The sequence below is a fragment of the Mauremys reevesii genome, linkage group 2 (assembly GCF_016161935.1).
Source record: "Mauremys reevesii isolate NIE-2019 linkage group 2, ASM1616193v1, whole genome shotgun sequence".
Taxonomy (NCBI): Eukaryota; Metazoa; Chordata; order Testudines; family Geoemydidae; genus Mauremys; species Mauremys reevesii.
Window position 1 is genome coordinate 246767896 of NC_052624.1, and position 72089 is coordinate 246839984.

The following is a 72089-nucleotide window of genomic DNA, read 5'->3' on the forward strand; positions in this document are numbered from 1 at the left end:
AAGGTCAAAACCAAATGTCATTTTGACTTTTCTGAACTGAAATTTTGGAATTCCTTCTCCACAGGAAAGGTTGCTCTTTCATTCCTTTTCAGAACCATTTTCTTTAAAGGTAGAAATTCCCCACAGAACAGGGATTCCAGTTTCTGGACAGCTCTAGTGTGGAATGGGGTTTGATTTTCTTTATCTCTGGACCTGTTTGACCTGAGCCCAGGTACATAGAGAACCTTCTGCATGGCTTGTGTCTCAGTACTGGTAGAGAAAGACTTTTGAGGAGAACAGAAACTTCTTTGCTGTTTTTCCTTTTTGGGCCCTCACAGTGGGTGCTTTTGTGTACCAGAAAGGCAGTTGAAATATAGGTGGGCAATCAAATAGGTATCAGAACTACCACCTTGCAGAGCAAAATGATGCTTCACTCCCTGTTACCCGCCTCAGGGCTTCACCACTCCGTTCTGCAGCCTCTCGCACTGTATCTTGGCTGCCCTGCATAATGATGTAAACTCATGGCACAGCTAAGCTACTCTCAGTCCTTTTTGGTTCCCTTATTACGGCAACCACGTGGATCTCATTTATTATATGTATTACCGTGGCACCTAGGAACCCCCAATCATGGACCAGGACCTCATTGTGCTAGGCGCTGCACAAACACAGAACAAAAAGCCAGCCTCTGCCCCAAAAAGCCTACAATCTAAACATAAGACAAGAGACAACAGATGGATACAGATGAGGGAGAACAAGGAATAAGTGAGACAATATTGGCCTCATAGGCAGTGGTCTCTGTGACTTTGGCAGCTTTGGGATAAGAGAACCAAATATCTATCCCCAGTAGCATCTCTGCATAAAAGCAAGAGAATGAAGCAAATGATTGGCTTATGTAAAAATACACACTCACAAACACACACTTGAACATGTACTAGATGCTCAAACTCAAAGTATTTGTGGTCAGAGATGAGTTAAAATTAGGCTAGGAAACTGCATACAATGTACTGAATATCTGCCGTCCCTGACTGGTTCCTTTCCATGAGAGAGAAGTATTTGGCTAGGACAACGAGGGTTAACTAAACTGACAGTTCCTCTGAGAAATTCTCAAGCCAAAGGAAGTTGAAAGGGGTTTGGAGGGAAGGAGAGGAAGATATATGAATGATTAAAATATCTAAAAGGAAATCAGTAATTTTGAAACTCCAGAGCTGGAAACAATTAGAGGCTGGCTGGCAACTGTCAAGAATCAATAAAAGAAGGATGCAATTTCTAATAACTCAAACGTAAAATATGCTGATAAATTAAGAAGGAGGTGAATAGGAACTAAATCTGTTAACAATTATTGTCAGTGCCAGTGCTGCCTTGGAGGAGTTACGTTTACTCTACCACCTCCACTCAACCAATTATAACAATATGGATTCGCCGTTCTCCCAGGACAACTGCACCCACCAATCTCACTAACGTTAAAGCTCTGCTGGCATTTGTTTTTTTGGAATTTATCACTCAGCGGTTTTAAATCACATTGGGCTAAAACTTGGCTTCCAAGTTGTCTGTTCTAATGCTGATGTCTTTGCGTGTTCTGTGTGTGTTTATGTGTAATATATGTATATTTTCTGTAAAACTGCCAGCCCAGGCATAAATTCTACTCTCCCGCCCTTTAACAGGATTGATCTTCTAAATAGCACTGACGTTTCACTTACTCATCAAAAATCATATAAGCTGGCGGGCAAGCAGAATTTTGCAAGGCTAGTGTATGCATTGTGTGGGTCTAGTTCACCATTCTACAGGTTACACAATGGAGTGGTGAATCAGGCTATATGTGTGCACACACATCACATGTAAGGTGATGATATCCATGTGATTTCCTTAATTTCTGTAACCAGGTGATAAACTGCATAACCATGTGATAAATTGCATTTATTTTTCACCTTTTGACCTCTTCACTTGTACTCTGCCCACTAATCCATTTCTGCTGGGACTACTTCTAACATTCCAAACCTCTGAGCTGCTTTCAAACAGCCAGCATTAAAAAAAAAACCTGTCACAAATTGTTTCCTTCTTTCCCTTTTAAATATGGAATTCCCTTCTTTCCCCATCCCCCAAATTATGCTGATCCAGGACAGATACATTTCAGTCCTTGACCAGTGACAGTTATAAGGCTAATATTTCTAGCTCTGACCCATCAGAGTTAGAAATACCTACCTGAGGGAGCTGTGAATCCTGGCTTTCTAATGATGTAAAGCAGTTGTTGCTGCCCCAAGATATTGGATTTGAAAATCGCAACATTCTAATGCATGGAGAAGTTATTTTAAAGCAGCTGCATAAAGGTTTTTCAAATCTAGTCAGTTTTGCTGTGACTGCAAAGCTTGTGTATGAGAAATACAAGGTAGGTGAGTTAATATGTTTTATTGGACCAACTTCTGTTGGTGGAAGTTATAAGTTTTCGAGCTACACAGAGCTCTTCTTCAGGTCTGGAGAAGGAAGCAGAATATCTGAGCTAAATATAAGTTAGGACTGGTTGTTAAGAAGAAGGAGTAATTTATGTTGGAGGCAGTCACTTGAAATGAAGTGGGCAATTGGGGGTTAGATAATGCATAAAGGGTTTGAAGTGGGCAGTTAAGGGTAGCAGTCAGGTGGTGTGTTATAAATTGTTGTAATGAGCCATGAAAACAGTCTCCCCGTTAAGTCCATGATTGTTGGTGTGTAACAGTTATTAATTCAAGTTCCCAGGCTTATCTTTTGAAGGTGGTGTGCAGGTTTCCTTTGAGGATGAGTTTTGGAAGATCAGATATGGAGTGATCATGCCAGAACAACAGATGCAAAACCTGCAGACATATTTTCACTGCTACAATGATAAATACACCCCCCCGAACACCTTTTGAAGATTCATAGGTCCTACGCATGCCTATCACAACATGTGGTGTACCTCGTCCAGTGCACTAAATGCCCCCAAAATAACTATGTGGTGAATCAGACAATCACTAAGCTCTCAGATGAAAAATGATAAAAGACAAAAACACTGTATCATCTTTGGGTGAACACTTTTCACAAAACAACCACTCCATATCTGATCTTTCAATACTTGTCCTCAATGGAAACCTGCACAACACCTTCAAAAGGTGAGCCTAGGAACTTAAATTAATAACTACTAGGCCCTAAAAACCACAGACTTAACGGGACAGTCATCTGATGCTGAGCTAATTGCAGGATTGGGGTTTTATTTTGTATCATAGTGGTGGAAAAATACAACTAATAATTCTTTGTACTTATATGGTGCTTTTCATTTGTAGATCTCCAAGGTTTTACAGTTGATTTCTGTCCCATTTCCCTAAGGTCTAAAGGACTTACTTAAGCTCACACAAATTCATGGCAGAGCCAGGAACAGAGTTCAAGTCTTCTGTGTCCCAGTTCCATGACCTGACTACATTTTTTGCATCATATCAAGTTAGGTCTTCTAGTCACTTGGACCTGATGTATATAGAATAAGCATAATAACACAAACCTCTGTGCAATCCATGAGACATCATGTAGTCAACATACATAAATGATCTGGAGAAAGGGGTAAACAGTGAGGTGGCAAAGTTTGCAGATGATTCTAAACTGCTCAAGAGAGTTAAGACCAAAGCAGACTGTGAAGAACTTCAGAAAGATCTCACAAAACTAAGTGATCGGGCAACAAAAGGGCAAATGAAATTTAATGTGGATAAATGTAAAGTAATGCACATTGGAAAAAATAACCCAAACTATACATACAATATGATGGGGGCTAATTTAGCTACAACTAATCAGGAAAGAGATCTTGGAGTCATCATGAATAGTTCTCTGAAGACATCCACGCAGTGTGCAGAGGTGGTCAAAAAAGCAAACAGGATGTTAGGAATCATTCAAAAAGGGATAGAGAATAAGATGGAGACTATCTTATTGCCCTTATAAAAATCCATGGTACACCCACATCTCAAATACTGTGTAAAGATGTGGTCTCCTCATCTCAGAAAAGACATACTTGGCATTAGAAAAAGTTCAGAAAAGGGCAATTAAAATGATTACGGGTTTGGAACGGGTCCCATATGAGGAGAGATTAAAGAGGCTAGGACTTTTCAGCTTGGAAAAGAAGAGACTAAGAGAGTATGTGATAGAGGTATATAAAATCATAAATGGTGTGGAGAAAGTGAATAAGGAAAAGTTATTTACTTGTTCCCATAATATAAGAACTAGGGGCCACCAAATGAAATTAATAGGCAGCAGGTTTAAAACAAATAAAAGGAAGTTCTTCTTCACACAGCACACAGTCAACGTGTGGAACTCCTTGCCTGAGGAGGTTGCAAAGGCTAGGACTGTAACAGGGTTTAAAAGAGAACTAGATAAATTCATGGTGGTTAAGTCCATTAATGGCTATGGGCCAGGATGGGTAAGGAACGGTGTCCCTAGCCTCTGTTTGTCAGAGGGTGGAGATGGATAGCAGGAGAGAAATCACATGATCATTACCTGTTAGGTTCACTCCCTCTGGGGCACCTGGCATTGGCCACTGTCGGAAAACAGGATACTGGGCTGGAGGGACCTTTGGTCTGACCCAGTATGGCCATTCTTATGTTCTTATGTTATGTTCTTATGTACTGAATATATTACCCATAGTCAACAATGCTTAGTAAGAAACCATAGTGATATTTTCAATGTTTTTTTCCCTCTAAAATAAAATTATGGACCAGATATTTGGTTGATATAAATCAGCATAACTCCATACCAGTCAGTGGAGTTATGCTGATTTACACTAGCTGAGGATTTGCCCATATATAGCTTTGCTCCTTTGCTTGAGTCCTTAACAAAATAGTGCCAGAATGGTGTTCCGGTGTGTTCTAGCTGGATTCAAGCCCTGATTTGATCCAAAGACCACGGAACTCAAGTGGAAGAATCTCAATGACTTCAGTGAGCTTTGGGTCAGGCTGCATAGTTCCGAATTTTCACTTTGTAATTTAAGTTAATTCTCCTGTTGAAACCAGTAGAGCAGAATCTGATCTCACGAATTTTTTTTAAATCCAGACTAATTCTGCTGAAATCAATGGAGATATATTAGATTTATAACAGCATAACTGAGATCAGAATCTGGCCCACCGTGTCTAAAACCAGCTCTCTATCCATTTATCTTTTCTACACCAAATCTTAATGAGTTCAGTGGGAGTTTTCAAGGGGCAGAGTAATCATAATGAGAGTTCTTCTGCCCAGACATCGACTGGAGCACATTAAAAGGGGGAAATCAGGCTGGGGCGTGTTTGTAGATCTGTTGCATATTACTCTTTCATTCAATATCTGTATCAACCAATAAGGAACTCAGTTATATCTAATTTATTAAAGGTCACTCTCCGTGGATTGATAAAAGAAAATCATGTCTGATAAATTTGCTTGAATTCTTGGGGGTACATTACTGAATTGGCGGTAGACATGATTTATCTGGATTTCAGGAATGGATTTAGTATGGTGCCACACAATAGATTGAATCTTAGTAAGTCTGAATGTATTACAGGAAGTTTAGGGCAGAGATTGTTGAAAGAAACAGGTTAACAGTGGAGCCGGGCAAGAAGAATATTCAAAAAGCGAGATATTGCAGATTACAAACAACAAGGTGAATTCTTAGACCACTTCATTTTCTAAAACGATGGCACTGAGGACACTGTACTTTCAAAAACAGTTACATTGGTCCCATGGGGAAAGGGACACTAAACACAGAGGAAAAAAAAGACCAAATGAGATATAGGTGTTAAATAATTTAAGCAGATCAGAGAGTGGAAGAACCCACAGGTACTTCACAGGTTTGCAAATTTTGGGCTCAGTCATGAGCCCTCTTTGATGCCTATAGAGTGGAGTAAGAGGGTAAAAGGAGTTCCCTTACTCCCTGCATGGGTGACTTAAACCGGAGCCAAGATGGGGAGAGGAGAAGCTGTTGCTGGGCTTATGAGCTCTGCCCTCAAATGTACCAGCCAGCACCTTGGAGCTGGGGCAGATGGGGGAAGATGCACTAGCAGAAAAGCTGGTGGAGCTTCATAGGGGAAGTATCAGATTGTGATTCAGTCATGGTCTGGTTCATGGTCTGCTGCTGGGGCACCACAGCTATGCACTGCCCTTATTTGGGCTGAATTGTAAGGTTACAATCCAGCCTTCTCTGATCTTTTTATTCCCTTTTTTTAACTTCCCATAAGGAAAAACCCAACGTTATTTTTAGAGCTGCTTAAATTATTTGTTGTTATGAAATATTTGTCCAACGAATTTTGGCCTATTCTTGTACATGAGTCATTCACAGACTTATTTCTGTGATTGTATTTGTTATTCATAAGTAATAACTGAATAGTTTATGCAAAGACACTTAAGTCTCTGGGGCTGTTCCCAGTTTTTTGTGACTTTTCACATGGAGTGTCACTGGTCACCTAAATTAAGTAGGATCATTCTCCCTGATTAGTAATACAACATTTTGAACTGATGACTATCAAAAACACTTTCCCAGTGGAAAAAAATGGGGGGGGACAAGTATTTATGCTAAAATTTGTTAATCTTTGGCTCCAGGTGTTTTCATGAATAAACTCTTGGTCATCTAAATAATTACAAATTCCACAAATAACAGCAGAGAACTCAGCACATTTAGTCACATAAATATTAAAAGATCTTTTTGTACTATTTAGCTAGCTCTATTCATTAGCTCAATTAGTCTGACCTTGTATGGCTGTTCTTCTGTTCTCTAGTTATTTTTATGGTGATTCAGTTTAAAAAAATTGCTCTACCAGCAGGAAAGCCCATGATATGCAAACAACAAAGAAGGTCATGAAAGGAAACCTTCTTGCTGTTTGTTCTTGTAGCTAGACTCATGAGCCCAAGGAAACTTGGCTTTGTATGTTGAGGGATACAAAAGAGTACCAGCGACGAACGTGATTTTCCTCTCACCTGTGTAAATCAGGGTGTAGCACCTTCAAAGTAATTGCAAATTCTATTGCACAATTATAAGTCATGAAATAACAAAAAATATGAAATCCTACAATGTCATTTGCATTGAGTCGCCAGTGTATAAATCAGGTCAGATCAGAATTGTTATTTGTTTTATTAGGATAGCGCCTAGAGACCTCAAACAAAATTAGGGTCTCCTTGTGCTAGGTGCTGTATAAACACACAGTGAGAGACAGTCTCTGCCCCGAATCACTTACAATCTAAATAGATGAGATAAACACAGGATGGGGGAAAGGGATATAACACACAGGGAGAACAAACAGTGATGGTTTGCAAGCTTCATGGTAGAGCTATGATTTCCTTGTTTAGTTTTTGTAGGTTTTGTCATTTTGGGGTAGGATTCGGTTTATTTTACATTGTATTATATGTGGTACACAGCAAGGATGTGAAAGAAGGGGCACCAGGAAGGGATTAACATAAAGGAAAAACAATGGGAGGGGGGATAGGAAGGAAAGATGGGGAGAGTATGGAGGGAGTGATAACGAGGCCTATGGAGTACAGAGGAGAGTGAGGCTTATGTGAAGAGACTTGAGGGGGGAAATGGGGAGGAAGGTGATTGATGCAAACAGCCAATCAGCAGAAAGGAAAGAATATTCAGAGCAAAACGCTGTAGAAAGCAGTTTGACATTATCAGTGTCTGAAGGTTCCAAGAATCTGCTCCTCTGGCTTGAGTCTTGGCTTGGCTCCATCCTGGGTTTCTCGCTTTCCCCGTGCCCACATGAGTGGGGTAGGAGAGGGAGAGGGTGGTGCTGCATGGTGGGTGCTTAGCACCCACCAGCAGCCAGCTCTCCCCCTCCCCACCAGTGCCTCTGGTCCACAAGCATCCCCACTGATCAACTGCTCCCCCTCCCTCCCAGCGCCTCCCACCCACAGTAATCAGCTGTTCTGGGCAGGGCTGCCAAGAGCGGGTTCAGACCCTGGTGAAAAAAAATTTTTGGGCTCCCCAGCAAGGGTGGACCGGCTAAACAGGGCCGGGGAAGCTGGGGAAGCCTTCTGGACCACCGGGCCCCGGTAATTTGTACTGGCTTCCCCCCCCACCCCCATCGGCCCTGGTTCTGTGGTGTGCATGAGGTGCTGCGGGGGAGGGGAGACAAGCGGGGATGGGGCATGCTCAGGGGAGGGGGCGGAACTGGGCAGAGCAGGCGTGGGAAGAAGCAGGGTGGGGCCTTGGGGGAAAGGGTGGAGTGGGGGTTAAGCAGCCCTGGTGAAAATAGGAAGCTGGCACCTATGGATGTGAGTGCTCTGGTGGGGGTGGGGTGTGTGCTCTCTGCATGTTTCTGGGTAACATTTTTTCACTCCTGCCTCCCTTCCCCACTTCCCCCTGTGCTGCAGAACCTGCTCCAACAGAATAGGATCAAAAATGCTTAAAACTGCTTTTCTCTAAAATATGTACAAATATAGAATTCAATCTGGTGTGGTATTAAGGCCATGTTGTTTTATTGGTATTCAGGCATTATATCACACCAGCTCATCATATAACACACATCTAGAGGGTGTATGTATGTGTGACGTGCACACAATTAAGTTAAACTACCCAAACCTAAAGATATGGAAGCTAAAATTGGGGAAAGCCTCCATTAACTCTTGCTTGCGCAGCACTCAGTCCATTTGCAACCACACCCACTGATAGTTTTAGAAACTTTCTTGTGTATACATAGAGTTGCTTTTTGCAAGAATATACCCTTTGGAGTAGTTCTAGGCTACCATAGTCATAATTACAAAGTACGATCCTTAAATGCCAAATAATACCAGTTTCTGTACCTTTTAAAGGCCATCTCCTTGATTACAATAGGCCTAAAGACATCAATTAGAGCAAGAGATTTCTAATATCCTCAGGCAAGACTTCAGTTAAAACTCTTGCAAAATGGTTTTAAATTAACCCCTTTGAAAGCCACACCTTCAGCACACTCTAGGCATAGCTTTCAAGGCAAACCCATTATTTTCCATAGAGTGCTAGAAAAGACAAACTAAAGTTAAGGTCATTGTTCTGGACCTACTATTTCAATTTGATTTAGGAGATTTTTTTTTCTTCTTTGCTTTAAAATGCCTATTCTATATAGTTTAACATGCTAGGGGCAAGATTTCTTTAGGTTTATGCACATGCATGTACTGTGATTTTACCTGCAACCACAGTAATCATCCAGGAAAATGAGCAGATAAGTGTATAACTGGTAACACACTCAGGCTGTCAGTGCCAGTGCACTGAGCCCTGCGTGGGGCTGACAGCCAACAGGCGATGTAACATAGTGTCAACACTGACACTGCGTCACCCTAACTACATCAACCTAAGCACTGTGCCTCTCGTGGAGGTGGAGTTATTAAGTTGATGTAGTAGGCCACTTACATTGGTGGGAGCATACAGAGTTAGGTCAACTTAAGCTGCCTTACATCAACCTAACTCTGTAATGTAGACCAGGCCTAAGTGTAGTTATAAAAATCTGCCTTTGTTTTGCTGTTTTCTGCTTCAGAGACTGAAATCTTTCCATCACATTAAAATAATTCTTAAGCATTGGCAAAAAAATATGAAACTTTCTATCTTAAATTGGAACTACACTGGTTATCATACAAAGGACTTACATCCATCTCCATCTTCAAAGAGCAGTAAAGGCATTCATTAATATTCACAACAACCATGTGAGGTAGCTTAATAAGTGTTAATAAGGCATGTGGCTGGTGAGACAAAGGCAGCTGGGAGACTAAGGAATTAGCCAGCTGAGTGTGCCAGTGGAGGAAGGCAGGGAGGTAGGGTTGTGTGCTTTTGGTTTACTTAACTTGCAGGTACATGACAAGGAAGAACCTGCCATGGAGGAAAACAGCATGTTGCCAACACCACTGCTTACCCTTTCTCTGCCTGCACATGTGCGGCCCCCCTGCCAGACAGGCATCTTGATCCTGGAGGCTTCCACCCAGACCCTAATTGGGACTTATTGGGAATGTGGCCTGCATATCCTCACCAATAAAAGGCAAGCTGGGGGAACCACCAGGGGTAAGAGGTGTCTCTTGGTGGAGTCCCTCAGGAAGTAGATTACAGAGCTGCAGGAGGAAGCAGCTTGTCTGCGTAGCATCTGGGAACTCGAGGACTTCATCAACAGGATGCACATGGAGAGATCAGGGATGGGGGATGCTAGCCAACTCCAGATGACTACAGTAGCACCAGAGAAGGAAGGAGAACTGGCTACTTTATGGGGAGGAGACTGACTGCTGGCCACCTCAGACAGTAGACAGTGCTCCATCCTCCACCCAGATCCATTGAGGTGAAAAACTGGTATGCTGTACTGGCAAGAGGAGGTGAGGAGCAGACCCATGTGGCTAAGAGGAGGAGCCACCTCACCCAAGAGGAGGAGATGGAGAGTACTGGTGGTCGGGGTCTAGCTTCTTAGGGGAATGGAGGCATCCATCGGGCCGACCTGACATGATGTCCTGAAAGGTGTGCTGCCAGCCTGGAGCCAGTGTCTGAGACATTACAGAAAGGTTCTGAACAGGGCCGGCTCTAACTTTTTTGCCGCCCCAAGCAAAAAAAAAAACCAAAAAACCCCGAGCGCTGCCCCGCCGAAACAAAAACAAACCCCCCGAGTGCTGCCCCGCCGAAACAACCCTCCTTGAGTGCCGCCCCGCCGAAACAAAACCCCAAACCCCTGAGCACTGCCCGGCCAAAACAACCCGCCCCACAGCGCTGCCCCACCGAAACAACCCACCCCAAGCGCCGCCCTGCCGAAACAAAAACACAAACCCCTGAGCACTGCCCCGCCGAAACAACCCACCACCCAGCGCTGCCCCACCAAAACAAAAACAAAAACTCCTGAGCGCCACTCCGCCGAACCAAAAAAAAAATACCCGAGCACTGCCCTGCCAAAACAAAACAAAACAAAAAAATGGAGCGCTGTCCCATCACCCCAAGATTGGCCACCCCTTAGAAGGTGCCGCCCCAAGCACGTGCTTGGTCGGCTGGTGCCTGGAGCCGGCCCTGGTTCTCAAGGCTCATTGGTCTCTCTGATCACTACCCCATGCTGTTTATCCCTGTGGGCACTAATGATACTGTCAGGTCTGACCATGAGCAGATCAGAAATGACTACAGGGCTCTGAGAGCAAGGGCGAAGGAGTCAAGAGTGCAAGATATGTTCTCATTCATCCTCCCAGTTGAGGGTAAGGGCCTAGGCAAGGACATGCACATCCATGGCTGTGCAGATAGTGTCAACATAAGGGGTTTGGGTTCCTTGAGCATGAGATGCAGTTCTGGAAAGAAGATCTGGGAAGAGATGGGGTCTACCTGACCAAGAAGGGAACACCATCTTTGCACACCTACTCACCAACTTAGTAAGGAGGGCTTTAAACTAGGTTCAAAAGGGGCACACAGGTAAGTATAAAAAAGGTGACCTCAACAGGGGGTTAGATGTTGGGGGAATAAGGAAAATTACAGTAGGGTCACAGGAGAACGAGAGGGAAATCAGTGAAGGTATCTACTTAACATCTTACACAAATGCAAGGAGTATAAACAGGAAGAACTGGAAGTATCAGTACATAAGCTAATTTGTGACAATTGGCATCACAGAGACTAGGATAAGTCTCATGACTGGAATACTGGTATAGAGGGGTATAGCTTGATCAGGAAGGGCAGGCAGGGTAAAAAAGGAGGAGGTGTTGCACTATACATCAAGAATATATACACTTGTTCTGAGGTTCAGAAGGAAGTGAGTGGCAGGCCAGTTGAGAGTCTCTGGATAAAGATAAAAGAGGTAAAAAATAGGAATGATGTCATGGTAGGGGGTTTGTTATAGATCACCAAATCAGGAAAAAAGAGGTGGATGAGGCAGTTCTTGAACAAATAACAGAAATATCCAAAACACAACTATCTAGACATCTGCAGAAAAAGTAATGTGGCAAAACACAAAATTTCCAACAAGTTCTTTAAATGTAGTGGAGACAACTTTTTGTTCCAGGAAGTGGAGGAAGTAATCAGGGTCACAGCTGTTTTAGACTTTATTCTGATCAACAGGGAGGAATTGGTAGTGAATCTGAAGGTGGAAGGCAATTTGGGTGAAAGTGATCATGAAATTATAGATTTCATGATTCTAAGGAAAGGAAGGAGGGAGAGCACCAGAATAAGGACAATGGACATCAAAAAAGCCAATTTTAACAAACTCAGAGAACTGGTAAGTAAGGTCCCATGGGAAGAAAATATAAGGGAAATAGGAGTTCGGGGAGCTGGCAGTTTCTAAGGAGACAATATTAAAGGCACAACTGCAAACTATCCCAAAGCGAAGAGAAGATAGAAAGAATAGTAAGAGGCCAATAGTAAGAGCTCCATCAGGAGCTCTTTAATGACCTGAAAATCAAAAAGGAATCCTACAAAAAAGTGGAAACATGGACAAATTGCTAAGGAGGAGTACAAAAGAATAGTACAAGCATGTAGGAACAAAATCAGAAAGGCTAAGGCTCAAATGAGTTACACCTAGCAAGGGACATAAAAGACAATAAGAGGATCTATTAGTACATTAAGAGCAAGAGAAAGTTGAAGTAAAGTGTAGGTCAGGGGTCGGCAACCTTTCAGAAGTGGTGTGCCGAGTCTTCATTTATTCACTCTAATTTAAGGTTTCATGTGCCGGTAATACATTTTAATGTTTTTAGTAGGTCTCTTTCCATAAGTCTATAATATATAACTAAACTATTGTTGTATGTAAAGTAAATAAGGTTTTTAAAATGTTTAAGAAGCTTCATTTAAATTAAATTAAAATGCAGAGCCTCCCGGACTGGTGACCAGGACCCGGGCAGCGTGAGTGCCACTGAAAATCAGCTCGAGTGCCGCCTTCGGCATGCGTGCCATAGATTGCCTACCCCTGGTGTAGGGCCTCTACTTAGCAGTGAAGGAGAAGTAATAATGGATGACATCGAGAAAACGGAGGTGTTTCGTGCCTTTTCTGCTGCAGTCTTCACTAAAAAACAGATACTCAGCACAATTAATATTAACAACAAGGAGGACTGAACAAGCCAAAACAGGGAAAGAAGAGGCTAAAGAATATTTAGGTAAGTTAGAAGTGTTCAAGTCAGCAGGTCCTGATGAAATTCACGCTATGGTACTTAAAGAACTAGCTGAAGCAATCTCAGAACCATTTGCAATTATCTTTGAGAACTCCTGGAGGAAGGATGCAGTCTCAGAGGACTGGAGAAGGGCAAACATAGCTCCTATCTTTAAAAAGGTGAACAAAGACCCAGGGAATTATAGGCCTGGTCTACACGGGGGGTTGGGGATTGATCTAAATGACGCAACTTCAGCTATGTGAATAACGTAGCTGAAGTCAACGTACTTAGATCTACTTACCGCGCTGTCTTCACTGCGGTAAATCAACAGCTGACGCTCCCCCGTCGACTCTGCCTGCGCCTCTTGCCCTGGTGGAGTACCAGCATCGATGGGAGAGCGCTCGGCAGTCAATTTATTGCATCTAGACTAAGTTTAGACATGTTCTCTCACTCTCTGATGGGTCAGGCTACGCTTATGTCATGGAGGTCATGGAAAGTGTGAATTTGAATAAAGTCCATAAAATCTTGGAAATGGCTGTGAAATCACATTTGATTATGTGCCCAAACCAAGTGGTGTTGTTACTTGGAGCACAGGGGTCGCAGTGGATGGGCCAAACTTAAGTGGCACTGCAATCCTGTCCACCAGTTCACAATGACACTCAAATTTGGCCCATTTGCTCCTCTGTTTCCGTCTACAGTGAGCCGGATGGGCCAAAGCTGAGTGCCACTTCAACCCCATACAGCAGGTAGGATCCCTAAGAGTGGGGACCCAAGCTCAGCCCTGCAGGACAGAAGCTGCCACTGTGGGGTGAGTGCAGGATGGGCTCGCTATCCAACTCTTCTTCCCTTTTACATGAATTATCATTTTTCCACCCTTCTGCCTTGAGTAATTTTAGTAAAAATTTCTGTGCCGAAATTGTAGCCTTACTGTGAGTAAATGTTTTCTCATCAGCCTGAACAAAGTCACAGAAGGAGAGTGGGAAGAATTGACTTTATCTTTATTTTGGAGAAATGCAGGGAACTGCTTTTCTTTTGGGGAAACTGCTGGTGGGGGTGGGGTGATTTGATCTTTAGCCCAATGGATCTATCAGAATCTTTAGAGTGCACCAGCAGTTGATTATTTGCAAATAATTTCTGGTTTATTTTCATGACCATTTTTTTTCCTTTTCTGATAGCACCCACAATGTGATTGGTGCTGTCCAAGCATATAGGCAGACACAATTTTTTCCCCAAAGATTTTGCAATATAAGGAACATGATGAGGAATTCAGTAGTGGTGGGTGAACTCACAAATTCAGAGAGTCTTGTCAGATAAGCTCCCAAAATCTGGGTGTTTACCTCAATTGTCCTCACTTCTTGAATCTGCCAAAGTGCTCCCAGTCCCACCTGAAGTCTGAAAGTAGGCATGCAATTTCAAAAATAATAAAAGAGAAAAGTTAACCACATGAGCTTGCTCTCAAAATTTCTGATACTTCCTACTGCTAATTGGGTTGGAAATACTGCAAAAACAGCCTTTCTTGCTTTATACTGGCACTTCTGCTTCCTGTCCCAGCCAGGATCAGGAAGAGCTGAAGTGAGTGAAAAAGTTAAATATAACTTTCCAAACCTCAAAAGTTTAGTTCAAGTTTGTAGTAAAAGCTTACATCAGTTAACTTATTGGAACCAGTTTACTCAGCTCTGTGAGGAGAGGGAGCTGGGAGTTTGGAAGACCAAGTAGTGGGGGTACTCCAGTCCCTATGCAAGGATGTCAAGTATCAGAGGGGTAGCCCGTGTTAGTCTGGTTCTGTAAAAGCAGCAAAGAATCCTGTGGCACCTTATAGACTAACAGACGTTTTGCAGCATGAGCTTTCGTGGGTGAATACCCACTTCTTCGGATGCAAGGATGCACTCTTTACTTTGTTCCACCACCCACCACAGCCACCATCCTCTGTTTACTTAAATCCCTCCTGAAAATATGTAGTTGTTGTGTGATGATCTCAGTATGCTAGTCAAGAGTATGAACATCCTACATTTTTATCTACTATACGTCTATATTTTAAAAACCTCCAGAGAACACCATAAGGTGTATATATCTAAGTCAGCTAGGCACGTAATCGTATTGTTCTAACCCTGATCCTTCCTTGCCTCATCCCTTCCCTAATGTTCAGCACCTTCTGTTCATTTTTTCTACATCTAATCCATGATTATGTCGTCAGTTGTTTCCTGTGAAACACCTAGTACAGCTTCAGGTGTTACAATAAAATAATAACAAGGTATGGGCATCAGAGTCACTGCCGCAGACCTCTGAGATGGGGCTGGAAGTCTCAAGGAAATTCCAGATTTTGGGGCTGAAGCAAAATGTAGATTAGCATAGTTTCTTAAATTTATTAATATAAAATTGTGAAGCAGCTTTATGCATCTGATGAAGTGGGTGAATACCCACCCACGAAAGCTTATGCTCCAATACATCTGTTAGTCTATAAGGTGCAACAGGACTCTTTGTAGCTTTATTTTACTTTCCCCTCAAAAATATGCACATGTAGAATCCTGTCAGGAGCTTAAAGTGGTCTCCAAGAAATGCCAGGCCCATTACTTCCCAATGATGTAATTTGTGAGTAAGGAGTGGAAGCAGCAATCTTATTTGGCTGAAGGAGAGTGAAGTTAAAGGGCCAGATCCTCAGTTGTGCCAGCACTCTGTGTGCCAGAGCTGCAACAATGGTGCTTTTATGCCATATTCTTGGGCTAGTTAAGTGCTGATTCAGCTCCAGTGCAATTTACAGCAGACTCAGGACTGCTCTAAATTGTACCTAAATACAGCATCTCACCAAGGGACTGCTCTGGTAGCCAAGGACATTGGAGAATAGTGGTATTCCAGCTGTGCCTTCTCCCCTTGTCTCATCACCAACATGCTCCTTATACCGAGGCTTTGCCTCCGCACAAGGAGGGAGGTGTGTACAGTTAACTACATTGGTCTTATGCCACTTGGGAATTTCCCTATGTCAAACAAACCAAACCATCTGGTTCAGCTTTTAGCTGGTCAAAACCAGTCCTCAGGTGAAACAGTTTGACGTTTCCAGTTGGGGAGCCCAGTGAAGGGTCCATATTGTGTTTCCTACAAATAATAAAGGACCTTATATGTTTTATCTATTTCCTGAATGGCTATCATTCTCATGCAGAATTGTACAGCCTCACCTTTTTCCTACACTTCCTTACTCACCCTCACAACATTAGCATTTTCCACACTGCAAGCCACACACACACACTTTGCAAAGGGTGTTCCTCTGCATAGTCTTGCTCATCTGAGTAAATATTTCTCAGACTGCAGTATAAATACAGAACTATCATCACACCCTTCATAGGCGCATTCTTTTCACTTCTCGTGTGGTGAGAATCTGTGGCTGGCTGGCAAGACAATGGCTTGAAATGTGGGACGTTTTCTGGCTCAGTGCCTCTTGTAATTGTGTTTCTCCATACAGGCTTTTCTGAGTTTGTCCCAGTCTTTGTATGACTGCTGTATGTTCGTTTCCTGGAGGCTAATATGCCAAACTCAGTCATGGTGCATGCCAGTGCAATTCCACTGAAGTCAGTGGAAAGGCACTTCTTAAGGTCACTGCTTCTCTTTCATATTAGGGATCCATGCGGTTTAGAAACCATTATGGTCAGGCCCTTATTTGTGGGTGAAATACCTTCCTTTTGATACCCTCTGAATTACCTTTCAGAGACCCAACACAAGCCAAATTCTTTGCTTTCCTCCTAACACGCAGTTCAGGAAACACACCTCTTTTCTATAGTAACAGCTACAGAACACCAGTTCAGCTGGTGACTGGAAGCTACCTCAGCAGCTTTACAACAAGATCAACAAGCTTCTTCTTAAAATACCCACTCTGTATGTGCACACCTGTGCATGTGCTTTCTTATTAAAATCTCATCTTCCCAACCCAGTGCTAAAGATGCTGGTTTGTCACAAAATTTAGCCTCACTAAAAAATATAGATGGGCTCAAGCTACAAAATCCAGTTTGTGGGGGAAAGATTATACTTCAATCCTTTATAAAGATAAGGGCTTTTGCAAGATTTGGATCCAGGTCCAGGCCTCTCCTTACAAGCCTCCTTGCAGCATTATTCAGGACAGGAGATTGACACTTTTCATCAAGTCAGGTCATTGTCTATTTCTGTTCTTACTAGTTTCTGTCCAAGGCAGCTACCCTGTGATTATTCCCACTTGATGGTATTCAAGGCCAATGGCAGGTTTTCTCACAGCAGAGTGGATTTTACTGGCAAGTTATGGAAATTAAAAGAATAAATAAAAGGTAAGTATCATACTATAAGTTGATAAACTCAAAGCTAAAATTAAGCATGGATATATATTACCTGTGGCGTGACAGTCATTTTTTCCTCTCCTGCCGACATAGCACTGTCTATATCGTTGCTTTTGTCAGTGAAACTTGTGTGTTTTTTCACAGTGCAATTGACAAAAGTACCAGTGCAGACAAAACCTTAAGCAAGACAGTTACCTCCTGTGCCTTACATATGACACTTCTGTGAATACACCTGTGAGCTGGTGCCCCAGTGCGTCAGATAGGTTATTGAGCAGAGTCTGCTTGAATCAGGGCGGTGGTCAGTCTGCTCTTCTTGTCTGAGTCTCTATAGTTCTATTCTGGGGGCCAGGACGTTAATTTCTGTCCCACTGGAGTGTATGGCCCTTATGTTTGGCAGGGGTTACATTTAGCCTGCCTAATTATACTTTTACACTGACTTGCCAGCGTTTATGCTCCTTTCTATTTTCCTCAGTAGGGTTTGACTTCCAATGTTTGTCTCTAACCACCTCTTCTACTCTGTTGTTTAGCCATGGCGGCATTTTTCTTTTGGGCCTCTTACTTTTTTTTTTTTATAATTTGGGATATACATTTAGTCTGAGCCTCTATAATGCTGTTTTTAAAAAGTTTCTATGCACCTTGCAGGCACTTCACTCTTGTGACTGTTCCTTTTAATATGTGTTTAACTGGCCTCCTCATTTTTATGTAGTTGCCCTTCTTGAAGTTAAATGCTACTGTGGTAGGTTTCTTTGCTATTTTCCCCCTACTAGGATGTTAAATTTAATTACGTTATGGTCACTATTACTGAATGGTTCAGCTATATTCACCTCTTGGACCACAGCCTGTGCACCACCGAGTACTAAATCAAGAATTGCCTCTCCTCTTGGGGGTTCCAGGACTAGCTGCTCCAAGAAGCAGTCAGTAATGTCTACACATTTTATCTTTGCATCCCTTCCTGACATGTTCCCAATCAACATGACGATAGTTGAAATCCCCCATTGTTTTTACGTTTTGTGGTTTTTAGGCTCTCTAATCTTCCTGAGCATTTCACAGTCACCATCTTGGTGAAATGATCAGTAGTGTATGCCTACTGCTATACTCTTTTTATTCAAGCATGGAATTTCTGTCTGTAGATTCTGTGGTATATTTGATTTATTCAAGATTTTTCCTATATTTGACTCTATCCTTTCTTTCACAGATAGTGCCACTCCCCCACCAGCATGACTTACTCTGTCATGCCTATAAATTTTGTACCCTGGTATTACCGTGTCCCATTGGTTATAATCATTCCACCAGGTTTCTGTGATGCCTATTATATCAATGTCCTCATCTAATCCCAGCCCTCAAGTTCATCCATCTTAGTATTTAGACTTCTTACTTTGCAAACAAGTCCTTATAAAATTGATCAATATTTACTTGTCTTCCTTTCTTGTGATGTAATTGAATGGGACTCTTCTGTTTGACTGTTTCTCTTCAGATCCTACCTCTACTTTATCAATGTCTATCTGCTCCTCTTTACTTGGGTATAGAGTATCCCCTTTAACAAATCCTCCCCCAGGGATGCCTCTTTCAACATCTGTGCTCTTCCACATCTGTTGGCTTTCTCCCAATCCTTAGTTTAAAAATTCCTTTACAACCTTTTTAATTTTACATGCTAGCAATCTGGTTCTGTTTTGGTTTAGGTGGATCCCATCCTTCCTGTATAGGCTCTTCCTATGAAATTAATAGTCAGCAGGATTAAAATAAACACAAGGAAGTACTTCTTCACGCAACACACAAATCAACCTGTGGAACTCATTGCCAGAGGATGTTGTGAAGGCCAAAAGTATAACTGGGTTCAAAAAAGAATTAGATAAGTTCATAGAGTATCATCAATGGCTATTAGCTAAGGTGGTCAGGGATGCAATCCCTTGCTCTAGGTGTCCCAAAGCCTCTGACTGCCAGAAGCTGGGACGGGGGTGGATCATTCAGTAAAGTGCCCTGTTCTGTTCACTCCCTCTAAGGCATCTGGCACTAGCCACTGTCAAAAGACAGGGTACTTGGCTAGATGGACCAATGGTCAATATGGCCTTTCTTATGTTCTGTTGTTTTCTGGTCCTTAGCCCCTTTGGCTCTTAAGTTTCTGTTAAGGGGTACATAGGCAACCCAGGCCTACCCATTCCACTGTGTTCCAGCTCAGGGCCCTTAACCTAAGCAGTCAGAATCAGTCCTCAACAATTCTCTTGCCATACCCTGAGCTCTTCCTACCTCCCTTGGTTTTATAGGCTTCTGCAGCCTGTGGCTTTGGTCCTCCCTTCTTTGGGTTGTTGTCACTCTTTGGCAGCTTCTCACTAGCTTGCTGGCAGGACCTTTTTCTCTGGCAGCTCTGATGGTGTCTCTGCAGCTCAATGTTCAGAAGACAATGGAAGGGTTAACGCTGGCTCACCAAGCTGCTGCTCTACATCAAGGGGGTCACTTCTGTTTCCATGGAGCTGACTGGAGATTCTTGGGATAGAGAGACAAAATAGGTTGGGATTGTGTGATACTTTTGGTGGACTCCTAGGACCCAAGTTTCGGGGGGTGGGCAGGAGCTGCATCTATACTGCAAAGTAATAGGGCTCAAACCCTGGGTCCTGGCTGGACTTGGGCTTGGGCCAACCACCCTTGCAGGGTTCTAGAACCCTAAATCTGAGCCCAAGTCTAAGAGATTTATATGTAGATAAAAGCCTGAGTCTGAGCTCGGGCTTACATTGCAGTGTAGACATATCCCCAGTCTCTCAGCCGCAACGAGGCTGCCAATCAGTGTTCGCCGGCAGTTCCTGTATCAAATTCTTGGTTGCCAGGCCCTCATGGGGTCTATACCCTCTCTGACAACACCTCAGAATGATATTAGCCTTTTTTGCGACTGCATCACATAGTTGATTCATATTCAATTTGTGACCCACTTTGACCCCCAGATCCTTTTCAGCAGTACTACTGCCTAGCTAGTTATTTTCCATTTTGTAGTTTTGCAATTGATTTTTTTCTTCCTAAGTATAGTATTTTGCACTTGTCTGTATTGCATTTTGTCTTGCTGATTTCAAACCAATTCTCCAATTTGTCAAGGTCTTTTTGAATTCTAATCCTGTCCTCCAAAATTCTAGAAAACCCTTCCCAGCTTCATGTCATCCACAAATTTTATAAGCATACTCTCTGCTCTATCATCCAAGTCATTAATAAAAAAAACAAATAGTATCAGACCCAGGACAGACCCTTGTGGGACTCCACTACCTATGTCCTCCCAGTATGACAACAAATCATTGATAAGTACTCTTTGAGTACAGTCTTTCAAACAGTTTTGCACCCACCTTATAGTAATTTTATCTAGATCATATTTTCCTTGTTTGCTTATGAGAATGGCATATGGGTCTGTGTCAAAAGCCTTACTGAAAGATATATAGATATCTGAAACATACGCCACATCTACAGCTTCCCCCATCCATTAGGCCAATAACCCTGTCAAAGAAGGAAATTAGGTTGGCTTAGCATGATTTGTCCTAAACAAATCCTAACTGGCTATTACTTATAACCCTATTATCCTCTAGGTGCTTACAAATTGATTGTTTAATAATTTGTTCCAGCATCTTTCCAGGTATCGAAGTTAGGCTGACTGGTCTTTAATTCTCCAGATCGTTTTTGTTCCCCTTTTTAAAGATAGGTCTATGTTAGCCCTTCTCTAGTTCTCTGGGATATCACCTGTCCTCCATGAGTCCTCAAAGATCATCGCTAATGGTTCCAAGGTTGCTTCAGCTAATGCCTTCAGTACCCTGACTCGCTTTAAGACCTGTGACAGCTTTCCAGATTATAACTCTTTGAGCTGGGCCTTTGATTAGAAAATATGACATGTACTCTTTTTTAGACTAAGATTATACCATAACTGTACATTCCCTCTACCCTCAGTGGTGAAACATCAATTTGATAGGAACCAGGCAGGTAATACATAACAGGGAAATTTTAAGAGCATGTTCACTTATGTGTTGAGCATTAAATCATACATTTAGATACAGCTGTCATGTAGCCCATTAGAAAATGTTTCATTGTGCCAGATGTATGCTGCCCAGCTTCCTCAAATCAAGTAGATATGCCAAATAACATGCCTGAAAACAACCATTTTTTGTATCCCACTTTTATGGGTACCAGTAACAGTCAATCCTCCAATACTCCCTAGATTTACATCACCTATGTATATCATGAACTGGCAGATACCAGTGCAAAGGTAGGCCTAGTAGATCAGTTAATTTGACTATCCACAACCTCCCAACATCCTTATCTTATGACATATCTGCAGTTCATAAGTTCTGCTGAGCCCACTTCTACACTGAATAAATCTTCAGTGCTGTGAGTAATATTATTACTAATGCATAAAGGTCCTGTTTAATGTAGCCAATGTTGCGTGTCTGACTTTTAAAGATGAGTTTGGATGCTTTCCAGGTTACATATATATATGTCTCCTTAAAATACACCTCAGAGGATGAAGCTGACCAGAGAATCTGTGAAAATGCTAAATTTATTAGGAGTGGGTTGACTACTCTCTCTAGTTATGTGAAACATTTATGGATGATCCCTCAAGAATCTGGCTGCTGGTTGGATGATTAACAAATGCCAGCAGACAAATCTATGTTCCAGATACTCTTGTAGTTATGCATGTGTACGCAGAGTCTGAATGAGCTCTTCTCTGACATCTAGTGATGAGCTGTGGAAGAGGACTTCAGGAGCTGATCTCGTTTGCATGGACACACTCACCCTGCCTAGGTGCTCAGCATGATGGGATTGCTTGCCCAAATGGTCACTTTTAGCTGGTGTTGGATCCCCAGTTTCCTTGTTATTGGGGCAGGAGTAATAAAGCATTGTTATCTTTGTTGTGTGAATCAAGGGCAGCAGAACTGTGCTTGGCATACCCTGATTAAGGAACTCACCCTCAAATAAATGGCACTCGCTAAGCAGGGAACATGGGTTCCAAAGCCCTAGAGAGGGTGGGGATAGGTATGTGTGTTGGCTGGTGTTAGCCTGGTAAGGGTCCCAGACATTGTTTGATCCCCTCACTCCACTGTCTAATAAAAAAAAATAATTTAGACACAATTGAGGCTTTTGTTACACACTGCAGAGCTGAAGTCAGTGATGCCTAGATCTAAGCATTTGATCTACTTTAGGACAGAGTCTCTGATGCAAAATACTGCCCAGTATGCACCAGCAGTGAGGCTCCCCCACTAACAGCTGAAATCACTGAGAGGTGTGTTAAGTGATGAGATCTGAAGACATCCCAATGGATTTGCAATTGGCTGGCAGGGCGGCTGGCAAAGCAACCAGTGGAGAGGACTGGAGCAGAGCCCCACAGAAGGGTATGGTGATCAGCTGGCCGGTGAAGAGGAGTGGTGAGTGAATGCCAGGCAGTGGCGCCAGTAAATTGCCTTCTAAACCCTCCTCCACCCAGGGTGGGAGGTGAACTTTGCAGGTGCACCTCTGAACTCTGAGTCTGCCCTGCCCACAACAACTGTGAGTGGGGTGCAGAGAAGGGACGGGCATGTTAAAGGGACTTTTGGTTGCTGGACTTAAGACCCTGAGGGGAAAAGGACACTGCCCACCTTACTTGGAGGTGGGTCTTTTGCTCATGGTTTATGTTTATGAACCCTGTTTGCGGTGTTTTCCCAAATTAATGCTGGGTTACTTCTCTTCTTTTATTAAAAGTTTCTTTGCTATACTCAGACTCTGTGCTTGCCAGAGGGGAAGTATTGCCTCTTAGAGGCACCCAGTAGATGGTATGTAATTGTCCCAGGTTACTGGGTGGGGGCTCAAACTGTTTTATGTTGTATTGTTGAAGAGGGACCCCTAGATGTTGAACCCAGCCCTTGTTGTTGCCTTCAGCGGGCCGAAGGGTTACATATGGTAACCCTTATTCTTCTACATTCTTCTACAGGATTTACTGTATATAAATATCTTTCAATCTTTTATGGTGTAGTCTGTGATTTTGCATCCCAGAGAGTGTAGTCAACCCACTCTTACAAACTGTTTACGGGACTCACTGAAATTCTTGCCATGGAATGTAGCACTTGTGTAATAGCACACTATTAATCAATAAAATAGTTTAAGGCAAGAATTGAAGAATACTGTCTGCAGCTGAAAATGCAGGTGGAATTTAGGTAAAAAGAAAGTACCATCGTTACTCCCACCGCCAGGAGATTGGTGCTAATACCCATACTCTTCCACTGACTCTCATAAGAGCCACAATTCCCACAAATGGCCAGAACCATTTTATACCTAATTGAAGAGACTAAGAGTATGTCTCTGCAGCAAGAAAACCCCCAAAACCTGCAGCAGCGAGTCTCAAAGCCCAGGTCAGCTGACTTGGGCTCACGAGGTTTGTGCTACCAGGCTAAAATAGTAATGTAGATGTTTGGGCTCGGGCTGAAGCCTGGGCTCTGAAACCCAGTGAGGGGGACAAGGGGGGACTTTATCGGAGCCTTGGCTTTAGCTCGAGCCCAGATGTCTACACTGCTATTTTTAGCCGCTTGGCGAGCATAGAGATCCGGAGTCAATTGATCCGGGCTCTGAGACTTGCTACTGTCAGCCTTTTTTTTGCTGTGTAGACATGCCTCACTTTACTATAATCTCCAATACACAAGTGTACATCTGGAGTAAATCTGGATGTACACAAACTGTCCCAATGTATTTACAATGCCTACTAACACATGTACCCTATGAATTCATTTCTTCGTCATGCAGTATTCTCATGTAATTTGGACTAGAGTGGTTCCGTCAGGTTATATATCAACTGAAATGGATTCTGTTTTGCACATCTGCCTTTGTAAATCAAACTGTAGAATATTTACCCTAATTTGTCAAGCAAAACACCAATATAAAACAGCTAAGTACCATAACAAACATCAAATACGGTTTGGTACTGTGATCTGGAAATATCTCCTTATATGTTAATTTTAAATACTGGAATCATGGAGGAAAACCACAGTACATAAATAAATGTAGAGCTAGAATGAAAAACCAGAGAAACAGTAGTCAGTGTTCAAATTATTTAAAAATTCAGCTTAGTACAACCAGGGGCAGCTCTAGCCATTTCGCCGCCCCAAGCACGGCGGCACGCCACGGGGGGCGCTCTACCGGTCGCCGGTCCCGCGGCTCCGGTGGACCTCCCGCAGACGTGCCTGCGGAGGGTCTGCTGGTCCCGTGGCTCCGGTGGACCTCCCACAGGCATGCCTGTGGATGCTCCACCGGAGCCGCGGGACCATCAGACCCTCCGCAGGCACACCTGCGAGAGGTCCACCGGAGCCGCCTGCCGCCCTCCCAGTGACCGGCAGAGCACCCGCCGTGGCATGCCGCCCCAAGCACGCGCTTGGTGTGCTGGGGCCTGGAGCTGCCCCTGAGTACAACAGTCAAAAACAAGGACAGATTGAACTCTTTAAGGAAAATTTTCATTAGAGAATGACAACAAAAGCTTTATTCTGATTCTCCTCTTACTTACTCCATTGACTTCAGTGGAGTAACCCCTTATTTGCACTACTGTAAGTGAGAATAGAATCAAGCCACTTCCTTTAAGGGCAAAAAAGGAGTTCTTCTGTCCAGTGTTAAGAGATTGTATTTCAAATTTCAGATCCAACAGATTTTCTTGGCTAATTAAAGAGAATTTATAACTGGAACTGTTGTTAAACCCATAAATGTTGGGAGTGTTATCACCAGGCTCTGCTATATTAAATTTACAGAGTACTGGCCTTGAATAATAGGCACACAAGATTCTGAATAGTTAAATAAAACAGGATATTCTAATAATGAAACACAGACACTTCACAAGTTGTGTCTGTTGGATGTAGATCTTAGCAGCTTCACCAATCTCCCAATCTTTTGCCTTTCTTTTCATCAGAACAGCCACTGTTCATTTTAAAATACTCTGCGAAGGCACCAAAGAAACTAAAAAGAAGTTCATAAAGGCTTTGGGTAATATTTTTCACCTGTAAAACATGAAAAGTACAAAAGTTCCCATTATATTAGGGTGCAGCCTGTTTCTTTATGACATTCTTTCTGTATTTTAAACATAAAGTATGTGTCAAGTGTTTCTTAGTTTGAAAAAAAATCATGTAAAACCTTGAACAGTGTTAATAATGCAGAGCTCAATGCAGAGCTACCCCTATACAGCTTTAACATAGGCCCTCTACGGCTTTGCCAATAGTTTGAAGTTCGTTTTAATGAACAAATGCACATTTTGGCTACAGGAGCATATCTACCAATGTTTAATTCTCCTCCTCTTTAGGGGCATTCTCCCTGGCCTATATGTGTCTAATGGAGATGGTCACTCATGTACAGGAGTAAAGCAAAAATTTTAATTTAATTTTAAGTTTGCTTAAATTAATGTAGCTAAATTTACTGAAATTAACAAAGGATTAATCCTTGTAGCAGAATTCTGCTTAATATACCAAAGGGAGGTTTGGTATTCTAACATAGTAGCTCTACATAGGCACTGAGTGCCAGATTTTTAAAAGTATTTAGTCACTTATTGGGATTTTCAAAGGTATCTAGGCACCTAACACTCTTTGAAAAGAATGGGTGTTAAGCACCCTGGTGCTTTTGAAAATCTCACTAGGCATCTAGTTGCCTGTAAAAGTCTATCTCTAAGCCTATGGGACATTGAAGTACCCAGACAACCAAGACTTTGTTGGCCTCTGGCTCTACAAAGTCTGCTCGCTTTTGTAGAGCCATAGAGTTTAAGACCAGTAGGGACCACTAGAACATCTAGTCCAGGGGTTCTCAAACTGGGAGTCGTGATCCCTCAGGGGGTCGTGAGGTTATTATGTGGGGGGTCATGAGCTGTCAGCCTCCACCCCAAACCCTGCTTGGCCTCCAGCATTTATAATGGTGTTAAATATATTTAAAACGTGTTTTTAATTTGTAAGGGGGGTCGCACTCAGAGGCTTGCTATGTAAAAGGGGTCACCAGTACAAAAGTTTGAGAATCACTGATCTAGTCTGACCTCCTGTATATCACAGGCCACCAACACCACCGAGCACCTGCACGCTGACCCAACAACTGAAGTTTACATCTAGAGGACCACATTTTTCCCCATGTGGGAGATTTTCTTGATTTCAGTGGGCACTGGGTCAGGCCTCTTGATTTGTATTTAGTTATCAAGTCTATAGTGCCACATGCAACTTCTAAAAGGTGTCTTCTTTATTAAGTAAATAAGGTATTACTCTCCACACATCCGTAAGATAATTTCATAAAGTCAACCTGTGCTCCTCCCGCCATTCCAGCACTGAGCATACCATGGCAAGGCACAGAGATCTGACCCTGTGTGCCCTCTTCTCTTTCCCCACTCCACCCAACCAAAGCTATGCACAGTCTTTTAGATCTGTGTGTGAATGGATGGTCTGGTGAATATTTGGATCACTGTATGGGGTCTTTCATGTGCAGTAGACATCAGTAACAATATAACACAAGCACTCAGGAATTCTGGGTTCACTCATGCCTGTTGCTTTGCTCTTTGTCTTAATGTGATTGTGTGGGATTTTCCTCGACCATGATAGCTATGTTAGAGATGATGAATTAGAGGTGGTGCAACCTCTTTAATTACTCAAAAGAAATCCATAAAATTCTTGCCCTTGTCCAGCGCAGTCCGGAACACTTTCAGTGCAGAAGATCCTTCAGGATGTACTCTTGTTTCCTTTATTGTGTGATCTTATATATCAGAAAGTAAGCAATCAAGGCAGGCCATTCTGTATCATATACTTAGTGCATATGATTCTCTGTGCTCTACAATGAGCCATGCCAGAAGGAGCACCTAATTCTGGCCCTGATTCAAGACCTCACTTTAATACGTTTCACTTTCACCATATTGAGTGCTGTTCTAAATAGGGGTGCTTTCCTGAATCATTCCTCTGATCCTAAAATATTTTATGATTATTAACAAGGAAGTTTTTATGGAAAGAGCCTCCTTATGTCCTGTTATTCCACACATTTAGCTAATAAAGAATTTACTGGACAAAACCTGGTCCTCAACCAGACTCTACCCTTGCAACAGAAGAGAGTAATCCCTCCCTTTCCTCCCCTTCTCTTGCACAGGGACAATGATTTCTTAGGCCTGGTCTACACTAAGGGGTGGGGGGTTGAACTAAGGTACGCAAGTTCAGCTACGTGAATAGCATAGCTGAACTCGAAGTACCCTAGTTCGAACTACTCACCCGTCCAGACGCCGCAGGATCGAAGTCCGCGGCTCCAAGATCGACTCCGCCACCGCCGTTCGCAGTGGTGGAGTTCCGGAGTCGACCGGAGCGTGTGGGGAGTTCGAACTATCACGTCTTGATTAGACGCGATAGTTCGAACTCCGAGAAGTCGAACTCTCCGCGTTGACCCGCGCGGTAAGTATAGACCTACCCTAAGAGTTACATTTTACTTGTCCTTGGAATTAATTATGGGTACAAATCTTTGTGTTTACACTGCACACATATATACCTGATTATTGGTGAAAATCTGGTAGCTAGATGTGGAAGCAACTGAGAAGGAGAAAGTCCTGGGTATATTGGTTGATCACAGGATGACTATGAGCTGCCAATGTGATGTGACTATGAAAAGAGCTAATACAATCTTAGGATGCATCAGGCAAGGTATTTCCAGTAGACATAGGGAAGTGTTATTACCATTAAACCAGGCACCCATGAGGTCTCATCTGGAATACTGTGTGCAATTCTGGTCTATCGTGTGTAAGAAAGATGAATTAAAACTGGAACAGGTGCAGAGAAGGGTTACTAGGATGATCAGAGGAATGGCTCAAAGAGCTTGGCTTGTGCAGCCTACCCAAACGAAGGCTGAGGGGAGATATGATTGCTTTTTTAAATACATCAGAGGGATAAATACCAGGGAGGGAGAGGAGTTATTTAAGTTAAGCATCAATGTTGACACAAAACCAAATGGATATAAACTGGCCACCAACAAGTTTAGGTTTAAAATTAAGCAAAGGTTTCTACTTTCTAACCATCAGAGGAGTGAAGTTCTGGAACAGCCTTCCAAGGGGAGCAGTGGGAGCAAAAAACCTAACTGGCTTCTAGAATGAGCTTGATTAGTTTATGAATGGGGTGGTATGATGAAACTGTAGCCGATCTGCGACTGCCAGTAGCAAATATCCCCAACAGCTGGAGATGGAGCACTAGATGGGGAGGGCTCTGAGTTACTATAGCAAATTCTTTCCCAGGTGTCTTGCTGTTGGGTCTTGCTCACATGCTCAGGGTCTAACTGATCCCCATATTTGGGGTCGGGAAGGAATTTTCACCCAGGTCAGATTGGCAGAGACCATGGGGTTTTTTGCCTTCCTCTGCGACATGGGGCACAGGTCACTTGCAGGTTTAAACTAGTGTAAATGGTAGATTATCTGTAACTTGAAGTCTTTAAATTATGATCTGAGGACTTCAGTAACTCAACTGGAGGTTATGAGTCTATTACAGGAGTGGGTGGGCGAGGTTCTGTGGCCTGCAATGTGCAGACTAGATGATCATGATGGTCTTAAAGGTGGTCTTCTGGCCTTAAAGTCTATCAGCCTATGAGATGTGTAACTCAAAAAGAAATTGTGCTTGTAATTTTCTTTTTGAGAGGAGAATTTGTACAAAGACATGTAGGGTGGCTGGGTCTCAGACCACAGAGATTGTTGATTGAAAATACCCTGTTTTCTAGTCCATTTTCACTGCAAATTCAGCATATCATTCCAGAGCAATGGCTACATCAGATTATCTTTTTCAAGAGTCCAAGAAGAGTTTGGGTGATGAAAAAAAATTCTCTTTAGAAATATAGAAATCAGATCTAGCAATAGTTAATAAATTATACTAGGCTAATACAAAATACTTTATTTTGTGTTATTCTCTGTTTGATTGGTGTAATATGTACCCAGAATGCCAAATAATGCAGAAGAAAAGTTAGACACAGGTAAGAAATCTTAAAGCCCACATTTTAACACATGCAGGCCTTCTATTGATTTGAGATCAGTAGTTGACTTCAGTAGATCAAATTCAGCCCTGGTGTAAGAAAGCATAATTCCATCAGCTGAATGAAGTTATGCCTGCTTACACCAAGGACAGAATTTGTCGTATGGAAGTAGGGCATGTGTATGTGAAAACACAGTCTCTGGTCTCTGAAGTTTTCTTGCTTGTGAAATATGACATTGAAAAGAGTGACAACCTCCTGAATAGAGATTCATCATATTGCATTTACTGTGTTATCAATGGGAAATAGAAGAGGAATTTTAATAAGGAACAGAAATGGCATGTTAGGTAGTGAACCCAATCAAACCTGCTAAACGTACACATCAATAGCAAGCTTAATAGTTGGCTCAGTTTTAAACCTACAGCTCAGAAAAATAAGCCATGGCAGTTTTAACAGCAAGTATGAAGTGAACTCTTGTGTTAACACAAACATTTAAAATATTGTTTAAGAAATGACGTGTTCTGACATCTTGATTTTTTTAAGTTTTGCCAAAAAGTTGAGATTGGCTGCTTCACCTGTAAAGAGCATTGTAAACTGATCTAACTGTGCATTGCATCTAAGGGATAATAGGTGAGGGGCTAGCGTTGTTCCCATAGTAGCTGTAGCTTATCCCAATGAAGGAGTCTCATTACTGCCAGGAGAAAAAAACAATAAATATCATTACAGAATCAACTAGATTGTATTACTAAACCTATATTTCTCTCTGTCCCGTCCCACCAGAATCTCTTCTAAGCCATTAATAAAAACCCAAATTGAGCTAGTTTAATTAATTAACTGTTTAATTATTATTTAATTAGTTAATTAATAACTAATTAACCGATGCTGATAATTCCAGATACATCCAGATAGAACAAAACTGCTGTACTAGTGAATGTCCAGGACAATCCTAACAGTCAGTGCATTTCAATGGAACGTTGAACTCAGGAAAATGATTGTAAAATGTACCTTCTTAATCCATGTATCTGCTCTTTGCATGTCTTTGGGTGATAACTGCTTGTTTTACTGCCAAAGTACTGTCAAGTTTTTACTGCTGTTCCTACTACAGAATCAATATAGCAATGGGAAAGAGAGCTGGAGTCAGTGCTATTAGCTGAAATTTAGAAGTGCAAGTGCAGGGCTCCCATTAAGGCACCTTTGAGTCCAACCCTCCAGATCATGAGGCTACTTTACACCAATCTGTTCTGCTAGCACAGGGTAGAACAGCCTGCAGGAGCTACTTCAGTAGATCTACACTGATTTATATCAGCAGAAGTGCTGCCCTCCTAGGTTTAGTTTGTGATGCTAACAGGAAAAAAATATCTTTTTACTTCAAGCAAATCTCAAATATGGAGTAATCTAGGCAAACTGGACATAGAGAGACACTAGACATCATCTATTCTATATAGGTATTTATACTGTGCTCATCACCATAGTTTCTGGGTGCCTTCCAATAGTGCATTAGGCAACAGGACTATGCCTCTTCTTTGTGTTCTTTGTTCTCTCATCCTCTCTCTAGGGGGAGACACATATACATGGGAGAATCTTGATTTGGTAGGTTGTGGGTTTTTTATATAATATATATGTTGTTAAGTACTTATATTAGAGAAGGCAAGGTCAAAGAAATGTGCCTTGCCCTGGAAGCAGTCCAGGATGCCCTTGGAGAAAGATCTGTCTCCTGCACCGGTGATCTTTACCCTTATTGTGGAGAGTTTCAATGTCTCTGAGGACCACAGTTGTTGATCAGAGTCTTCATGCCAGAACTTTAGATGGTCTTTTAGATATCCTGAGTGCAGACCATAGGCTGCTGGAAGATAAAGACTGAGCCCTTGAACTTGATTTGCAATTCTAGGGGAAACCAACGCAGAGAGCAGAGGACAGGTATGATCTGCTTGCAGTTGCCTGTATTGCTGAGAAGACGTGCTGCAACATTCTGTACTAGTTGGATTTTCCTAAGCAATGAAGGCTTCATGTCCAGGTCTACCACACTGCTGAAGTGCTTTTGTTCAGTGTCCCTGTTCTGAGGTTACTAGTGCTTTAATACACACCAGGTTGCACAACCGGTGAAGCATAGGAAGAGTAGCAAAGTGATTATTAATACATGAGAATTTTTTCTGCACTTCTTCCCAGCTTGGAGGTACAAGCCCTATTTTCATGGTAAATTTTTCAAAATGCTCAAAAGAATCAGTGTAAACTAGCAGTAACCTGTGAACCATTCACCCTTACATAGTAAAAGGGGGTTATTCAGTGCACAGGAGAAAAAGGCATGTGAGTTCCTACTGACCCAGTGTGGGGGGTTGATGAAAGGTGAGGGATAAGCTGCCCCGGGCATATTTTCAGAAATGCTTTATGCCATTCTGTTCCACAAACAGTTCAGTGAATACAATTTTACTGACACAAATGTTCATGAAATGATAAAATGAGTTCTCAGCACCAGCAAAGAGAATTCATGTTCTTCATTCAAATACATGTTAGTAAATATTTCTCATACCATTTATCATGCCCCAACCACAACCTTGATACTACAGTTCATTTGCAAAATGGCACCACCACCAACACAGTTTCCAGAAAACACCAAGCTGGGGGCACATTGGTTCAGTATTGACTTGAAGGTACTGGTGCAGCGCCTGGGGCCTGCTCCAAACCTCGCTGAAGTCAACAATTCCCATTGACTTCCATGGGCCATGGTTCCAAAGGGTCCTGCTTAATAGAACTGGTTGGGTGCTGACACAAAAGCCACTTATTGAATCACCATTACCATTTTCTATAGATCCAAGCTATTCCCAAGTACTATACTAACATGGATAGGACCACAGCCCAAGGTGCTATGCTAGCAGAGAAATCTGATTTGAATCTTTCCTCATTCCCAGGAAGAATATTCCTATTGCTATTGGGGTTCTGTTCTAATTTTCTGAGGCTAGTATTCTCATTAGGCCTGACCCTTAGCTGGTGACAATCAGCCCAATGTGAAAGCAACAGGGCTACGCTGATTGCACCAGCTGAGGATCTGGTCCATTAGCATTAACTGAATAACAGATGCCCTTAGCCTACACGATTACGGTACTCCTTCCTCTTCCTCAGCTGGTGCAATCTAGTGTAGGGAGTAAGTCCCAGAGCCTGGACTCCAGCCCAAGTGAGATCATCTACACTGCTACTTTTAGCCCTGCAGCCCCAACCCAGAAAGCCCACATCACTTGATCCAGGCTCTGGGACTTGATGCTGCTGGTTTTTCTTTGCAGTGTAGACATACCCAGATGCCACATTTGGGACCTTAGTGGTCCGTAGATTAATGCATATCTCTGCATCAGAGCAGGACATCTGGAATTTGTAAAACTCTGTGCTGCATGGCAGCTCTTTAGAATGTGCCTCTCTTTTTAAATTTATCAACGTCTATAATTGTGTATTAGGTTTTTAGAGGAGAACATTAACAGTTTCACCAAAAGACTTTGACCAGCTAGAATGGCAAAGCAGTACTGTTCACATCATGCTATCTTCAAATGACTTTTTTGAAAGCACAGATCCAGTAAAAGCTCATATAATATGTTTACTGAGATGGATAATCAATACAACATGGCATTTTCAATGAGAAATAAGCATTTCTCATATGGTGGCAGAGGGGAGAAATATGCCATTTGACTGAAATATATACTGTAGTCACTCTTCAAGACAGACAAGCAATAAAACAGAAGAGAACTTCCTAATGGAAATGGGAACATAAACATGGGTAAAAGTAGTTTCAAATTCACACACCTCCAGCAAATGTGTTCTTGATTTAAAGTATAGACCACATTTAATAATATTGTCAGATGTAATAAATTGTGAAAGATTTAATACCAATTTGTTACATGTAACATATTTTAAATAGCACTTAATGATATTTTTATTTATGCAAGGCTGAGTGAAATGTAGAACTGGCTTTCCTTTTGGCAGCTGCAGCCACTGCAAGAGTTAGAAGCATGCATACAAATCAAGAGCAAAGAGGGCCTCTGATGGGAACCTTCCTGCCTGGAGATCTGAATCTGTTCAAATTTATCCAAGTCAAATTAAACTAATAGTGCTGCAGTTCTGGCACAAGCCCAGTGAGCACCTTTTCATTTGTTCTTTTTAAGTACTGAAACTATCCACCTAATAATACAATACAATTGTCACACTGTCTGAGTGGCTCACAACTGTGAGTGCCCATCTCAGGGCAGATGGTCAGAAAACAAGGGCAGACACCCCAAACTGGTGGTATGTTCTATAATTAGATTTCACCAAGCCAGTAACAAATGCGACCTCCTGGATCATTATACTAGTCTTACCAAGGAGTCACTGATAGTCCCCTTAGACTCTCCAGTCTAGCTTGCCACCCAGGCAAACTGAACCTTGTGATGATGGTCACTTAAACCAAAAATCACACCACATCAAGTTGCTCCCTGTCCCAAGAGATCAGTCACTTACCTCAGATCAATTGGTTCTCTGGATCTTACACCAAAGACAAAGCTGGCAGCCAATTCTATAGTAAACTAACCGTAGGTTTATTAGCTAAGAAAAGGAAAAGAGAATTACTGAGAGGTGAAAGCAGGTAAAATGTATGTACAGATGAATAACAGGGCATGGCTACACTTGCAGATGTAGAGCATTTGAGTTAAACCCGCCTTCGTAGAGCGCAGTAGGGAAAGCGCTGCAGTCTGTCCACACTGACAGCTGCAAGCACACTGGCATGGCCACGTTAGCAGCTCTTGTAATGGCCACAGAGAGCAGTGCATTGTGGTAGCTATCCCAGCATGCAAGTGGCTGCAATGTGCTTTTCAAATGGGTAGGGTGGGGTGGAGTGTGACAGGGAGTGTGTTGTGTGTATATGGGGGGAAAGAGTGGGTTTTGTGGGGGCTGAGAGCATGTCAGCTTGCTGTCTTGTAAGTTCAGACAACAGCAGATCCCCTCTCCCCCCTGGCTCTCTCTCTCTCACACAGCATTCCGCAGTAATGGTTGCTTTGTCTCAGAACAGATAAGCATGCCGGCTGTCAGAAACGGCACTTTCAAAGGGCATATCCACATTCCTGCAGCGATTACAGAACAATGACAAGAGTGGCCACTTGACTTAAGGGGATTATGGGATGTTTCTGGTGGCTGATCAGAGCGCAGTAATGCAACACTTTGTTCACACTGATGCCCACGTGTTTCAGCCAATGTGCACCAAGGGTTAATCTTCTCACCGAGGTGGAGTACCAGGAGCACTCTAGCCCTGGAGTCAGAGCGCTCTATGTGCCTTGCCAGTATGGACGGGGAATGAGGTAGGGCGCCCGGGGCTGCTTTAATGTGCTCTAACTCGCAAGTATAGCCAAGCCCACAGTTTGTAACTCCAATGGTGGCACTGATGTAAAAAACTGCAGTTTCCCAAAAGTCTTTCGGGGCTACCAGAAATAACTCTGGGGATCTCCAACATCTCGTTCCATTTTCCTGCTCTCTTAGAATCCAAATAGTCCAGAGATGAAGGATCTTTCTTGAATCCATATTTATAACTTCTGACGGTGTCTCTACCCATCTGGGCTTTTCCTTTGATGACAATGGGTGAGGAATGTACTTTGAACCTCTGATCTCCTGTCATTTGTTTTGGAATTAGCACCTTTTCTGATTAAGTCATTCATTAGCATTCCCCAAGGTATCTTTCATGTCTGATGAGTTATTTAGTTACAGGGGTATTTGCAATATAAATGTTTGCTATTACATTATAACAGGAACAGATTAGTTAAAACAATGCATGTAACATCCCATTAGTTTCATGAAGTTTAAACACCTAAAACACTAATTGCTTTGATCTATACTAACACAAAAGTGAATTGACCGGAATACACTCTGACATGACCCGGTCTGCCAGTGTTCACAACAACCATATACTGAATGGGATACTGATTTGTGACTCGGTCATTTGGAGCTGGAAATACATTATTTTGATCCAGACCAGGCATCTCCACAAAGGATTACAAGAAGAAACTGTTTTCTCATTTTAGAAACTAATTAGGACATTGGAGTGAGGTGCCATGGAATTGGAAAGGAGTCGTATCTATCTAAAACGGAGAATTTAAAAGGAGGACAGAAGGTTGCTAAGGAATGACGTGTGTTAAAGAGTTCTTTTTTCCTTCATTTTTTTTTAGTGTTCCTAAATGAAAAGCAGCCCTGAACCAGCCATAGAAATATAATAAAATTAATCATAGATAAAAGTTTATTTTAAAATTGTTTAAGAAGACTGAAATAGTTAATATCTCTATATTTTAATATTTTCTATTGAAATTTGCTTTGAATGGTATATGTACAAACTTGATCTACTTTCAAATATATTGAATTGCAATAATTTATTTTGTACAGCTATAGGTATTGTAATAATATACTAAGCAGAAGCAAAGAAACACATGGTAACAAATAGGGTTATTAGCTAAGTTCTTAAACTGATGGAATTACAGTGTGCCATGGTGCTGTTCACCCAACAACAGTGGAATGTTTGGTAGGATTTTGGGTGAAATTTCTAGTGTTCCATTCAAAATGAATAGGAAACTCTGAGTTCCTTCCAGAGTCCCTCTGTTTTTAAGTAAGACCAAGGGAATGAAGGAATAAATATGCATATAGACTTTGGAAGAACCAGTGACATTCCTTGAGGTTTTTCAACAAACCTATGTGCTTTCTGCAAAAGTTATATGGTAGGAATGCATCAATCTTCACCCTTATCATGACAGGTTTGCCACAGACTTCAGTGGGAGCAGAACTTGAGCCTTGGCATTGTGACATGTGGCAGAGGGGGAGTTGTTTTTGTTTTTTTATTAGTAAGTCATAACAATAAGAGACCTGTTTTCTCATTAAATTGTCCCTGCAAACGTGTTGGATCCAATTCAGTCCTGGTATTAGTGGGCACAACTAATTGTGGTGAAGACAGTGAAATAACTCCAGGTTTACATCTGACCCATAGATTTTTAATAGAGAACATATCAGGTGTCTAACACGGCTGTGCCAGCAGTTTGCATAGAAACCAAACCAAGCTCCAAATCAGAACATCATTATCCTAAGCATGTTTCCGTTTGTTGGGGAGACAGGACCTTAGTTTGTTTCCACGTGAAACGTGGTTACAGACCATGTTACAACAACATTTAAAACCATGCCATCAGGGTTGGTTGATAGCATGACTTCTGTTAGCACAGTGATTTAAAAAAAATCCTCCCTCCAGACTGGATACAAAAACTTGTAAAACTGTGGTAGCTGCAGACACATTGCAGTATGGTAGAACTATGTTTGACAATCAAATTTGAAAACAGCTGTAGCAACTGTAGTTCTGCTTCTAGTATCCATAACTTAAATTAAACACTATTTTGGAGGGTATTAGAGGTCCAGTGTCAAGATTTCTTGTTTCCAATGTATCAGAGACTTTTCTGTTGTGATTTAGGGCTATTGAGAGAAGATATGTACTTGAGAATTGTTTAATATTTTTAAATATGCCCCAAACAAACAAATAACAAAAGTCAGACTTATTTTAAAAAGCCTAATTATGCAAGCTCCACAAACCATGCCACATTTCCAGCTTTACATAGGATTAATGTACCCAGCACCTGTTTCTCCAGGGGATGAAGAGGATGGATCCTTTTGTGGATTGAGTCATGAGTCGGGATAGGCTGGTCTTATGGTTAAGATGCTGACAGGGACTCAGAACATCTGGCTTCAGTTCCCAGCTCTGTCATAGACTTCCTGTATGACCTTAGACAAGTCACTTAGGTCCTGACTGAGGGCAGCACTTAAGCACCTGCTTAACTTTAAATTTGAGATCAATGAGATGTAAGCACATGCTTAAAGTTAAGCACCTGTTAATTGCTTTGCTATATTGTGGCCCCTATTCTTTCTGCCCCTCAGATTCCTTTGTGTAAACTTGGGATTAGAATACTTATTTTCTCCTCTCTAGATTGTAAACTCTTCACCGTGTCTCACTATCTGTTAAGCTGATGGGCTAGGCACTGGACAATCTCAACTGGGGCCTCCAGGTCCCACTGTAATACAGATAATAATGGAACAATGGGATGCTAAAATACACAGGCTGCCTTTTGAATGCGACAGTGAGGCTAAAACTATTTAACCAAAATAAATAATGTGGATGGAAGGGATGGAAAGTCAAATGGCATCTGCAGAACCCAGGTCGGCAATGCATGGGCACTGCTGAGGAGTTGAGAAAGCTTTCCAAGTTGTTTCTAAAGAATTGTGTGGTATTTGAATGACAGACTAACTGACTATCAGCTGAACCAGTCATGTGGGAATCTCTGCATATTGCGGGTGCCAGTTAAAAAAAAATAATAAGGAGGGCCTTCTATAATTTTTAGATCCTCAAGCTTGAGTTAGATTTTGAGATGATTCAGAGAGAGCTCACTTTGGATGCTGAGTCAAATGCATTGTACATTGACTGAGGGCAATATGTCCTGGTGACGCAGAAGCCAACAACAGCGTTGTAGGAAAAACATAATCACATTATCCAAAACAAACAATAAACAGAAGATCTTTATTGCAACCAGAGAGAAAAAATTAATAATAGTAGACCCCCTTTTCCTGTGATCTGTGTGTCGTTACTTAGATAAGATGGGGCTATTACAAGAGGCCAGTTTGGAGGAAAATGTATTTGTAAATCTGCTTTATGCAGCTAAACTCCAGATGAATTATAATAGCATAATATGTATTTTTGAGGCTCATTCCCCTCCTTCCTAGAAAATAATTTAGTAAAATGAATTCGTACCACATTCTAGATGAGAACATGGTCAAGTGATGTTTATAAGGAATTGCTGTGTTGTTTTTTCCACATTCTCTTTGGGCTGAAACCTTAAATGACGTATAAATATCTGTTTGTTGGGTCTGCATTCCTCACATCTGATTTGCAGTATTTTCTGATATTCAGTTCTACTGATCCTCCAAATAAGATATAGTGGAACCTAGAAAATTATTTGTCGTGAACAATTTACCCAGAGAAAGTATCCCTTTCATCAGTTTGTGAATTATTCACGAAAATAATTTGATTGTTATGATGCATTTGTTCAGAACTGTTCCTCAATCACACTATACAAACATATTATTATGGCAGCGAAGATGTTATGGTTTTGGACTGGGGTCTCCCAGGTAGACAGCCCAGGAGCTAGGACAAAGGACAGAACAGAGTGTTCCGAAGCATCTAGTGCAGGGGTTCTCAAACTGGGGGTTGGGACCCATCAGGGGGTTGTGAGGTTATTACATGGGGGGTCATGAGCTGTCAGCCTCCACTCCAAACCCCGCTTTGCTTCCAACATTTATAATGGTGTTAAATATATTAAAAATGTTTTTAATTTATAAGGGGGGTCGCACTCAGAGGCTTGCTGTGTGAAAGGCGTCACCAGTACAAAAGTTGGAGAGCCACTGCTCTAGTGTTCAAAATGGAACAGAACTTTCTAAAGCACTTGTAGACCCAAGTGGGACACCGTAATGGAAACAGCTGTTCTTAGTGGCGGGGCAGTGGTGACTGAACTGAGGTTTCTGGAGTAGCATATGTCCAATTGCAACCACCTTTGTTTAAAATCAACAGTGCTTATGTACATAGTCTAAATAGTATATGTCCTTAATGTAAATAAAATGCACTGGGCCTCTCTTGATGTCACTGACTTCTGCAACAATAGAAACTGACCTAACACGAGGCCTCAAAATCGGCCAAAAGGCAACAATATTTTGGCTTACCATTTATTTGTGAACTCTTCAACTACATCTTTGACTATTTGCTACATCCCTGGTGTGTGAATGGCCTCCTAAGTCACATGGCATGTCTTGTTTCTACTCCCTGACTGGACAATTGAGTGGGTGAGTACATCTGGCTCAAATTGAAAATAAGCATCTGTGCAAATAATATTGTTTGCATATGAATACAGGTATTCACACAGAGAACAACTATTGATTGCCCAGCTGTTTCGGCAAGCAGAAACCCATGTGCACAAATGTTTGTGGAAAAGTGAAGAAAAAGGACCACAAACATGGCTGAACCAAACAGCTTTTCAGAGTTTCAACAACTGCTCACGAATGTTTTCCAGTATTTGCCCTTCTCTAATTTGAATTTATTTGAAAGTTACTGACCAGACACATATTTTATTATTTTTTGACCTGATTCTGTAGCCCTTAATCATGCGAGTAGCCCCATTGATTTCACAGGGCTACTTGCATCACTACAAATGCCTAAAAAGAAGTTTGAAAAAGGAGACTGCTTAAACCGTACTATTTCTACGGACATGCTTTATAGCTGAAAATTGTCTGTTGTTTCCATTAGTTAGCCTAGCTAAAATGACCTGCTGGTAAATGTTTCAAGGACTAGATCATAGGGAAAGGAAAACTAAGGACATATTTGAGTTTACAGAGATACCTAATTTTCCATCACTTAATGAGTATCTTCTTTATCTTACAACTTATGTTATTCATCAAGTAATTCATGACACTATTTACTGGAAAGTAATGGCTCCATATACCAGAAAGCTAGTTTAATCTGCTACTCGTTGTTTTTCATCCATTAAATAAAACTGACCTTTCATCTTTAGCATTGTGCTTCCAATGAAGACTTGCCAGAGAAATTAAAAATCTGTCTCATCAGACAGCTGCAAGGCATCCTACATAAGTAAAGAGTGCCGGTATCACCATCACCACATTCAGTGCTGAATGAGTCCATTTCACATAACCGCAAAGCCGGCAGTGTTTTTACAAAGCCAACAGCATACAAATGAATGAAAGAGGCTTGTGTCCTGGTTGGAGGATCATTGAGGAAACAATTTACAATGACTTAGAAACTGAAACTTTCAAGGGCAGTGTAATAAGCACGTGCAAATCTGAGATTTGCCCTGGAAAGTTTGAACAGGATCATGGATTAGGCATTTCCCCACGAAATGGTCCTTGTGTGTTTTTTCTAAGGGCCAGATCCCTTGGGATCCTTACTCATTCCTGACACAGGCTAAGGTTGATAGGCCAGATTATCCACAGCCCTGCAGCAAGTGAATACAAAATAAGTGTAAAACTCTGCCAAAGCAGAATGGTAACATCTTATACTCGCTTGACTATGCAAGGTGATGAGCCACATTCTCCAGTGTCTAATGGGTGCCTTCCTTGTAGCAGGACAGAAAGTTGTTTTGCCATCCATTTTTTTAGTGGAACTCCCTACTGATTACATTTGAGAATTCTACTTAAAATGGGTGGATGGCATCATATGGCCCGCAAGTCTCCCTCATGTAAATTGTCCCAGCAACAGAATGTGAGTCTGTCAGGTGGTGCAGAAAAAATGAAGTGATGTCATACCGGGGCTGATCCAGAGCACATTGAAATCAGTGGGAAGACTCTCAGTGATTTCAGCTGGGTTTGAATCTAGCAGGGCTTAAGATCTGTAAAAACCTTAGCATTTGCCTAGTGAGCATGCTCAGAAGTAATTTTCATAACTTGTAACTTTCATGTTACCTAATTTTTCCACCCTAAACCATACAGACATTTCTCACTATGGGCTATTTACAGGCAGAGTTTCAGATTTTAAACATTGGCCATTTTTGTGCCAGCTGTATTCAAAAAGAGTGGTTAGAATATTTTGCAATGGGAAAAGTGAGGGTTTTTTTCTTCCATAAATCAAAAACATGGATTTGCTGAAACAAAAAAACTTCCAAACCTTTAGGTAGAGATAAAGCATGGGAATTCTCAGTCTAAAACATAAATATTTTGGTAAATTATGAGTGTTTAAAAATAGGGGCTTACAAGTAAATTGTTTTGTAATCTAAACTACAGCAGACATAACCAGTGCTTGAGATAAATGAGGTAGAGTTATTCGCTACATTGCATTTCAGAAAAGATCATAAGGTGAAAATTCTCATGAAAAATGGAGGTGATATATTTAACGTGGAGGGGTCTATAGATTTAGTTTCATTGTCATAATATACATTATTTTCACAGTATATTGTTCATAAAGGGAGTCTACCAATGAAAGTTGGTGTTCATTATCTTCACAGTAGCCAAATCTGTGTAGCTAGAGAATAGGTATAAATAATCTCCTACCAGGACAAAGGTGCCTGTCTTTTAGATTTTAAATTCTTTCTGATTGTAAGTGCATTGGGGTGGAGCTTGTTTGTATGGCCCCTAGCACAATGGGGCCCTGACCAACTGAGGCCTCTGGGTGCTACCACAATATAAATGTTAAATTAATAATTTCTCTGTGAATGTTTATAAATTATGCAAGTTAGTGCATTGATAGTGGTGGTCAAATGTGCTTCAGGAGGAATGCTGCTCAAATGCAGGGATCAGTAAGGACGTCTTTTCCCCCTTGTTTTTATACCATTGCACAATGGCTAGGTGCATTATGGTGGAGGGTGTTTTGTTTTCCACTAACTCATCATGTCTTGACCGTTGCTGGTGATGTTCGCTGGAATACAGTAGATGAATCTGAATGGTCTAAGCCACTATGATAGTTCTGATGTTCCTAATATGGAAAAATAAAGGTCCAGATTCTGCAGTAAGATCTGTTCACTTTGTTCCATTCAGGCAATGCAACATGGCCAACTCTGTCTGCAAACAACCAGCAGAGAATTCCTCTTGTGGAGGAGAATAGCATGCGCTGATAAAGCTAACTGAGACAGAGGTTCTGGCTCCTGCACCAGCTGTCCCCTTAGACCACCATCAGAGGAAGAAGTGTAGTAGGGTGGGCCAAGATTGTGGCAGAGCAGCGTCCCACCACCTCTATTCTTCATTGACATTGTGTTGTCACCAGCAGCATAGAGCAGCGCCTGGGCTGCTCTAACTAATGCTGAGGCTGAGCAGCATGGATTCAGGGAGCTGTAATCAGCTTCTTGATGCCCCTCCACCACCTTCCTCCACCACCAGAGCTTGGATGCAATGGAGACTGTAGCCCATTTTATGCAGCTAACAATGGCTTGGTTAAGAGGGTTTTTTCATCAGTGAACTGGAACTGACCCTGTGGCTGTGGATTAACTTATCCTAAACAATGAAACTGTCTTACAGCTTTAATGGGCTTGTTCTCAAAGGTGGATTCATAAAGTTAATACATGCATAATATATACCGGTACACTTAACAGCTGATCAGACTCGCACAAGAAAAAAATCACTATCTTCCACCTTGACCTCATTTTAACCAATGTACTTTTACCCCAAGAGGGTTTGAAGATATAGACTGTCTGAACTCTAACATTCATTACAAGATTTCTTTTCAAATAAAGCACTAGTGACAGCATAGTTAGAAATGTGTAGACTCAAATGTTTCAGAAATTACTTACGTTTATTATTTCCATTTTTATAGTGTCCTAAGTAAATATTTTATTAGCCCACAAGCGCACAGCTCAGGACTTGATATTTTAATTTGCACAGGGAAATACAAAACCCTTCTTTCTTCAACTGTCCAGAGACACATAGTCTGATTATTAGTGTTCAGGGAGTATTTTGAGTAATGTTTATTTCGTTGCTTAGCTCATTATAACTATTTGTTTTGGGGCATTTTCAAACTTTTAATTAAAGTGGAGAGAGGATCTGGGTAGTCCTATATGGTATAAAGTATGCGCACACTTAACGTACTGTATTATATATGAATATTTAATAGGGTTTTAAAAAAAATAATTTGAGCATGCACACTTGTATGCACAACTGGTGACTCTTTGCACAAGATTTATGTGAAGTGGTTTTAATTTATAATAACAGTTCTGTCTAATCAAGCACACACTTCAAGAGGATTTGGAGAGTAAAATCTTTTCAAGCATGTCACTCTCACCTAGCAGCTATCCTTCCTGCATTTGGACAGTCTCAAATGAATTGCTATTATACTAGTTACACATATTTTAATATGTACTGCTCTTTCTCTTTTTTTGTCCCATGATTTTCTAAGGGTTGCTTAATATCTTTTTAAAAAGAACAGGAGTAGTTGTGGTGCCTCAGAGACTAACAGATTTATTTGAGCATAAGCTTTCGTGGGCTACAGCCCACTTCATCGGATGCTACTCTGAAACCTGTTAATATCTTTAGCATTTTCCTAACATGTGGCCATTAGCCAATATTTGAAGACATTGTCTGCTATTTTCAAAACCATTTGAGATTAGCACATATATATAAGCAAACTGGAACACCCAGTTTTCAGTTTGGAAAAACTCTTTCCCTTTGTCTTTTATGTGCAGCTTATGCACACATACACACTTCACAATGCCAGCCTGATTCTCCACTATTGTGCATTTTGTATAGTCATTTGCATCTGTGGAAAGTGAGTGCAGAGTAGAACAAATTCAGAACGGTAGGTTTGACATTCCCTTTCCACAGTTGCAAAAGCTTGCACAACTCGCAATGCAGGACAGATGCAAGCTCTTTATGGGCCACATCCTCAGCTGCTGTAAATGGGTGTAGCCCATTTGAAGTCAATGGGACTAGACTGATTTGCATGATGATGTAGGCTTTACACCAGTGGTGGGCAACCTGCGGCCCCCGGCTGCACGCAGCCCATCAAGGTAATCCGCTGGCCGGCTGTGAGACAGTTTGTTTACATTGACCATCCACAGGCACGGCCACCCGCAGCTCCCAGTGGCCGTGGTTCGCCGTTCCCGGCCAATGGGAGCTGCGGGAAGCGATAGGAGTCCCGGAGTGTGGCTTGGCGTTTAGAAGCATATGTTAATCTAACGTGAGGCAGAATAATTTGTTCTCTACAGTCCTCTCGGACGTGTAACCGTCTGGTTTGATTATACACACATATTTACTAATGAAAAGGTCCCAATGCAGCGTTAAGCACTCAAGAAATTTACACTGATTCAGCACAGCCCCAGAGGATTTTGGTACCATTTTATATATGGGGCAGATGAGCATTCTGAATGTTCAGAACATATACATAGTGAGCCTCTCCGCAGGCATAAACTGAGAAATAGATATGAAAATAAAGTGTGAATTTGTTAACGTTCCAGATACATTCTGAAGCCCATTATTTTTTCCTTTAGGGAAGAAGTGGGTGAAGGGATATAGAAACTATTAAGAGGCTTTATCATTGGGCTTGTGCTGTATATGGAATGTGTGTGTGTGTGTGTGTGTGATTAATTTTTTCTTTATTTTCATAAAGAACCAGCCAATGAAAAGTACAAAAAGGTAAATGACTATGTTTCCAAAGACCACATGTTTTATGGGATCACCAGTAGAATCATGCAATTGTACAACTTGTCACAGCTGCAAGACCAGACAATACCGAACCTGATAATACTTCAGAGAAATGATACTGTCTGTTTTTAAAAACAACTAAACACACTCAGAGTATGTGATAGCTGCTTACTGATAGACAAATATATTAACTATATTAAGGTTATCAATTTGAACCTAAGATATCCGAGGATTTCACCAAAGCTACCAGAATACCATTCATCTCCCACAATAACCTGAAAATTTCCAAAACCAACATGTTTTAGGAGAGCTGTGGTGAAAGCCACAAAATAAGTGCTTCTGGACTTCCACTGGTACTATAACAGTTGGAGGAAATGCCATGTGTGGATGCTACAGGAAGGATTTTCCATGGGAATATGCTACATGGTTGCAAAGATAAATGGTGCAATCTGTGCTTCGGTCAATTGTTTGTATCTAGAGCAGTGAACTGGGGTAGATGAGCCTTATAAATTTCAGCAGTAATCACTCTCCATCATGTACTATATTCTGGACAATGTAGCTAATTGGATCTCAAGATGCTAAAATGCACTGTGCAATGAGGGCAACAGACAAATCTGCTCATTAATATTTCTCTTCTTGTTTTTACTCAGACAATTCACCGGCAGATACTTTGGTCCTTAACTATCTTGAAAGGAAGCACATGCAAACTACTAATTTAATCAGTGTCACAGTATATCTGCAGAACTTCAAGAGCAACATCTCTGACTTTAGTATTGGCCCCAGTCCTGCAATTGGAACTGAGAGGGGAGAGCCATGTACCCATGTGGGATTCCCTTTGACTTCAGTAGGGTTCTGCACAGGTGCAGGGGTCTGCCCAGGCAGCAGTGATGGCAGGATGAGAGCTCTGTGTGCATGCTGGAATAGCCATTTTTGCAATATCGGCTCATTTTCATCCTGCTTTTATCTTATACAGACAACTGAATATGCTGCACCAACATCGGCCTCAAGACTTCATGGGACTTTATTTGTGCACACACATCCAGAGCCCCACTAAAAAGTGCCTTCTTAGATCCTTTATTCAGTGCCCCGCTGTGTTCATTCAAACATCCAGCAAAGAGTGTCCAGTAAACAGGTCTGTTTACCATCATGCTGTTCTGCTGGTATTTTACTTATGCCACATTCACATTGTATGTATCATCTTAATTGTTTCATAATGCTGTAAAAATTGGCCAGTGTAATCAACAATGCTGGAGTGCATTAAGTGCAATCTTTTTTAAATGTACTAAGATATTAGTTCCATATGATAAAATACATAAAATACAATGTAGATTTCAATGGGATCAGGAAAATGGGCTCTTCTCCACTTATCTAAATACTGGAAAGATACATAAGTTATTAGCTTTATGTCAAAACAATGATGTCCTGAGGCACTGGGTCGATGGGAGACACTCTCCTCATTCCGGTGGAGTATCGGAGTCAACGGGAGAGCAATCGGCAGTCGATTTAGCGGATCTTCATTAGACCCGCTAAATCAATCCCCGGGGGATTGATTGCTGTGCGTTGATCCCCCAGAAAGTGGAGACAAGCCCTGAGATTTAGAAGAGGAAAGACAGAGAAAGGCACACAACACTTTCATATAGTGACTATTCACCCTCATTGAAGATAGATCTGCCTTACTCAGGCACATCCAGATCTGAACGTCTCCAATATTAGGATCTGTTCAAATATAGGATTCCAGTTTGAGCCCATCTCTATTCTTGATACTTTGAATTATTCACTAATGTTGAGGAGGAGAGTCTGTGGGACAGTGAGGGCTTGTCTAACTTAAAATGCTACAGCGGCAGCGCTATAGCACTTCAGTGTAGACACTACTTACGCTGAGGGAGGGGATCTCCCATCGGCATAGGTAATCCACCTCCCCGGGAGATGGTAGCTAGGTCAACAGAACGCTTCTTCCATCAATCTAGTGCTGTCTACAGGGGGACGTAGGTCAGTTCAACTGTGCTGCTCAGGCATGTGGATTTTTCACACGCCTGCACAATGTGGTTAAACTGACCTAATTTTCTAGTGCAGACCAGGCCTAAGAGGGAATACCTAGGACCATACTATACCTGGCCTGGTACAGGTGTGCCAGCAGGGTGAGATGGTGCCTCCTTCATGTCTGTTCTCCTGGTTGGGGCCAGCCACCATGGGTCTCTGGAGCGCAGGCACAGTGTGAGGCTAACATTGCATGTATGCAGATCTTCCCAAAGGGCAGGGTGAGGACAGTTTCACATCCTGTCCCAAGCTGGCAGAGCTGTCCAGGGACACTTGGGAGCACACGACAGGTAGTGCCATTTTAGTAAATGGAGCATTGTCTTTGAGAGGCAAATTATGATGTGTTGCTGTTGAGCCAGCTGGAGCTCTCAAAATAGAATATGAACTGTATAAAGATAACTCCATGAAAACACTACTGGAAATCCAAATACTTATCTAATCTCTACATTTGGCAACCTGCGCTGCATTACTGATGGCTCAAACTGGTGAAGCAGAGTATGACTTTTACACCCCAAGGAAAGTTAGCCAAGAAAAAGAGTACCATTTAGTTCAGAGGAAAGATGTTCATACATTTTTATATTTTTAATGACCCCAGTTGAGAGCTTGGAAAATTAAAAGGGCACATGGCCAAGAATAGCTCAATGTAATTCTACTGAATGCAGGCTAAATAAGGATCAGCCCTATCTAACTTCTCAGAGGTACATTAACCAGAGACACTGTATAAAGTTCCAAAACTATCAGATGCCTAAAAGGGATTAGGGGATAACTAAAGTGAAGAAAACCAATTTATTCATAATGTGAAACAACAGCTCATAGAAACTAATGCAAGACAGTTCTATGGGAGACAGAGACACAGGAAATGCAAGTCCATTTGTTTAGAGAGAAGGGGGAAGTTGAATATTGCTGGATAAAACACTGCAGCCTAAGTTGAAACTATTTCCAGGTGTATAACTTAATTAGGGGGAAAAAGGCCATTCTAATGATCTGCTGTCAGAAAAAACTAATAAAGGGAACTCTAAACTATTCCCTAACAAATAGTCATCCACCTGTAGGGGGAGCTAAGCAGCACATGTGCATTTATTCAGTCCTGAAAAATGACAGCAATGGCACATTAAGGTTAAGAACAGAGCCCACAAGGTTGTCTTGCTTTCTGTCCCCTTCCCTTTTACTCCACTCCCTCTTGATCCTAGGCTCTCTTTGATCGGTGCCCACCTTCCTTTTACCCACAATCTACAGGCCAGCTTCTTAGCTGGTATAAATTGGCTTTTATTATTTATACCTGTTGAGGATCAGACTCTTTTGCTCTTTTGTAGGCACATTACAATAGGGTCTTTTGCAGAGCTCTGCACAAAATGTCACAATTCACAATTTTCGGTTCACAGAATTTTGCATGAAAATTTTCAGTTTCTCATTATGTCCCATCTCCGAGATTTGCTTTAATTTCCATTTTGACAAAAGGACTACTTTTGCATTGAAAGACTTCAAAAATGCCAATTTTCAGATGTTTTCTAAATGAAAGTCATGAATTTCACATGTTTTTGCATGTGAAAACTGGCCCATTTTCACTGGAAAGTTGATCTGGTTTTACTCAAAACTAAACTAAACTAAACTAGAAACCCATGGATCTCATCAAAATTTGCCACAAAATGGGGCCATTTTTTAGTTCTTCTGAAATGTGCAAGAAACATATGATTCACTTTGCATTTCATAGAGACTATGTTGCGCACTTCTAGTATTTCTTTACAAGTTCAAATGCCAAGAGACAACAGGAAACTGCTGGGACATATTTATTTTGAAGATACAAGTGAAGCAGGCAAAGGTACAGAAACATTTCTACAAGACAGCAGGGTACAAAGACTGAAAGAAAGGCAAACTTGCTATATCACAGACACTGACACTTTGAAAGATATCCAGTCTCTGTATGGTTGCTCACATACTTGAATACATTGCATTGGGTTGCCTGTACCTACTTATTTATTATAACATTTTCTTTTCTTACTAGACAATGTTTGCTTAATTTACTTTCCTGTGTAGTCGTTGTTAAACTAAAAGTCAATAAAAAACCACTGAAAAATAAATACCTATGCCGAACTCAATCCTCATCCTCATGAAAGTCACTGACAAAATGACCAGTCCTGCCTCTATGTAAGACACACTAACCATAGTTGGGGCTCAATCCTCCTCCTGCTGCAGTCAGTAGTAAAACTCCCAGCGAGATCACTGGCTCAGAATCAGGCCATAAACCATCAAATGCCCATGCATCAATGTTTGTGTTTCAGTGAGTGTTGTGTTGCACCCATTCCTGGATGTCTGGTGTCACACTCACAGGGCCTCTCATTTTTTCCTAGGCCAGGTGCTCTCTGACTTTGGGCAGTACTTCCCTGTCCTGCGCTGGAGAGATTGCAGAGCTGTCGGCTGGCTAACTGTTGCACTGGGGGGAAAGGCAGTACCCAGTAAGGAGCCAACAATGTAAACAAAAACAGTTTTCCAAATGTACCACTAGAAAATAAATAAAGAACTACATTGTCAAACTGAGATCCAATATACCTGCTCCTTCTTGCCTGCCTTCCATTTCTAATGCAGCTCTCACCTGGCATATATGATGTAGGAATTTGTTTGGCCAAACGATAAGATCTTGCAAATAGATGTCACCAGAGACTGTCATCCTAGCTCTTTCTACAGCATTGCTTCTTCTGATCCACAATGCAAGCGGTATGGGAACACAGCTTGAATGTTCAAACACATATACAACAGCATTGTGGTCTCATAAACATGAAAACAAAGTTTATGCATGTAATACACCAGACTAAATGATTTATAGCTAGGACTAATGATCAGAAATATTGTGAAAGGCAGGAGGGAAGCTATATATGGCACAGACATTTAATTTTGAAAGATTTCATAGATTTTAAGGCCAGAAATGATCATTACAATCATCTAATCTGACCTCTGCATACACAGGTAATAAAATATCACCCAGTGATTCCTGTATCAGGCCCATAACTTCTGGCTAAGCTAGAACATATCTTTTAGCCAAATCTAATTCTGATTTAAAAACTTCAAGTAACAGAGAGTCCACCATATCCCTAGGTAAGTTGCTCCAATGGTTAATTACCTTTGCTGTTAAAAATTTGTACCTTATTCCATCTGACTTCATCTACCTTCAGCTTCCATCCAGTGTTATACCTTTGTCTGCTGCATTAAAGAGCCATTTACTATGAGTAATCATCTCCCAATGTTGGTAATTACAGACCATAATGAAGTCACCTCTTAATCTTGTCTTGGATAAACTAAATAGAATGCATTTCTTAAGTTTCTCAATGAAAGGAATGCTTTCCAGCCCTCTAGTCCTTCTGTAGCTCTTTTCTGAACTCTGTCCAATTTGTCAGCTTTGTTTGTGAAGGCTGGACACTCGAAATGGACAATATTTCAATGGCTCTTTAATGCCATATACAGAGATAATATCAACTCCCTACCCCTATTTGATATTCCCTTGCTTATTCTTCCAAGATTCATGTTTTCTCTCCTAACTACATCACCACACTGGGAGCTCATGTTCAACTGGCTATCTAAGGAGTTTTCAGTGCATTCCAGGACACGTTCTCCCATCTTGTAAGTGTGACCTATGTTCTTGGATAAGTGACCTCGCATATGGCTGTATTAAAACACATGTTGCTGAGTGATCCCCACTTACCAAGTGATCCAGATTGCTCTTTAGAACTGATATCTCTTTATCAATTAGAGTGACCAGATAGCAAGTGTTAAAAATCAGGACAGGGGGTGCAGTCTAACAGGTGCCTATATAAGACAAATCCCCAAATATCGGGACTGTCCTCATAAAATAGGACATCTGGCCACCCTATTATCAATATTTACCACTCCACCAATTTCTATGTAAAGAAAATAAACATAAGCAAACTCATGGGATGGGTTGAATTTTGTGCAACTTTTTCTATGTACATGTTAATATGAAAATGACAGCTTAGCCACTTAATCACATGCCCTGGCTATTTGTTTATATGTGTAAATCATTTATCATTGTTCTGGACCTGTCCCTGTAGGGTGGAGGCCAGTGACTATGAAGGGAAACATTTCTTCTGTGAACCTTAGCATTAAAGTGAGTGTGAAATCTTGTACTGAAGTCAAGGAGAGTTTTAACATGGACATCAGTGAGGCCAGAATTTAACACAGGGACTGGGTAACCATGGGAAAAGGGGGAGTAAGACAGGGCTACAAGGGAAAACTTTGTAAGGTAGGCAGTAAATAGATTTGCTGCTTCTGGTTTAATCTTGTGATCAGTCACTAGTTATTAGGTATGCTGAGTTATGGAATTATGTGCGCTTTGTAATCCACAGCCTCAGAGCAATTTTTTAGTGAGGTGAAATCTAGTTAGAACAACAAAATGAATTGTATATTTTGGGGGAGACAGTCCACAATGGGCAGAGAGAGTCCTGCTACGGAAGTGGGCAGCCCAGCCACAAACATCCAGAAATTCTATCATATATCCAGGTTATGAAAAGGTCTATAAAGTACTTTGGTATCTTTTTGGATGCAAGGTGCTGTGTAAATAGAAATCGTTTTATTTGTTACTCTCAGTGTAATTTTTAAGTCCTCCTAAACCAAAGTCTTAGGTAAGTGATGAGCTGACAGGTGTTCTACCTTCCTATTTTACTAATTAATTGCTTACTCTGATCACTGGCGCTCACCAAATAAACTATCTCTGGTCAGCTTATCTGTTGCTCATCTTGTTTACTGAAATCTTTCAGCCTCCTGCCAATAGGGCTTTGCCCTGCAAACACTGCAGATACATTTCTGGTTTTGTTATTATTTTAATCATTTTTGAACAATGAAGGGGAAAAAATAAGTTTGATCAAAGGCATGTTTGACAAAGAGGGCTAGATCATTCTAGGCAGTTGAAATAAAAATACAGGAGAGAAACTCTCAAGTACTGTGCATGCTAGTTAAACAAAGCTAGGGGCCTGATTCTCCTTGCTTTAAACTGATTTAAATCAGGCCTAATAAAACCTGTATACATGAGAGCAAAATGAAACCACTAGGAGCTTATTACAAGAGTGTAACTCTACTTTTTAAACATATAAATATGTATCTATTATGAGAGCTATGGTAGATAGTAAAGCGAATGGGAAGTTACGCTACTTTTTAAGCATGATACTAAACCAAATGTGCCCACGTGGTGTTGGAAAACATTTGAACATGGCACAGGTAGGGTGGAGTATCTGCTTCTTTGGTGTATTTACACTGTGACTGGAAGTATTTAAAGGGCTGTCACAACAACAACAGCATCTCACATCAGCCTATATTAAGAGGAAGTAGTTTCTTCCACTGAAAACAATGATAATCAGGAGGGCTAAACTTGCAGTGACCCATGATACTTGCCATATCTTGCTTTCTTTTTCTGAGTCTATATTCCCTCTGCTCCTGCAAACAGGGAAACTTCTGTTCTTATGTTGTTTGGTGATATGTGCAGTGTGTTCCCTTGGCTTGTTATTATTATTTATTATTGACAGGCCCCTCCTGTTTAACTTTTTAATCTTTTATTGAAAAAAAGCTTGTTGGGGTAAAAAGAACTGAAAGATGATGGTCGTAGCATGACTGTTTTCTGCTAGTTTAATAGTAGTGACTAGTTGTTTTCTGCAGAGTGGTTTATAAAGTCTAATTATTCTTAACCGCTTTCCAGAGCTTGGATTCAGCTCCACTGGGATTCGTGGCCTCTCCCACATTAAACTCCGGGACGCGGTGCCCTTCCAAGACTTAAAGAGCAGATTTCAAAGCCTTTGAGTCGAACACTCAAAAATGCCTTTGTGACGTAGGAGCCAAAGTCACATTTTCAAAAGTAGTTCAGGCACTTTGGCGCCTAAGTCTCATTGGAAGTGAATGGGACTTCAGTTCCAAAGTCATTTAGGCCTTTTTGAAACTTTTGGCCTTTGTGTTGTTTGGCAAATAGCACCAAAGGAAATAGCTTTTTTTGTCTGGAAGGGACCCCCAACTATTCCAATGCTGTGCAGCAAGGTGGAGTCTGATTGTTCCCCATCTCTCTTCCCTAGGGGAAAAATGAATATCAGTGAATAACCTGATTTCACTTGCTTTTACCGTTACAGGACCACTGACCTTCAAGAAATTCCTGTGTTGTCTTATTTATCCGGGCCAGATCACATGGGTAGATGGGGCTAGAAACTTATCAAAGGAACTGGTCCATTTCAAGATTGCCTTTTTTGCAGACACTGAAACTGACAGTTCAGCATACTGAATTGTCTGTTTCAGTGTTGGGATATCAGTGGCAGTAGTTCTGGGTCCACAGAAGCAGTTTGGGCAAAGAAAGTTGTTTTTTTCTCTATTTCTATCCAAAGACTGTGGATAGGAGTCTTTGCTCACTCTGTATAAATAGGATTTACCCCTCATGGGAGGTGGGGCTTGATTAGTTTATTGCTTATGACCCTACTTCTGGCTGATTGGGATTTGGATGTAAACCGCCATGACCACTCAGCACTCCCCAGATACATCATTTACAGTACGGATGAAAGAGGAGCCAAGAATATTCCTTCCTGGCACTCCAGAGTGTATACAGGGCTCTCTGTTGGAAGGGATAGAATTCCCTCCTCCATGCAGTGTCAGATCTCATACTGAGCAGCTGCCTTGGCAGAAACGTTCAGACTCCCAAGAGAGAAAGTGCAGAATGGATGGAGGGTCCATAGGGAAAGGGGGAGGTAAAATTAGCTATAGCAATTTTGGATCATAGTAATAAAGAATGGAGTAGACCTACTAAATCATCAAGCCCACCCTTTCACAAGGGCAGGATATAGTCCCTTGATGAGAGGACACGGAAGATTGAAGTTTATTCTGAGTCTGTTTGCCTAGGTACGTATATGGCCCCCCCGTCACCACAGTGTCTGAAGTGACAGCTGGATGAACAGAGGCCAAATTCAGGGGTGAGTCTAGAGGGAGACTAAAAAGTCAGTGCAAGTCACACCTTCTTCTGGTTTCTTTCAGTGAGTATGTCAACTCCCTTTAGAAGTTCTCTGGACTGACTTAGACTCACTGAGACTTATTTATTTAGATTCATGCCTATTATTTCTATACTGCTGGAGCACCCAGACATTTTAAACAAGAGGGGGGGCACCTTGTGCTGGGCACTGCACAGTCATAAAATGGAAGCTGAACCCTACCCACACAGATTACAACCGAAATAGCCACCGAATATTTTATGTAATTTATTGTTTATATTGTGTTCTTCTACTTAAGTCTTTCTGAGCCAGTAGTTCAAATTGTGTATTGACATAGGTGACTTCCCTGAGAATAGAAGAGTCCATAAAAGCTCCCAAGCCAGATATCCTTTCATTGCTTCTTTCATTGCAGGTGGCACAGAGACCTGAACACCTGACATTCAGCTGAACCGAAGCATGCTCATTGCTCACAAATCTGCAAGCAAAGCAGGTTTCCTGGTGTTTGAGTTATAGCAAAACTTGAAACAAATTGTTGAAGAGGGAGCTCCAGTATTCTTCTGACTGTCTGGTAGGGCTCAGCTATCCATCACGAGCTCTATCAGATACGTTTGTAAGTAATATCTGAAAATGTTCATCTACAAGTCATCATTAAAAAGGTAGCAGGGTAAGACAAGAACCAGAAAGGCAAAGCCATAAGTCTAGATGTGGCAGATGTATGATTGCAGTAGTTGTAAAGACGCGCGTCCACTAAAACAAAATAGATGGTTTTAGCTATGCAAGATATTGTACCATGCTTGAACATTTTCATTTATATAAACCACAAGGCAAAGCTTGAAACCTGGGCTCCTATGATCTTCAGAGTTAAAAGAGCCCGCTAGTATATTTCTCTTCTTTTTCCTTTTTTGTCCTCCAGATCCTTAATTTCATATATTGGGAATACATGGTAGGTACCAATTCAACAAGGTACTAGGCATATACTTAACTTCAACCGCCTCAATCACAATGAATGATTAACTTCAATGGGACTACTTAGGGGCTTGAAGTTAATTCCATGCTTAGTGCCTTGCTGAATAGGGGCCTGAGACTGTCACTGATCTGCTTTTCATGTTCCTATTTCGGTACATTAAATACCTGATGCAAACTTTTTAGCCCACGTTGCCTTTCCACATGAGCTTTTATTTATTTAACATTGTTTTTTAATAAGAAAGAAAGAAAGAAAGAAAGAAAGAAAGAAAGAAAGAAAGAAAGAAAGAAGAGGTGCCCTTTGGTTGAATGTAATAATATCCCTGGCTTCCCTGCTGTTTTTCTGAAATTGTTATAGCTCACACTTTTATTACAAACACAGCAAAGACATATTTACTAAATTGAGAATGGGATCAGGGATTTAGATCATCTAACTTTTACACACTGGACCTACGGTCTATCTGTCCACCATCACAATAGGAGTTGTGTGTCTCTCAACCAGTCATCCACAAATGCACCACAGAATGCTTTGCATCTCTGAGCATCAAAGGAGATGGTGGGGCGAGCTTGGTGAAACTTTTCAGATAAATCGTTTATTCAACAAAAAATGCAGGTTCGGTCAGCTTGAAACGATCTATGACAGCAGTCTCCAACCTTTTTGTCTGGCAGGCACCAGACGAAGGACCGTGGTGGCGGTCGAGCATTCGCTGAAATGCTGCCGAATTTCGGCAGCGATGCCTCTCAATGACATCGTTTGTCGGTGGCAAGCGGTGTCATCGAGAGGCATTGCTGCCGAAATGCTGCCAAATTTTGGTGGTATTTCGATGGATGCTCGACCACCAGCCAGGATGTGGGTGCATTTGGCGCCCGTGGGCACCACGTTGGGGACCGCTGATCTATGAATTTGACACAAATAGTTTTGGCTAGTCACAAAACTGGTGATTACCCTCCTTTAGCCCAGCAGTTAGGGCACTCAGCTGGGATTTTAGAGACCCAGGTTTGAATCCGTGCTCTGAAATAGTCCAAACAGACTTTTACGAGTCACCAAAAATTTCAGATTTGGTTTGACCCAAACTGAATTTTTTTCAGTTTTTCAGAACTGCCACCAAACGAAAACCTCAGTGATTTTCTCAGCTCTAGTGCTGAGTCCTGCAGCAGGTTGAAAGGAGACCTTGTGAGAATAATCACAATAGATTGCCAGACACTTTCAGCATCTGCAGTGGATAATTGCAAGAACCAGTGCAGGTCTACTCCTGTGGGAGAAAGGGAAGGGGAACAGGATCACAATTCAGCACCAATCAGTTGCTAGTGACTCCAGTTGCCCTGTCTACACTATTTTGACTGTGGTTTTCAATTGTGGCTTTGATTTTTCAGGCAGACAGGGCCCATGGTGGTTGTAACCCGCAAGCTGAGAACCACAATGTTAAATGTTGACTTTCAGGGAGACTTTAGAAACCTCATATTGTTGTCGAGATTAGTAGCAGTAACTACAAGGCAAGCATGCAAGAGAGAACACATAGATCCGTGTAAGGCGAACCCAGAAAGGCTGTTAGAAACTTCCTGTCACCGAATGCTGGGTCAGCTCTAGTGTCAACATTGGTTTTTCACATGTGTTTACGCACTGATTGGTTTATGAAATAGAAACAAAATCTCACTGGATTTAGGAACCTTTCTTTACTTGGGTTTAGGCTCACAAAAGTAGTTTGGTCTCCTTGACTAACCTAAATTGGACCATATACAAAACATGTATCCAAAGGGGAAAAGCACTGTCACCATACCTATCCTTTGGTTTTTCTTGTTTCCAAAATGCACTTCCTTTCTCAGGGCCCAGCCTTAAAACCCTCCCTCATGCAAGTAGCCCATTGTCTTCAGTGGGACTGTGTGTCCGAGTCAGGACAGCCCACGCAAGAGAGGTTTGTAAGAGCAGGCCCTTAGCCTCTTGGATGACTTCATCAAAGGAAAAAAGGATGATTCTCAGCAGAGCTTAGCACGCTGGGCTTTTTTGTTTTGTAAGAGAAAAATATAATTAAAGAGGGAAACATGCCCCACAGAACAAGTTCCAATGCTAGGTTGTCATGCTAGACCAAATACCTGAAGAAGCCTCTAAACTTCATGCTGTTTGTTCAGGAAATAGAGACCAAACAGTGCAAACATAGGCCCAGACTCTGATACCCTTCCTCACACTGAGTAATTAAGTTCATATCTTAAATTAAAATCTAGCTTTCTTATCCACAGTCTTTTAAAACTAAGGCAATAATGGGCCTAATACAGCTCCCAGTGATTTCAGTGGGAGTAGAGTCAGAGCCTTCTGCCCCAATTTCAATTTTTTTTTATAATAGTGGATGATTTTTAATGTAAACTCTAGGCCTTTCATCTGCATATATTTTGTACTTTCTCTCTTTTGATATCAGTTTCTTAGCATATGACCCTTTAAGAACATACATCAGTGCGGCCATACTGGGTCAGACCAAAGGTCAATCTAGCCCAGTGTCCTGTCTTCTGACAGTGGCCAATGCTAGGTGCTCCAGAGGGAATGAACAGAACAGGAAATCATCAAGTGATCCATCCCCTCTTGCCCATTCTCAGCTTCTAGAAAACAGAGGCGAGGGATACCATCCCTGCCCATTTAAATAAATAATTGGGAAGTTAGTGTGTGTGTGTGTGTGTGTGTGTTTTATGTACCAAGCAGCATGGTCAATGGGTTTTATTATAAATAGTATCACAGGGTTATCATTATGTAAGATTTTGTTGTTGTTGTTGATTGTCAGCTCTTTGGGGCAGGCACTTTCATTTGTTACATGTTTTTTTATATCTAGCATAATGGGGTGCCTCTAGGCACTAGCAGAATATAAATGGCAATCACAATTCAATAAAATTGTCCTCTGCAACTCAAAATGTTGATGGATTCTATAAGCAATGATATGAGTCACTAAACTCACCAATGTTGTCAGTGAAATTATATTATAAGGCAATATTGATGAGATTTAGGTGAAATTAATACTATAGTAGACTTTTACTTTGGTGAATGATGTGCTTAAAAGCCTAGTATTGTAATAAATAATGTCAACATATCAAATACTGAGTGACCTGATGGACAACTCGGTCCCCCTCCCAGATCTTTAAGGGTGTTAATTGAAGTAGCCTGAAGCCATCCTTTTAAACTTCATTGATGAAGCCAGTCTTCTGTCCAAACTATAAACAGACATGTGCTCAGGGCATTGTTCATCATACTTCACCTTTTCGTACATTTGGGGGGGGTGGAAGGAAGCGGGCATGTTTCCAGAAAGAACATTTCTCCAAGATCAGGCAGAGGGAAATTATGGTGATGGATAAACTATTATGGCATGGCAGCTCTAACTGATGCCGGACCTCTGGATTTTTTAATACATGATGTGCTAGATCCTCTACCTCTTTGAAGCCACTTCTCTGTCTTAAAAACATATGAAGCATATATTGTACGCACTACTGCGAGATTAGTTACTTTCCTGTACAATGGTTTTCAACATGTGTAAACCCAAATTCTTGAGTTCATGTTGGGCTTGGATTTTTTTGTCAAGTTCACAAACTCACAAATCCTAGTAAAAATATGTTTAGTGCTGAAACTGAAGAGGTTTAATCAAGATACCTACATGGATTCAACCACAACCCAGTCAAGGCTCCAGTCCTAGAACTGGCTCTGTGCTTGTGGTTGTCTGGAATTCCATGGGAGTCAATGAAACTGAAACAGGAGCCGGCAGGTGAATACACAGTGAGAAGGAGGCTAGCAGAGAGATAGGCTTGACGGTGTTTGGTTCTGTTGCTCTTAGGGAGCTAAAACGCCTCTTATTTTAAAAATGAATCCGTTTTTTTTTAAATTGAGAGAGTCCTTTAAGAGAAAGGAGGGCTGGTGGTTACGGCAGTGACACAGGAAACCTTGGGTCCAGTCACTGCTCTGCCACAGTCCTCCTATGTGACTTTGGGCAAATCACTTAGCCTCTCTGTGCCTCAGTTTCCCTCCATAAAATGGGCCTTGACTTGAAGTGGCTGACAGTCTAGGTATCAAAGCCAAGAATCTGACAGAAGACAACTCTACCCAACCTTGGTGTTGGAAACAGGAGATGAGGATGAGTGTCCTTTTAACCAATGTACATCATGATCCCCATAATAGAAGTCAGATTAAAACTAGCTCACCCCGTGGAATCTGATGAGTCTTTGTGTCATGTGATGGAGCATTTTAGACACACTTTGATCATCTGGATCAGTCACTCAGATCTGAATTGGACTCACACAGGTTGAGCCTTGCCCCATACAGAGCCCAACTGGAGTCTAATTCATCTTTTAAAATTCAGTTTGCTCATTGGCAGCAGTGCCAAGCCTCATGATTTTATCTCAAATCTCATGATATTAGGTGTTTTTCCTAAAGCCCCAACTCTTGGAGTCAGGGGATGACATGAGACTCTCAGCTTTCCTTTTTTTAAAAGTGAATTTCTGGTCATCTTGGTTTCAGAGAAAAACTTGAAAAAGTTAACCCCTAAAGACTCCAAAACCAGGATGCAAATGAAAAAAACAACGTTTATTATTATTTTAATCTCATTATTTTAAACAATTGGGGATGGCAATATTGCAATCCTCTGATTGCCATAGGTTCTTCCAGGCTAAACAAGACCTGAATTACTAAACAAGCCGGGGTAAGGGGAGGGCGGGAGAATCTTTCCAGCTTTCTTTATGCTCCATAAAGGAGCAAAACAGGGTACAAAAATATTTCTTTTCCTTTTGCAGGTCAGCTTCAACAACTCCCCTGTGTGAGTGCGACTACCAGTTTTTTGCTGTTTTAACAGGGAATGGCTGCTAGTGTTAATTTTTTAGTTTATCTGAGTTCTTGTTTATGTTTATTTTGTTACCACAGTACTCTCCATGCCTTGCACAGCTGTTGTCGTTGACTCAACTTGTCTTAAGTGTTTTGTGATAATTTAATCTTTGTCCCCTCTTAATATAGCAATGCCATCTTATATTGAAATAATAGTACCATGTGTTCCTTGTAGCTTCATTGTATAAATAAATAGATTTTTTAAAAGCACATACAGTACATATGTTCAAGTCATGCCAAAGAAGTCCACAATCTTTGTTCTGACTCAGATGTAGCTCGTCGTCAAATTGTGTAGTTTCTATACTGGAGAAAGTTCGCTACTCACTAAATAGTTGGCATTGTTGGCATTACTGTGGATAAGCAGGAAACATCTTCCATGTCAATCAGTGAATATGATTGGGATCTTCAAAGGTGTCTAAAGGGAATTTAGCTCTCAATCCCACTGAATTTCAGTGGGAGTTGGGCACTTAACTCCTTTGAAAATCCTAGCTTCTATGTTTAAGGTGCCATCTGCACTGTCTGAACTGAGTTCACAGACAGTGTTTAAACTCAGTTTATACTGGATCACAGCTAACATCATTGCTGACATGGCTTGATTGCTGACAAACCGCTTCATCTGCCCTATCTCCCACTGCAGGCTCGCTGGTGCTCATGCTAACCACACAGGGCTGGATTACCCAATAGGCAGACTAAGCATGTGCTTAGGGTACCTGCAAAGCAGGGAGCATGAAAAAAATGAGATTTTTTTGGAAAAAATTTGATATTTGATATTTCAAAAAAAGCATCGAAGTAGTCATCATGGGAAAAATCGGAACTTTGTTAGACTTCCTTACACTCCACTACATGCTCTTCCCTCATTTTTCTGTTCGCTTTTTATTACTTATCCCCACCTAAACGAAGGGGGTGTTCTACTAACGTAGATCGAAATAATGCGAGGAAATAAGAAACTGTAACTGATCATCATACTCCTGGTAGTAAAACAGACATTGTTCTAGAAGGTGTGGATGTGTCAGAGACTGAACCTGCTCATGCTGTAAATAATAGGAGAAAAGATCCTGGTATGTGGGTTGATTTCAGTACCGATGATATAGCTTACTGGATAGATCATGGACCAAATGACCATCAACACCACAGTGGGCCATTTGAGAAATCAAGTTGGACTTTTACCAATGGCAAACAAACAAGATATTGTCCACAAAAAATATTTTTCAGCGAATGGTGAGACATACACTTGAGAATTGGCTACTGTATTCACCATCAACAGGGTGTGTGTACTGTTTGGTTTGCAAACTTTTTGCATATAAACCTTCAACATCCCGGTTTGCTGCAGATGGATTTCGTGACTGGAGGAACACTGTTTTAATTGAAAAACATGAAAATAGCACTACTCACAGAGATTCAATGTTGACATATTTAAATCGAAAACAGGGCTTTGGATTGACACAAAAATTGGAAGAACAAATTAAAGGGGAGTGTGAATACTGGCAACATGTCTTTCAGCTTGTTACAGCGGTTATTCAAACATTAGCTGAACGTGGTCTGCCTTTCCGGGGATCAAATGACACATTTGAATCATTGCAGAATGGAAATTTCTTGGGATTGTTGGAGCTTGTGGTTCAGTTTGACCCATTTTTAGCAGGCCATATCTCAAAATATGGGAATGCTGGCAAAGGTAACCCATCATACTTATCCAAGACAATATGTGATGAACTCATTGGTCTAATGAGCGACAAAGTTCGTTCAGCTATTGTGGATGAAATAAGTACTGCTGGGTCCTTCAGTTTATCTGTCGACTCTACACCTGATCTTTCACATATTGATCAATTGAGTATTGCACTAAGATATGTGTCTCCCACAGATGGAAAACCAGTTGAACGATTTATAACATTCCTCAATTTGAAAAACCACACTGGTGAAGAAATGGCAAATCAAGTACACCTGTGGCAAAATCTAAAACTGTAGTTATCAGGACAGTCATTTAGTTGGCACATTTATCTTTAGTAGGCTGTGCCTGTTAAGAGTATGCGGCTATTTATCATTGAAATTTCTTTGCAGTCATGAAAGATAAATAACAAAAGTCCATATTTGTAGCATCTCAGCAACTTTTAAATAACGTATGATTGTATGTAAACATTTAATGAAAACCACGGGGTCCAATTCTCAGATCCAGTGCAGCTGGCCAGGGCTGCCTGAGAACCAGCTTAATCAGCTCCCTGGGGTTGACACCCTTGTGCAAGGTGAATCTCTGGGTGGCATTGAGGGGTGTTTCCAGCAGAAAAAGGACATGACCACGATGTTCCTCATTGACCCCTGGCTGCTGGAACTGCACCTTGGGGCCATAGGCACATCTGAGTCTCTTTAATTTATGATTGGAGGCTGGATCTGCTCCAGGATTAGGAAGCCACACAAATGATTCAGAGATACCTTCCCTCCCGCTCACTCCTTGTTTAACTGTGGCTGAGACACATGGGGTCACAATCTATACTAGATGTGGCCCCAAACTGGAACACTAGGCTCAAACACCTCTCCCCAGTGCTCATCACTGAACTTTGCAGATGTTACATAGAGATCCAGCCTGTGGAAGAGGGGTCGGGGTACTCCGATCCTTTGAGAAATCATAGCTCACACATACTCGAGAGAGAATTCCTGGTGTAACCCCCAAAGAGATTACCTAGATTCCTGGGGCTCTGTCTGCTGGTAGCTCAGGGAGAGGCACACTGTCCCTGGTAGGGATGGGCAGCCAAGGCAGACTCAGAGTCTGCCCAGCAACCAATAGGGAGTGAGATTCCCTTGCCTGGGAGTTCAGGAAAGAGGAGAAACCATTTTTGAGTCAGTCTGGAGCCAGCCAGGACAGGGGTAGGACTGGATGTGTGGGGAGCCGGTGAGTCCTAGGTCTGCATGCAGGTTTCCCCCTGAGAACTGGCCTCTAGGGACCTGAAAGCAAGATCCCTCAGCTGGGCTTTTCCTTCTGCACTAATAACTCCCAGTTTGTAGAGTTTTGCTGGGAAACTTCCCCAGCCAGGCTGAGTTCGCCCTCCAGCTCCCTAGGTGAGACCAGTCACCACATGGTCAGCTCTGCTCTGGCTGCTGCTCCAGGGCTGCTTCCTGCTGTATGTGTGTCTGGATATTGGGGTAGGACCGACATTGCAGTGACCGAGGAGTCCAGAGTGATCGCTGAACCTGAGGATCATTCATGGAGTTTGTGAGTGCACCATCTTTTAGTTAGTCAGGGAATTTGTTTTGGGGACTCCCTACTCCCTGAACTGTGTCCTCAAGCCAGAGAGTAAGGGTTTGGGGATTTTACAGCCTGCTGCATATTAAACCTGTGGAGGGACTTACCACCTCCTCCCACTTGTGAGTCCATTGGGCTGTAACCCAGTCAGCCACACTGCTAAACCACTGCAGAGAAGATATTGTGGTCTTAGGTCATCAAGGGCCCCAATAAAGTACGCGTACCAACAGGACACTGATCTTACAGGTGCTACATTACGTCACGTGACTGGGGAAAGTCACGGGTATTATCAGCGTGGGCACCAGTGACCCTAAGAATAGTGTTTTACCCTGTTATGTTATATTTGTCTCCTGTTTAATATAATTACTGTGTTAAATATATTGTATGTATTTGTGTTATTTCTTGGGAGTCTCCAACTATCTGGCAAGTAAGTGGGAGTTACCCTGTGGTTAGAATTTTCCTCCCAAGTTGCCCTGGTGACCCTGCCAGGAGCAAGGGGCTGGAGGCACCACCAAATAAATTGATAGGAAAAAATAAAAAAGATACACCCTGATGAGTGGGTGGTGGGATCCAGAAGAACCCAGACCTGTCCATCAAAACCTGTAAGAAATTGGCATTAAAGAAGGTAACCAGGTAGAGAGAGGGCGCTACACTGGGATTTCACAGCTTAATTCCCTGCAGTTGCTGTCTGCACTGAGTCTCCGGCTGAGCAGGACTTTCCCTGCAAACACGTCTCTGGGCTGCTGCAGGCCATTCGAGTTTGGAGTCCAGGCAATTGACCTGAGAGCAGAGAGCCTGCCCCTCCTGTGCTTTCAATGCCCCCCTGCTGATACCCAGGCAGCATAGAGGAGGAAAGTCACTTGAATCGAATGCAGAGGAGAGAAGAGACAGACTTTGGAGTGGAAAACAGAGAAAGTAGATTGAGGCAAGGAGCCTAGGGGAAGACTGGGACTGGAGGCTGGTGGGAATGGAGAGAGGGAACCTGGGATGAGGAGTTGTGAAAACAGCATTACTGGGACGTGAGACAAAGTGCTAAGGTGTTAGGAGGCAGGGATAAATAACCTGCTCTCCCAGGAGATGGGATAATCAAATCCAGGACAGTTGGGCAAAGCCACGGAGGTTTGCTGCCAGCAGTCAGTCTGCCTTCCAGGCCAGGGCAGAGAGGAAGCTTCTAAGCAAGAAGAAGCTGACAAGTTAGGTCAGAGACACGAGTTTAGGCCCTGCTTGATCATTCTAACCCAATGGCCCTCAATTCTGTATTAATAAACAACGTGTTGTTTTGGAAAGGCTGTCCTGGGTCATGGCAGACACCTGCTGGTTGCACAGCTAGTCTCCAACAGGGGTCCAGATGCCTTTGGACTCCTGAAGGACCCTCAGTGAGAAACAGCCGTGTTGAAGCAAGGGACCCAGTCTCAGCATTGCGGAGTCACAGGGCTCCCGCTGAGAAATGTGAAGGCCTAGGGCCTAGTACTAAGAAGGGGACACGCCAAGAAAGGCTGTATGAAGGTCAGAGACACAGCACGCCCTTTGGATCTGTGACAAGGAGAAAAATTGGAGCTTATATTGATAGAAGAACCACTCTTAATTCTGGTATAACAGAATTAATAGTCATTTTGTCCTCCTCAGGTTGCTTTGACCTAGTAACTTAAGCTGCAATAGTTTGGTATCCGAAAAACATTTATTCATCATTGCCTTTGAAAATACATTTCTTTGCCTCCAGTTGAATTTGGTTTTATTGTTGTAAGAAAAAAAAAAGACATCTTAGCACCAGTCAAACAAAATTGATTTTCCAATGACTCAAAATGCTCTCTTCTAAGGTGAGTTCCCTGTGCCAAATCTTTGAAGTGTGCCATATGTACCTTCCCGCTGCCAATTGTGAAGATGTGATCCCAGATACACAGCTTTTGTCTTTTGGCAAATTTTCACTAGGATTTTGTCTTGATCAAAGAAATGTCTGACGCTTGCCAAAAGAGTGTAGGAACATATAGACAGCTAATGGATTGAGCTCCTACTAGCTGGTTTGGGAATTCTATGAGAATGCATATTTCCAGTGGAAGAAAGGCCATTTTTTTCCATGGTGGTCTTAAACATAATCAGAAGACTCTGGCAGAATAGATTGTTCCAAATTAACTAGAATTCTCAAGTTACATTTTTATGACTTGTTCTCTAACATCTTAACTCTCTTGTTTAGTCCCAGGATTTTATAGCATTGCACAAGTGGGGAGGGATAGCTCAGTGGTTTGAGTATTGGCCTGCTAAACCCACGATTGTAAGCTCCCTCCTTGAGGGGGCCATTTATGGATCTGGGGCAAAAATCTGTCTGGGGATTGGTCCTGCTTTGAGCAAGGGGTTGGACTAGATGACCTCCTAAGGTCCCTTCCAATACTGATAGTTCAGTTTTTAAAATATCCTGTTGATCTGCAGTTCTCTAATATGAAAATGTATAAATCTGGTTGCACGTGTATCAGCTTAAATCCTAGCGCTATAATAGCTGTGAAAACAGTGTAAATAGAGCAGGTTGGAGAAATTCCCATTCAACACGTTTTTGTTAATTTTTGCCAAGTTGTCAACTCCATTGTGCTAGGTGCTGTACAAACAGAGTAAGAGACAACATCTGCCCCAAACTGGTTACAGTCTATGAGCTTCATATTAGTTGCTTTATCGTGGCTGGCAGCACCCATAATTCTTGCTGCCTTCAGTGGTGGGGTCAGAAGTCTGTGCTGAAGTGTTGGAGGTGCTTGGCTGTTGGGAAAGGCCTGTACTCTGAGGTTATGTCTACCTTGAAGCTGGGAGTGAGCCTCCCAGCCCAGGGAGTCAGCTCGCGCTGCCTCCACTCAAGCTAGTCTGCTAAAAGTAGCAGTGTGAGCATTGCGGCTTGGGTGGCAGCTGTGCTGAAGCCCACCCAACCTTTCTGGGTGTGAGCTTGGGTGGCTAGCCCGAGTCTCTGCAGAGCCGGAAGCTAGCCCACTGCTATTTTTAGTGGGCTAGCTTGAGTGAAGCTTGAGTGGGTCTGTCCCTCTGGGCTGGACAGCTCACCCCCAGCTACAGTGAAGACATACCTTGTGTTGGCCAAGGTAACAGATGTCAAGCTCAGCCTGCTACATAAAACTGTTTATGACAGTCAACAAAAACGGAGATAAATAGACTGGGACAAGCTGGCTTGTTTAGGTTAAAAGTGATCAGGGCGCTTCAAGGCTCCTGGTAAAGTCACAGCTTGGCATGGCAACAGGCTAAAAGAGTCTGGAAATGGGAGAAAATGTTTATAGCTCAAATGATTGAAATGTGCTTAACTTGGTTAATGTGAATGGGAGGAGACACTCTTGAATGTCGTTTATCTCAGTTACTCAATGGGAGAGGGAAACATGTGGACCGAAAACATTGAGATTTACTATCATAGCTGCTATCCCCACCATATCCTGAGACCCCAGGATCCACCATGACACCACTAGGCCTTCATCATCCTGATCCTGAAGGTCATGCAGACCCGACTGGGCCAGAGAGAGGTAGCCAAATGACATTACCACTTCCCCCAGCTTCGCTAAGTTCTGAGCATCACCTGGAATGTGAGCCAGGGTTCCTGCACGCTCACCCCTGCCCCATGGTCCTTTTCCTTCCCCATCTCACTTCTTCTCTTCCAGATCTTTCTCTTTTGCCTTTTGTTAATCACAGTCTGGCTCAGCCGGCCAAGATTGCCTACTTTGCCATAAGCCTTGACCGGTAACACAGCTCAGAGCAATGCCCTCAGCAGCCCGACGCTGGTACAGGTTTGACAGGTCCCAGAATGGCTGATAAGACTGTGTGCTGGGCCTGGGTTTCTCCAGCAGTGAGGTTGCAAGTGGGAGTCAGCATCAGACAGAGAAGCAGCATCTTCTCTCTTTGCTGTTCTTTCCTCTCCCCTTATGTATGTTGGTCTTGTTTTGTCTTCAAGGAAACAGGATCAGACTTTAACAAGAACAGCAATGACAGCATCTGCAGCCCATCTCAGCTAACTTCTTGGCTCTCCCCCCAAAAGGGCAGTTATTACCATCTTTAATACCAGCTAAAGGTATGTCAAGCAGGGGGCTCCCCATAAAACCTCTCTCCAGCTAAAGGGAAAGGGATGTTGTTAAAATAAAAGCCTCACTTAATACCCCCATTCCTCATGCCTTAACTGGTTCTCCTGCTTTTTCTGTATCTTTAACAAATGGTAAAAAATATGGTCAGTAGTGGTTGTTACAGTGGGAGTAAGCCCGTAATAACTTGACGCAGAATCCTGGAATATGCTTAGGTGCTTAATGTTGTGCTGTAACAGTAAACAAGGGTTTCATTAACATCTCCCTTTTCAACATCAGCATTTCACCTGTCCCCTCCCCATTTTGAGTTCAAAATTTTCCCTACATGGTCTCTGACCCGATGTCCCCATTTTTAAGGAAAATTGATTTTTATTTGTTTATTAGTTTGTTTTGTGGGGTGATTGATTATTTATTTCGATTTTAGAGAGGATGCAAAATCTTGCTTTAAAGCAGTGGCTCTCAACCTTTCCAGACTACTGTACCCCTTTCAGAAGTCTGTTTTTTCTTGTGAACCCCCAAGGTTCACCTCACTTAATAACTACTTGGTTACAAAATCAGACATAAAAATACAGAAGTGTCACAGAACACTATTACTGAAAAATTGCTTATTCTCTCGTTTTTAACCATATAATTCTAAAATAAATCAATTGGCATATAAATATTGTACTTACTGGTACATTTCAGTGTGTGGTATATAGAGGAGTATAAATAGGTAATTGTATGAAATTTTAATTTGTACTGACTTCACTAGTGCTTTTTATGTAGCCTGCTGTAAAACTAGGCAAATACACCTCTACATCGATATAACGCTGTCCTTGGGAGCCAAAAAATCTTACCGCGTTATAGGTGAAACCGTGTTACATTGAACTTGCTTTGATCCACCGGAGTGTGCAGTCCCACCCTCACGGAGCACTGCTTTACCGTGTTATATCCAAATTTGTGTTCTATCAGGTGGCGTTATATCGAGGTAGCGGTGTATCTAGATGAGTTGATGTATCCCCTGGAAGACCGCTGTGTACCCCCAGGGATAGGTGCACCCCGGGTTGAGAACCACTGCTTTAATGAGGCGGCTGAAATCCTAGCTATTGCGTAACTAGCAGTCGCCCCACTATTTGAGTAGGGGCCCATCACCAGAGTTTCTGGACACCTGTTCCCAAGAGCAGTTGTTCATCATTTTGTTTGATGAATTCAATGGGAGTTCCTATCGCAGCTGCAGGATGGGGCCCAAAATGGCGTCAGTGGCCTAGGCTATAGTTCTGGTGTATGCTACTGTTGCACCCCAGTGCATTGGGACTAGGTGCTCAGACACAATGATGATAGGGGCTAGTACAGCATCTTTTACATCTTCCCCAATTCTGGGCCACATGCACAAGGGAGGGAAAGAAGTGCGATAAGCTGGTGTAAAGCTGTCTCTCTGCCAGTCCAGTATTCCCCCACCGTGGTGGAACCCTCATTGGCCCCTTTAGGGGCAACAGCACAGATTGACCTCATCAGGAGCCAAGGCTATGGCCCTATGTACAACCAATGGACAGAGACATTCTAACTGTACAACCTGTGTGACTGGTGATAGGACACTATATGGGACACTAGCAAGACAGCTTGGACTTTCAGATACGAAATTGATCTTGTGGTATTGGCAGTCAGAAAAAAAGTTGCTGTTTTTTACTATGTGAGCTAACTGACCGTGCTGTGGAAAGGACTGAGAGAGAATTACCAGCATGTTATTTTAAATCCATGGGTGGTCAGGGGAAGAGGGCTAGAACCCTCATTTTCTGGCTACAGTTTCCTGCTATGAAGTTTCCTGCCACATTCCTGAGCAGCACTTTGGAAGAACAGAAGAAAAGACAACAGCCAAACACTCTGTCCTGGCTCTGACACTGGGCTCAGCATATGGTAGAACTGGACTCTGGAAGTAGATGTCTATGGAGTATAGACATGATCAATAAAGCAGACAATTTTAATACCAAGTCTTATTACAAGTGGGGGAAAGGAGAAGCTGGGAACCAGCAACCAGTTACAGCTTCCTGTCTACCTGCCCCAGCCTAGCTAAAACAGCCCAACTCGCCCCAACTGGCTACCTTCCCCAAGGGGCCATACGCTAGGTGGAGCACAACCCACTCCAGCCACTCCTCCTCCCCACACCTGATGTCCCCTGTGCCAGGAGTGTGGGGTGGAAGGGGTAGGACTTGCTGAAGGAATCCCGAGAAGATCTGGGGGTAGTTTCAGCTCCTTTTCTGCCACCGGATCAGTGCAGAGGGAGCAGAACAGCACAGAGAATCTGCTCTTAAAGTATTAATTGTAGCCCATTGACCTTTTCAAAATGATGTTTGGCCCTGAGGCTGATAATCTTGGACACCACTGATCTAACAGATACATATGGATATTCAGCCAATATATGAATCTTAGCACAAACATAAGCTGAGTCCCAAACTACATGTTCAATGTAAATTTCATTCTTTTGTGCCCTATAAAGTGATCTATTTGTCTTTCTGTTCATCCAGTCATTTTAAATATTATACTAAGAGATACTTTTGGAATGCAGCTATTTTTGGAATAAAGTCAAACATCTTTGATATTTAAAAATAAATGCAAAGTTCTGAAAATGTTTCAAAGACATTAACAATATTATGCCCAGTGGAGATGTGCTACACTTTCAAGATGCATAGTTTGTACTGACAACAGTTCAAATGTATTTATGTTATCCCATCAAAAACTTGGTAGTTTCGACTTTCAAGAGGATGTTTTTTTAAACATCTATGGTAAATGGAGATTTTGACTTGCTGCCCAGGACTCGCTGAGAGCTGCTCCTTAAAAAGAGAGAAAAAAAAAACCTAATAGGATAATAAATCCCAACATTTTTCTCTATACAAGGGTTGTTTTAGTTAAACTCACAGCCACTTTAATTATTAATACTACACCCAAATTTCTTTACACCAGTGTTTCTCAATCACTGGTCCGTGGACATGCACCAGTCCCTGAGATCTTCCTGACACAGTTTAGGAAGGCAGCAAGCTGATCCCTGGTATCAAAAAGATTGAGAAACACTGCTTTAGACTATTGTATTTAGTAAAAGACTTTTGACTCATCCATCATTATCCACATTTTACTGAGTTCACTTTAAACATCGCTGGCTAAAACTCCAATTTATCAAGCCTGTGTTGCTTTGTAGTTGTGGGATCATTTATTTTCATTCTGAGTCGATTTGTGTGTGTGTGTGTGTGCGCGCGCGCTGCAGTGAACTATTTTCCAGAGATTCACACTGCAGGGAACAAGCGCTTAAGAATTCACTGTGTTCATCTGCTGGGCACACATGCGAATAATTTCCTTTGGGGGTGCCACTTTTGCCCATGGGACATTAGGTCAGAAGGAAGGCCAGCTCCTGGAGGACTCAAATACAACAACTCAATTTGCACCTTAAAGATAACATGGCATAACAATGGATCTGTCTGTCTGTGGGTCTCTCTATCTCTGACTGTGTGGGTGAGAGAGAGAAAATGAGCTTTTGCACATCTGGGTCAGGTGTGTACAAGGGGCGTTGTAAGGCTCTGTCTGTACTCCATCTTGAATCATGCTAGCAGCAGCCATGTACAAAACCTATTTTCAAGTACCGTTGTCACTACCCTGGCTTCTCTGACCAGTATGGGGAAAGAGAGATTCTTCTGAAAGCCCTGTCAGCCCGAAGAGAGCTATGCTGCCTCCATGCGTGTGTGTAGAGTAATGGCTATTCTAGCCTAGAGTATAGTTTCTGAGGTGACTAATTAATACAGGGCCTGATTGCAGCCTCTTGCGGGAAAACTTGTGGGAAGGAGCTGAAGGGGAAGAAATCTCTGCAAAATTCCTCCACAGTTGCTCCATCAGGAGAAGGGAAGAGGCCAAACAGAGCTCCCTGCTTTTAAAGGTCCAGCCCAAGCCCCACCAAGGCCCACTGTTTAAAAGCTTCTGCTCTGAGGAGGAAGGAAACTGTACCTAGAGTTGAGCAAATAATTGCTATATCTGTTTGGGCCGAATTAAAGAGTCCCATTCTTTTCCATTTCGGATTGACCCGAAACAGAACTGTTTTGGTTTTTCTCACTGAAATTCATGCCCTCTCCCCCCAGAAAATGTCATTTGGGGTCAAACAAAATGGTTTCTTTGACCTGAAACCACCTTTTTTCATTTTGTTCCATTTTCAAGTGTTTTTTAGCCCTTAAAAATAATACCTGTAGCTACATTTCTAAATAAAATGTCCTTTTGAAACAGGAAAAAAACATCAAAACCATTTCATTTTGAAAATGCCCAAAGGAAACATTTGACTTTTTAGAAAAGCAAAAATCAGTATTTTTTTCTACCTGAATTGGTGAGTGGCTTCAGTCAACCCAAGCCTCCGTTTTTCAGGGAATAAACTATTCATCCAGAAATGTTTGCCCGACTCTAATTGTGACAGATCTGTCTAATGCCTCTTATGCTCCCTGGAGCAATACACTGCTGGGTGCATTGGAGCAGGATGGAGTCTTGACTCCCTGCCTCTCCCTAGCCACCCACTGAAGATTGCTTCCCCCTGCAGGTAGAAAGGGGTGGCATGATGCACCAATACAAGGGTGTAAAGGGATACTTTACACCCCTTTTGAATATGCCCACGAGACAGGCCATGATCTGGGCCTGGTTGAGTTTGCATTTCTTTTCTTAGCCGAGTAAGCCTGGCAATGAGCTGTGTGCTTTCATTGTACTATATTTTCAGGGCAGTTACCACAGGATGACATTTTTCACTGGTGCCATTTTACTAGATACTGTACTGTAAAGCAAGACTGTGTCTATCTTTTCTGCATAAACCCAGCTCTGACTGGCTTATGTTTCACAGACCATATTAGGGCTCATTCTGGATTTTGATATGCTTTTTATTAGCCAAGCATTGTTGGGGGGGTTTCCCCTCAAGTTTGGCTTAGTTTGATCCAGCCATTTAAATACTTTCATATAGATGTGATACAAGTTACAAAGTATAGGACAATGGCAAAGCCGAGCATTAATCAGTCTTTGTAGGCATTGCTCTGGGGTTGAGTTGGGGTGGGGGTTGTCAGACATCCTTTATGATTGTTAAAAACAGCATTTCTTGGGCACACCAGCAGCCACTTATCAGGTTTCAAATGCATTGCGTTCCTCCAGATGCTTGCTTTGCTTTGCTTTTCTTTCATATGTTTTTCAGGCTGACATTTGCATGCCTATTTGCATCAATATTTAGTAATTAATATACTATACATCCGACTAATACATTGGGACCTAATCCTCAGGTAGCTGTTGTGCTTTCTCATGGGCCTTGGAGCCAGCAACTCCTATGTGCCAATCCAGGTTCTGACAGTGACTTCCTCTGAGATCTAGAACAAGTCACTTAACCCCTCTGTCTATTTAGCCATCTGAACAATGGGGATACTAATGTGTATGTACCTCACGGGGCTGTTGCAGGGATTACTGTGTGAACATTTGGAATCTTCAAAGCACTATGTAAGTGCTAAGTCTTCCTGGGCTACATTCTTTACTGACATAACTCCAGTGGAGTTGCACCCGCAGAACGTTTGGCCCATAATATCAAATGGCCATGCAAAGCACTGTTCACTTGGCCATGTGCTTTGCTGCATTCGGGGGAGAAAGTGCAGCACTGAAGGACAAGAGTGA

At 42.0% G+C, this 72089-nt stretch overlaps 1 long non-coding RNA gene across 1 annotated transcript; it reads left to right on the plus strand.

Annotated features, from left to right (window-relative positions):
* The first annotated feature begins 2080 nt into the window (after positions 1-2080).
* LOC120399086 lies at positions 2081-59190 on the plus strand. Its single transcript, XR_005594950.1, has 3 exons — positions 2081-2362; positions 53763-53960; positions 59072-59190. It is a non-coding gene; the product is annotated as an uncharacterized LOC120399086 (long non-coding RNA).
* The last annotated feature ends 12899 nt before the right edge of the window (positions 59191-72089 follow it).